The 72,089-nt window shown below is 46.1% G+C and overlaps 3 protein-coding genes across 3 annotated transcripts; 2 read left to right on the top strand and 1 right to left on the bottom strand.

The window, feature by feature from the left end:
- The first annotated feature begins 13,933 nt into the window (after positions 1-13,933).
- LOC123157838 (protein FAR1-RELATED SEQUENCE 5-like) lies at positions 13,934-19,748 on the top strand. Its single transcript, XM_044576027.1, has 7 exons — positions 13,934-14,395; positions 15,659-16,568; positions 16,925-18,502; positions 18,676-18,810; positions 18,976-19,083; positions 19,247-19,288; positions 19,421-19,748. Exons 1-7 carry the CDS (start codon positions 13,934-13,936, stop codon positions 19,639-19,641), a joined length of 3,456 nt encoding a protein of 1,151 aa, XP_044431962.1. The 3' UTR covers positions 19,642-19,748.
- A 22,845-nt stretch (positions 19,749-42,593) lies between these two features.
- On the top strand, positions 42,594-47,407 carry LOC123157935 (uncharacterized). Its single transcript, XM_044576113.1, has 6 exons — positions 42,594-43,408; positions 44,449-44,560; positions 44,659-44,830; positions 44,915-45,114; positions 46,622-46,756; positions 46,996-47,407. The coding sequence occupies exons 1-5, from the start codon at positions 42,768-42,770 to the stop codon at positions 46,751-46,753; spliced, it is 1,257 nt and encodes a 418-aa protein (XP_044432048.1). The 5' UTR covers positions 42,594-42,767; the 3' UTR covers positions 46,754-46,756; positions 46,996-47,407.
- Positions 47,401-48,807, bottom strand: LOC123157936 (uncharacterized). The gene is made up of 5 exons (XM_044576114.1): positions 48,385-48,807; positions 48,177-48,282; positions 48,017-48,098; positions 47,821-47,878; positions 47,401-47,743 (listed from the first exon to the last, which is right to left on the bottom strand). Exons 1-5 carry the CDS (start codon positions 48,724-48,726, stop codon positions 47,597-47,599), a joined length of 735 nt encoding a protein of 244 aa, XP_044432049.1. The 5' UTR covers positions 48,727-48,807; the 3' UTR covers positions 47,401-47,596.
- Positions 48,808-72,089: the final 23,282 nt, after the last annotated feature.

The raw sequence follows: 72,089 nt of genomic DNA, 5'->3' as shown, positions 1-72,089 counted from the left end.
AAGAATGGACTGACTCAGATCAGAAAGTCATAAGATATAAGGAGTAAAAGAGCCTTACGTTCCATCCCACAAACAATTCCCCTACATATAACTAAAGAATTTCTAGACTCAACATCGACCAGTTTGGCTTGGAGAACCTACAGGCAGTCCGGCTCTGATGCCAACGCTGTCAGGACCCCGACTCGATGTCACATCGATCTAGCCGGTAACACTTCATATCACTTTGCGGCCTCACGCACGGTATTCCCACGGGTGTCGCCTTACCTTTGCCCGGGACCGTTTGCGCCTTTTGGCTCACGTATATGATGGTGTCGCTAGCATCCATATGATAAAGAGCCCGGGCTGACATGACTAGTCGTAAACCCAAAGTGGCACAGACTTACAGGGACAGGCATCCATGACCCAGCTTCGAACGTGTCGGTCATCAGCAAGTGGGTCCGGGCTGTAGCACTGGGCTAGCAGGACTTCGGTAAACCGGGCTGTAGCGGGCTAACAGGACTCCGGTACTCAAAGCGTGACATTTCCCCGAAGGGACAGACACAGGAACGAAGAAGGACACATGCCGGCCAGCCTAAGTGTTCCAGAGCAGTAGCAAGCTACCATGGCTCAGCGGTAACACTAGGAGACATTTCCCGGTAAGAGAGGCTACTAAAGATAAACAACTAGATGGTCAGATCCCACACATACCAAGCATTTCAATCATACACACAATATGCTCGATATGTGCAAATACAACGAAGCATCACAACATGACTCTATGACACAAGTACTTTATTTAAGGCTCAGGGAGCCATATATATCATACACACAGGTACGGGTCTCACGACCCAACATACAAATCATACAGTCATACAAGCCAACAGCGGAAGTACTTTGTCTGGGTACAGACAACTAGTAAAATAAAAGAGGCTTGGAAGCCTAACTATACTATGTGGTCCATCACAAGCTCAGGGTCACCACCTGGGTCTTTAGCCTACTCGTTGATGTCAACGTCTACATAGAACCCATCAGAAGGGGTTGCAGCGTCTTCTGTAAAAAATGTAGATTATAGCAACATGAGTACAAAGGTACTCAGCAAGACTTACATCAGATCCTACATACATGCATAGTATCAAGAATGGTTGGTGGAGTTATTGCAGCAAGCCAGCTTTGACTCTTGGCTAGGCTATCCTACGATACTCCAAGTTGAAATTGTTTTGCGCACACGAGTCCACTACTCACCACTTCAATACACTACCGAGGATCCACCTCCGTCTTCCTACGGAAGAGCCATCCTCGGCACTCACACTTATCTTGAGGCTTTTAATAGTATCCATTTACTTGTCTATGAACTGTATAGGCAACCAAGTAGTCCTTTACCGCGGACGCGGCTATTCGAATAGATCATGTTAACCCTGCAGGGGTGTACTTCTTCATACATGTTTCCACCACTTAGCGTCTGCACACGACATGTGCTCGGCAGACTTCAAGCGAAAGCCGACGTGGGTGTAGACCACGACCTACCTAAACACTTAAGCCTCTAGTCCAGGTTTATCGCCTATTCAGGTTCCATCCGCAGGGAGTCCGGCCGAGGTTTCCCATACGGCCCCGAACGATGTGAACAGGGTTCCCGAGGTACCTAACGGGTATTCGGTACACCGTGCCACGTACCTACCGCATCACAGCCCACCCCTACGGTCAGCGCTGTCCACGGCCTCCAGTAGGCTACAAACACCAGAAACTACTTGCAACTCCTGGACAGAGAGCTAGGGTGAATAAGAAGTCGAGCGGGGTCATGTTTCAGGGCCCAATGTATGGTAGTAGCTGATTCTTAAATCACACATACAGATCTCAGTGCTTAAGGTCGGCTTCAATGAAACAACCCACCATGTACTCCTACATGGCCTCTCATCGATACCTTTACCAAATCGTGTTCACCACACCACTCTCATTACCGACATAATCATTTCACTCTAGCCCATCACCCAGATGAACCAGACCTGACACGACTCTAAGCATAGCAGGCATAGCAAGGTAGGAACAACACATACATATGGCTCAATCAACTCCTACACATGCTAGTGGGTTTCATCTAGTTACTGTGGCAATGACAGGTCATGCAGAGGAAATGGGTTCAACTACCATAGCACACAGCAGTTTGAATCGCGTTGTCTTAATGCAGTAAAAGAGAGCAGGAGCGAGAACATGGGATGGTATCGATATGATCAAACGGTTGGTTGCTTGCCTGATGGTTCGTTGCACGGATACGGTTCTTCGTTAGGGTAATCACGGTACTCCTCGGGAACAGATCCTGTCGCAAAGGACATCGATACACAAACATCACCAAACAATATGCAACAATATGATGCATGCATGAAACATGGCAATATGAGTGTGTTGGGCTAATGCAACTAAAACCAGATGTGTTTGAGCAAATTTGAATCAAAGATTCAAATTTCAAATTCAAATATGGCCTTTTAAAGTGCCTTTTCTTGTTCTGTTTAAAACATCAACTTAACTTGTTTGATCATGCATGAAAATAGTACAGATGGATAGATTGGATTTTTCTGATCATTTTTCATATATAATTTTTCCAATTTGGAGTTACAGAATAAAAGTTATGAATTTTTGAAGTTTAAATAATATTCTGGAATTTCTTGATTTAATTTAAATCCAGAAATTCAATTACTGCGTCAGCCTGACGTCACAGTGGCATCAGCAGGTCAACAGGGCTGGCTCGGGTCAAACCTGACGTGTGGGGTCCACACGTCAGTGACACAGGGGCTAATCCCGCGTTGACCCGGGCTGGTTAGCTTTGACTAGGCCCTGGGGCCCACTTGTCAGCGTCAGTAGATGGGGGGTTAGTGACTAATTAACTAGGCCACGTCAGCGCGCCGGAGTTCTGGCCGGCGGCGACCATCAGCGCAGCGGCGAGAGTGGTTTTGGTCGTTTCGACCACCAAATGGACCGCGGAGGCCACCGGAGTGGAGCTGAGGACAACCCGCAGCTCTTGGCGGAGTCCGTTGGGGTCGGGGTGGCCGGAGTCGACGGCGGCGAGCTCGGCAGCGGCGGCCGGAGTTCGGGTGCAGTCGGAATCAGTGTTGCAGGGGGTTTGGGGAGGCGTTGGTGCGTTCTACGTGCTCCTGGTGATGTGTGGAGCACGATGGTGTGCTCGGTTGGGCGCTACGGCGACCGTGGCCACGACGGCGACATCGCCGGCGGCGTGGAGCTCTCGGTCGAGGTGGGGCTAGGGCCTAGAGGTCGGGGGAGACCAGGGAAGAAGGGGGAAACGCTCCGGGGGCTCACTGCGGTTGCAGTGGGCGTCGAAGCGGGCTCGGGGACGCGCCGGGGACGACGAATTTGACGGCGACGGTGGTCGGAGTCCGAAGAGGGGAACGGCGATGTGGCGGCGATGCAGGGCTTCCGAGGACCCGTGGAGCGGTGGGGAGGAAGAGGGAGTCGAGGCGGAGCTCCTGAGCTGGTCAGAGGAGCGAGGGGTGGCCGGAGATGGTGGCTATGGCGAACGGCGGCGACGGTGGTGTTCGGTCGGCGGGAGAGAGAGCGAGGGAGAGCCGGGGGAGAGTGAATGGGGTGTCGGCGAGGTCGGGGCGACGACCAGAAGACGATCCACGCGGCGCAACGACGACCAGGGCGATGCAGAGAGGCTGGGTGGTGCGTGGCGAGCTCGGGCGCGCCATGCTCACCTCCCTGCCTGCTCTGGCAAGGGGAAGCAGCTGGCTGGCATGGGCCAGCACAGTGCTGGGCCGGCTGGGCTGGGCAGGTAGGTCCAGGTAAGTCTACTCCCTTTTTTTATTTCTGCTTTCTGTTTTTATTTAATATACCTGCAACTTTGTTGAGTTAAATAAAATACCTAGGCAACTCCAAAAATCACCAAACTACTCCTGGTCCATAGTTGGATTATTTCCAACATGAAACATTTTAGTTTGGAGATATTTGAGCATTTAAATATTTTATATTATTTTAAATGCCCAAATTCAAATAGTTATGATTTAATTCAAAACCCTAGGATGGCCTAGGAAAATGTGCACCACTTTTGCAGAGGTTCTGAACCAAGACAAAAATGATGGGCATTTTAGAAGGGCATTTCAGATTCATTGAAAATTATTTTAGTAAACCCTAGTTGGGTTCAGAGGGGACTGGGAGTTCTGTCATCCCCATTTCAAGTTTCTGATGAATGAGTAAACATGATGCAACACTCTAATGCATGACTAGCTAGGGTGTGACAGGCTATTTTTGTGGGATTTTTGAAATTGGGCAAAAACACACAAAATTGGGGCTAGAAAGTGGAGGGGAAGAACTCCAAGTTGTGAATCAACTTGGCTTTGATCCAAGATGATGTAGGGTGGAACCCTATGAGGTTGACCTTTTCACACTTGGAGGAGGGAAAGAGAGCAAATCAAAGAGAAACACAAAAAGAACTCCCAAATAGACTTGATCCAATCACACATGTGCTAGATCCACATACACAAAGAAGATACAAAGGTCCAAATCCAACAAAGGGGGATACAAAAGGGTAACTAGTTCATCTCAATCCTAAGAGGAAGGAGGTCTTGAATCCATGAAGGATCTTCCCATGAAGGGGTCTTGAATCCACTTGGCGGATCTTCTCCTAGGAGGACTTGGTCTCCAATGGATAAAAAAGAAGAGTATATAGCCTAGGGGTGAAGGGGTACATGGGCCTCGACCCAGATGCACTGCGTGCAGGCAGGAGGGGCCGGATGTCCGGGCGTCGGGCCGGAAGTCCGAGCGTTCGAGGGGGGTTCGGATGTCCGAGGCTTGGGGGCGGATTTCCGGGCTAGAGGGGTCAGACTTCGGGTGCTCTCCGTGAAGGAGGGGCCGAATTTTTGGGCTGGCGCCGGATGTCTGTGCCGTGTAGCATTTTGACTGTTGGGCTGCTGCTGTTGTGGATACCTTCAGGGGCCGGATGTCCGGGGCCTGGGAGCTTTCTCCGGATCCTTTCATCATGCTCCTTCATCCGTGTACTTGGCGACTTGTTCATCTTCGCGAGCATCTCCAAGAGGGTGCTCTTCATACCTAATCACACATAGCATTCCGCTTTAGGTAGTAGCCATGTCTCACATGGATCATACGAAACATCACTAAGGAGAGAGGTCACCTTGGTGTCGAGAGCTCTTGCATGTGCTCGCGTCATCGGTCCACTTGGGACTTGGGGAGGTGTAGGTAGGTCCATGGAGATAACCATAGGATGCTCCGCATCAGGTTTGCTTGTGTTGGTAGAGGGGCATCGCATGAGCCTTCTCGTGCGTTGGGCAGGGTGGCTGTCCCCGCCGCCTATTCAGCTGTTGACCTACGTTTGGTCGGATCATGTTGGGTGGCTCTCGCGCATTGTTGCTCGGTCGTTGGAATGTTGGGGGTCGTCGCTTGTGCTGGTTCATGTGCTGCTCGGAGTGGGATAACTCGCTGCCTGCTCACATCTGGAGGAGATTAAGGGGATGCTCAAGAGCTTTTAGCAGTATAAAGTGACGTGGGTTAGTCGAAGTGCAAATGGTGACGTGGGTTAGTCGAAGTGCAAAGCTAGGAAGGGCGGAAGAAATTTGTAAAGTTTGGTTCTTTGTTCCTCCAGATCGCATTCTGGAGTTTATTTCGGACGAAATTTTTGTTTACGTTTAATAAATAAAGCAGCAACATTTACCCTAAAAAATCTATTTCTGTTGGTGTACCGAGACTTGAAAAATGGAGGAAATTTGAGGACGATGCAGTAGATTTGCCAGCCGAGTTAGCCAAGCGGGAGGACGAGAAGATGGTATAACCAGCCGAGTTAACCAGGCCGGTTTACCTCATGGCAGTGCGTGCATGGCCATTCTTGGGATTTTAGGTGCCCGGGGCGAAACTAAAACTCGAGGCCCCTTTTATAATATATAAGTTATAAAATAAAATAATAATGTATATGAGATTTATAACAAGCTCACTTCTGCTCGTATAGGCTTGAACTATGACGTTGTGCGAGGGCAATCCGCTTCTGAGATCCACAGGTGTTGGCCCATGACAAGTTGCCATAATGCATGCCCGGGTTTACTAGTTCTATTTCAGTTAAGCCTACTTTTGACCTAACATTGACTAATAAACTATGTGTTATATATCACATCACAAATATAGATCATTAAAAACATTCCTCGAATCCTAACTGAACAATAGTTTTTTGGCATATAACTCGTATTTTTATGAGTAAAATTTATAATCAACTTTGGGCTCAATATTCAAGGGGGTCTAATAAATTCAAACAAAAGAAGTTTGCAGTAGCATGTCATACTTCGTGTTGTATTTCGATTTTAATCAATATGCAAAAATATAAAACGGTATGAATAGATACTTAGATAAAGCCAAAAACAATATTTTATAGGTAGAATGAGGCAAGATATGCATCGTGTATGCAAAAGTAAATTAGTTAGTGAGCAATACAAGTGAGAAACAACAATATGATGTAGCTAAGATCGGTTAGATCAGGTAATACCACCAGGTTTTTAGATGACACATGGCTATGGGACAAGCCACTTGCCATTCAGTATCCTACCCTTTATAATATTGTACATGTACAAATTTAGGATCAATTCCCATAAACATTCAGTTTAGAAGATCACTTGTGAGTGCGCGACGGGATAGATGGTCGCATCTCGTGCGTAGGTTGATGGAGATCAACCTAGACGAGCTGAATATACTATACTGGAGACTGTTGGAGTGTGTATTCTCAGTTAAGTCAATGTATATTGATTTGAACATTCCCCTCAGTTCTAGGTGATCCGTCTCCAACGTATCTATAATTTATGAAGCATTCATGCTATTTTATTATCTGTTTTGAATGATTACGGGTTTTTATACACTTTTATATTACTTTTGGGACTAACCTATTAACCGGAGGCCCAGCCCATATTGTTGTTTTATTGCCTGTTTCAGTATTTCGAAGAAAAGGAATATCAAACGGAGTCCAAAGGGAATGAAACCTTCGGGAGCGTGATTTTTGGGAAGAATATGATACGGGAGACTTGGAGTTCACGTTAGAAGAGCCTCGAGGAGGCCAGGAGATAGGAGGGCGCTCCCCCTGTCTCCTGGGCCCATCGAGCACCCCCCCCCCCCCCCGGACCGACTTCTTTCGCCTATATAAGTCCACGTACCCTAAAAACATCGACAACGAAGATAGATCTGGAGTTCCGCCGCCGCAAGCCTCTATAGCCACCAAAAACCTCTCGGGAGCCCATTCTGGCACCCTGCCGGAGGGGGGATCCCTCACCGGTGGCCATCTTCATCATCCCGGCGCTCTCCATGACGAGGAGGGAGTAGTTCACCCTCGAGGCTGAGGGTATGTACCAGTATCTATGTGTTTGATCTCTCTCTCTCTCTCTCGTGTTCTCTCTATGGCATGATCTTGATGTATCACGATCTTTGCTATTATAGTTGGATCTTATGATGTTTCTCCCCCTCTACTCTTTTGTAATGGATTGAGCTTTCCCTTTGAAGTTATCTTATCAGATTGAGTCTTTAATGATTTGAGAACACTTGATGTATGTCTTGCCATGTTTATCTGTGGTGACAATGGGATATCACGTGCCACTTGATGTATGTTTTGGTGATCAACTTGCGGGTTCCGCCCATGAACCTATGCATAGGGGTTGGCACATGTTTTCGTCTTGACTCTCCGGTAAAAACTTTGGGGCACTCTTTGAAGTACTTTGTGTTGGTTGAATAGATGAATTTGAGATTGTGTGATGCATATCGTATAATCATGCCCACGGATACTTGAGGTGACAATGGAGTATCTAGATGACATTAGGGTTTTGGTTGATTTGTGTCTTAAGGTGTTATTCTAGTACGAACTCTTGAGTAGATTGATCTTAAAGAATAACTTTGAGGTGGTTTCGTACTCTACCATAATCTCTTCGTTTGTTCTCCGCTATTAGTGGCTTTGGAGTGACTCTTTGTTGCATGTTGAGGGATAGTTATATGAACTAGTTATGTTATTATTGTTGAGAGAACTTGCACTAGTGAAAGTATGAACCTTAGGCCTTGTTTCCTATCATTGCAATACCGTTTACGCTCACTTTTATCATTAGTTACCTTGCTGTTTTTATAATTTCAGATTACAAATACCTTTATCTACCATCCATATTGCACTTGTATCACCATCTCTTCGCCGAACTAGTGCACCTGTACAATTTACCATTGTATTGGGTGTGTTGGGGACACAAGAGACTCTTTGTTATTTGGTTGCAGGGTTGTTTGAGAGAGACCATCTTCATCCTACGCCTCCCACGGATTGATAAACCTTAGGTCATCCACTTGAGGGAAATTTGCTATTGTCCTACAAACCTGTGCACTTGCAGGCCCAACAACATCTACAAGAATAAGGTTGTGTAGTAGACATCACTAGGGTCCGTCAGGACTTCTGGTCATGGCATTATGAACGGAAGGGCATTTTTACTGTTCGATCCGCGTACAGGCTGCTGTCCTCAACCAAGCAACAACGAACAGACTGGATCGAGCATAACGAGGAGCACTCTAATGTAGAGACTGACCGCAGATCATGGACACGGCTGTGGGGAGCTCTGGTTCCTTCAAAAGTCAGAGTTTTTGCCTGGAGATTATCCAAGACTTCGATCCCGACAGGTGTTGCCCGCCACCACCGCAGCATGGCCAATTCGGCGGAGTGCTCGATATGTCACACTGCAAATGATACTTGGTGTCATTCCCTCTTCGACTGTCGCATGGCACGGTTTGTTTGGGCACTTGCTGATGAAGACCTCACGGAGACTATCATATCCAACAGATCGGAGGATGTGAAGCTATGGATGCTCTGGCTGGTTGATACATTACCTTCGGCGGAATTAGCACGGGTGCTCGTGACGATGTGGGTTATTTGGTGGGCAAGGCGTCGCGCCATCCACGATAACCAGTACCAGAGCCCGCTGAGCACTCATGTTTTCATCAATAATTTCTTGGCTGATCTGGAGATGATTCCCGAGAAGAAGGCAAAGCCTAAGGGCCTGCACGCAAATTCCAGGGACCTACATGTGAATGCGGGGGACCTGATGCAAATACAGGGAATACAAATGAGGAGGTGCAGCCTAGCCTGTGGATTTCGCCCGTCAACCATGAAGTCAAGATGAATGTAGATGGTGGTTTCTCAAAGATCGGTGACCGGGCAGCGTCAGCGGTGATTTGTAGAGACAAGCGAGGCATGTTTCTTGGTGACTCCGCCATTATACATGACAGTCTCCTTGACCCCGCAGTTCTTGAAGCACAAGCTTGCCGCGAAGCTCTTTCGCTCGCTATGGACCTGCATGTCCAATCTATCTGTGTAGCATCTGATTGCCTTGAAGTGGTGACCAACATAGATGCTGGAGTTCCATGCCGATATTTCGCTATCTTACAAGAGATTGAGCATCACAGGAGATCTTTTAAGGATGTAAATTTTATTTATGAAAGTAGAAAACATAACGGGGAGGCCCATGCCTTAGCAAAGGCCGTTGCCTCCCTTAGTTCAGGGCGCCATGTGTGGCTTACTAGCTTGCCCGATATCATTTGTATCCCTATGTTTCTGAACGTTCAATAAAGGGTGCAGCTTGGCTCAAAAAAAAGCCAGCAGGCTAGGGCCTGGAATCTCATCACATGACAGGGCGGGATGTAGTTGAGGCATAGTTAGCCCAAGTTTCATTTTTTTTCTTTTTTTCCTTTTTTGATAGGGTTTCTTTGTTGTTTATTTGTTTTTTCTCCATTTTTTGTTTGATTTTCCTTTTTCTTCTCCATTGTTTTTCCTTATGTTTGTTTTCATTTTCACTCTACATTTTCGTATATGTCAAAACATTTTTTAATAAGTGATTAATATTTTTTGTATACACGTTCTACATTGTCCGAACACTTATTCAATAATTTTCAAATACATGTTCAATGTTTTAATAATTATTTCAACATTTTTTAAGTACTTGTTCAACATTTTTAAGTACTTGTTCAACACTTTTCAAATGCTCATTCAACACTTTTTAAATAGTTATTCAACATTTTTTCCAAATACTTGTTCAACATTTTTTATACTTATTCAACATTTTTTCAAATACTTGTTCACCATTTTTCAAATAATTGTTCAACAATTTTTTAATACATATTCAACATTTTTCTAATACTTACTCAACATTTTGAAATACTTGTGCAACATTTCTCAAATACTCATTCAACATTTTTTAATAATTATTCAATGTTTTTCAAATACTTGTTCAACATTTTGCAAATACTCATTCCACGTTTTTTAATACGTGTTAAACATTTTTTTAATACTTATTCAACATTTTCAAATACTTGTTCAACATTTTTTGAATACTCGTTCACATTTTTAATACTTACTCAACAGTTTTTCCAAAAACTTGTTCAACACATTTTAAAATGTGTTTTGAAGATTATTTTTCTTAATATATATGTAGATTATTTTAATGTATGACGAATAGTACAAAAAGAAAGCAGAAAACAAGAACAAAAAACAGAAGAAAAAAAGGACAGGCCACAGCCTCCCGTGCGGTTGGGCCAACCCATCTAGGGCTTCCCCCAATGTGAGGGTTCGCCCTCGTCTCGCGTAACACGAGGAATAAGTGTGTCCCTGTCCCTAGACCACCCCCCCCCCCCCCCCCCCCCCGCCGCATGGGGAATAGGATCTCGGGGGCAAAAGATAGGGTAGTACGTGGAGCAGTTTCATTGGGCTCACAACCTACATTGGGCTGACAGTTCGGCCTAGTCAACACTATTTTAGGTGGTGTGAGAGAACTGAGTAAGCTCATCTCTAGCATCCATTAAAAGCTCATACAGTAAAATCTGTTTACGTGATACAGCAAAACATTGTTCATGTTTTTACCGTATGATTTTTTTCCCGCCGGAACAGATCCTATAAAAAAATCAATGCACCCTACATAAAACCTCCTTAAAGCATAATCTAAATTACAATTGGGTCTTTCGATTACCAGGTTGCGCCCATGCCGGCCGAGCTCTTGCTGCCACGCACTCGCCCTCGCTGGCCTGCCAATCGCCCGCACCACGCGCAGGAGGCTTGTCTGGGCCAGAGGCTCCTCCCATCGCCACGGTTGGCGCGCACCACGACGGACGCAACCGAGCTCCTGCTCGCGCCCGAGGTCGAGCCCTTGTTGCTGCCTTGCTAGCTAGCTAGCAAATCACGTACACGTCTAGCTAGTTGCGCATTGCTGCCGCGCCATGTGGCCAGGGCGAGCTCGTCCACCGTTGGCATGTCCGGCAGCGAGCGATGGATGCAGGTCGGCGGCCGGAAGACCATGGCGGGAGCTAAAACCTCCTTCCGCCAACTGTTTTTGTTTAACAGGTCCCAAAAAAAGGCTCCACCCTGATTATCTATGGGGCGAGGCCCTGATTATGCAGGATAGCGCAATTTTTTACAAGATGGCCGATTTTGCGGGATCTGTTCAGGGCGAATAAAACGCCATCATCCGCTAAATCGGCGGTTATTATTCCGGATGCCCCTTTTAGGAGATCTGCTAGAGATGCTCTAAATGAGTAACCCAACCCATGCTTCGTGTTGCTTGAAAAAACTAGACTTTTGAAAAAAGACATGTGTTCATCATTGAGAGCTCCTAGTTGACGCCAGTGTGCGCCCCAAAAACAAATTGGGAGTTGCTTCTTCTTATTTTGCGAAATTCTTTCAACTTCGTGATTTTGTTTTTGAAATCCTAAGCATTTTTTGAAATCATTAATATTTTTGAATATGTGAAAATTTTCTAAAAATTGTGAATAATTCAAAAATACTTATTACGAATTTGTGAACATTTTTTAAGTTGGAAATATTTTCTAAATTAGTCAGTATTTTCTACCAATCTGCTAAATTTGTTTTTGCAAAATATATATATACTCACGATTTGTTATGAATCTGCGGCATTATTTGAAATTCCTAAAAAAATGACGACTCTTTTTGGAATTTTGAAAAAAAATAAACAATGAACATTTTTAATGAATCAACGAATATTATTTGAAATTCACAAGAATTTTGCGGAATTTATTTTATTTAAACTCTGAACATTTTATAAATTTGTGAACGTTCTCTGAATTCTGGGAATATTTTTTGTGAAAATTCATCCAAAATCACGAACTTTTTTGAATCCGCTAACATTTTATGATTTCATTAACATTTTTCAAAATAATGAAAAAATTGAATTCACGAACATTTTATAATTCTTGAACATTTTGAAAAAATTAGCAATTTGTTTTTAAATTTGAAACTTTTTAGAATCTGAATTATTATGAAACCATATCTTAAAAGAGAAAAGAAAACAGAAGAAAAAAAAAGGCAGAAAACCACACAGAGAAAAAAAGAGCTAAAAACACGAAAAAACCAGAAAAAGGCGGTCGATGTTTTTTTTTTCCGAGAGCACGTCAATGGCATCCCATATTTTTACATAGGGAAGCAAGACAATTTACAAGTAGATTTATCACTTTGCAAACAGAGGCTCGGTCAAACATCCAGTCGAACACCTACCAAGAACAAAGGGCTACTCTCTCACTAATCGATCTAATCCCCCGGCACCTGCCTTCCTTCTTCCAATCTTCAATTTCGTCGATTATCCGGTCCCTCAATAACCGATCGATGGGTGACCCATAGGCCATAGCCAGTGTACGCTTGACCTGGGAATTGAATTCGCCCAACCAAACACGACCCAAACTTTTGTTCGCCGATGAAGCCTACAGCGCGCACCAGTGTAGAATATACATGTTGGACCCAAGTCTGTTACAGCTACAGTAGTACTATACTAGTATCCTGGCACGTTGCGGGTGCTGGCTGCGCGTGAATGATTGCATCGACGTCTCCGATGTCTGTGATTCTGAAAGAGAAGGGAGAAGCAGAATCTCTCGCCTCGGAACATGGGAAAAGAGGAGGGCAAAAGGGCGAGAAAAAGCGAAAGGAAGGCGCGCCGGGCAGGGCAGCAGGCAGGCAGGCAAGACCGTAGACCAAAGACTTTGCCTGGCATACCAGCATGCGAGCTCTTTTTTGTTTTGCAGTAAAGTTTTACTTTTACCATCGCCCACGCACAAGTTAAGAATTCGGTGCTCGGATTGTCTCGGACCAGTGTAGCTCTGAGAAGTGAACATACTACTCCAGACATACAGTAGCTTCGAGGAATTTGGGGCATCGCACAGATTTGATCAAAGCTACTACTGTACTAACAAAAAGAGTGGCCAATTTTTGGCCCCGTGAGGCAGGAGGCCAACAAAAAGGAGCGACCCATCAAGACGACAAGAAGTTGGTTAGGAGCGAAGTTGCACCGAGCAATGCCATGGACCAGCGCACTCCGACGTCTGTCTCCCACTCCATGGCTCCATCATCAACAGCTTCCTTTCGTCGTCGACGAACGGGTGGGCACGCCATGGCCATGCGATGCCCATGCATGCAACAACCATGTGCCAAAACCGCTCGATCTACTGCTGCTTTCTCACCTCCACGCTCACGAGTCGCAAGAAGCCAGAGCAACATCGCATCGACGGAACGGAACACATACGTATGAGCAAGCATATCAGCCTCAAGCCCTCAGCTCGACACGAGTGTCTTCTCTTCCGATCGCATCGGATGCCGCTCCGGCGCGGCGCGGCGCTCCTCCTCGCACTCGCAGGCCGTAGAGTTGATGGTGCAGCCGGTGCGCTGCCGGGCCAGAGTTTTACTACTGCGGCGCGCGCGCCAGGCAGCAGAAACGGGTAACCGCGGCAGAGCGAGCAGGCGAAAAGCGACGCGGCTCAGGCGCCCGCAACCGCCGCGTGAGCCGAGCGAGCCCAAGTGGGGTCGGAGGCGCTGTGGGTGGTGGAGTCGGGCGACCAACCACCGCGGGGTTTGCACGGCGCCGGGTGGACCGGGTGCAGGGGACCAGGGGAGTGGGGATACCCCCGAGGCGGTGGTGGACTGGCGGTACGGTCACTATATTTTATGGACGCGTCTAGTGGGCGGCCGGCCGCCCTAGGATCGCTAGCCAGCGGCCACCCGAAAAAAGGAAACCACCTGGTCCCCCTCGAGCGAAAAAGAGGAAACAGTCCACCTGGTCCCTGCCCGTCGGAGCCAAAAAGGCAACTGCCCCGCCCACCAGCTGGCCGCGGGATCACGTGCACCCTCCTCGCCAAACGTGCACCCTCCTGGCCGCGGGATCACGTGCACCAGCTGGCCGCGGGATCTGCCCAGGTTGCAGAATCCACGCCATCTCTCGCCCCCACGCCTCAGCCCCACCGACGCTGCCTTCTTCTTCTTCTGCACGCCAGAAACAGATCCAAACGCAATCGCCCCCAGCCCTTCTTCCTCCTCCTACACAGCCGCCATGGGAGCCCCAAAGTAGAAGGAGCTGCTTCAAGATCTAAAGGGCAGGGTGGTCAGAGCCCAGGCAGTAAGATCGAGCAGGTAAGCCCCCTCTGCACCTCTTCGCTTCCCCCTTCTCCATGGATCCATGGAGAATCTGCTTCAAAAAAGAGGTGAATCTGGCACATCACACCAGATGTTAAACATGCTGGATGTGTTAAACATGCCAAAAACTACCACCTGGATGTGTTAAAAACAAGCCAACTAAAAACGAGTTATCTGGCCAATTAAAACATGATTAAAAGCCAACTTCTAGTTATTATTTACAAAATGAACAGAAAATTGACTGCCCAATGCTTTGTTGAACATGTGCAACGAAAAAATCATAAATGTGCAACTAAACATGCATCCCAGCCAACTGAACATGTATCCTGGCCAACTAAACATGTATCCTGCCAACTAAAAACATATATCTGGCAATACATGTTTCTGAGTGAACACTTTGGAAAAAATGTAGTATATGTGAAAATAAAAAAACATGTTTTCTGGCCAACTAAACATGCATGTTGGCCAAAAACTGATGACCAACTAAGACATCTATTCTAGGCGACTAAGACATCTATTCTAGCCAACTGAATGCATTAACTGTCCAACTGAACATGCATGTTGGCCACAAAACTGAAAAAATGCAACCTGGCCAGCTGAGACATCTATTCTAGCCAACTAAAAGCATTGAATGTCCAACTGAATATGTATGCTGGCCAAGTGGAAATCCTGGAAATTGAGACGTCTATTCTAGCGAAAACCAGAAATCTGTAGTGCAACAGGAAAAACATAGGAACTTTTGTCCATGGCTAATGAAGCCACAAACCATATTAACATATTCACACACAAATCTTGTCCCACGCATATATTCTGGTCCCACACCTATTGCAAACCATATTAATATGTTCAAATATACCAGATCTAGAAACATAAACGGCGATGAAAAACATATAACTATAATCTGTCCTCCAATTCTTCTTTCTTCTTTCACCTGGATTTTCCTTCTCAAATGTAGCATCCAATTATGTGCAGAAAAATCTGAAAAGAGCTCCTTGCGAAACGGAAACCTACAGATCATTGCAACAAAACAAAAAGGGAAAAGGGTAAGAAAAACTCTGTAGCAAAAAGAAGTCATGCTCTTGCCAGTTATTTACTGCAAACTGTGCAACTAACATAACAACTCTGTGCAAACAAAAAAATTCATAACTGTTATAATAAAAGATTATGCTATGGTCATGTTGCTTTTAGGTTGTTTTGAAACACAGTTTTTCTGTGGTTACCAACTGATGGCATCAATTTCTTCTTTTTTTATATGTGCAGGGAGTGTGTGGCAGCATCCAAAAACAAGGGGAAAAAATGCTTGATCTCAATGAGTTGCCTCCAGATCTCAATGAGCTTCCTCATGATATGGATCAGCAGCAACCCAGAATACAACAAGGAAACTGCACAGAAAATGGTCGATCTGTTTACTACACGCAGGCAAGTCGTGATGGTAACCCTACGGGCCATGACAATGTGGCAGGCCAGTCATCAACCCGTGGTGCCCCTGTAGTGATGTCTTTGCAGTCAGAGAGCCATACTCTTGATGACACAGGAACCGAGGCAAATGTTCCTGGTCCAACCAGGACTGAGCTAGAAGCTGGGGCTTTTGACAGAGTTGTGCAAGTAGAAGAAGGAGAGGATGAGGCTGGTTCTCAACCTATGGAACCCTATGTTGGCATGAGGTTTGACAGCCTTCAAATTGCTAAGGATCACTACAACAGTTACGCACTACGGATGGGTTTCTCTATCAAGATGAACACCTCTAGACGGACACCCCGCACCAATGAATTGATAAAACAACAGTTTTGCTGCAACAAGTTCAAGAAGCCCAAAGCTGATGATGGAGGAGCTGAGGCTCCTCCTTACCTGGACCCTATTCCAGATCCAACATCTGTTAACAGTGATGAGGAGATGGAAGAAGAACCTCCAATATTTGCTGAAGAGGATGCTGGTACTAGTAAGAAGAAGAAGAAGCGCAAACGTGAGACAATAAAGCAGACTGAATGCAAGGCAAAAATGTTGGTGAAGCTGATAGATGGGCGATGGGAGGTGACGCACTTTGTTCGTGACCACAATCATCCGCTCGTGAACAAACCTTCATTGTCCAAATACTTGAGATCCCACCAAGGCATCTCACCTGATGAAAAGGAGTTTCTGCGCATCTTGTATAACTGCAACTTGACTACAGGTGTGGTGTTTTTCTATATCCCTTGAAGAATTAAGTTTCCCTCTAGGCAGTTCAGTGTGCAACTGTTATGGTACTACTGTGCAACTGAAATGGCTTAACTATGCAACTGCTGTCCAACTTCCCATGCTTTTTATATATCACTTTGGGTGCTTCTTGTGCAACTAGATTGTCTTTACTGTGCAAATACACAATGTCCTGTATGCAAAAAACTGCAAAGTGTTTTTAAAAAGGTGCAGCTAGGTGTCCATTTCCTGTGATTATCTTCTGTGCCAACACGTGTCCTATTACTGTGCAGCTGGATGTGCGCATTTGTGCAACTAAAAAAAGGATATACTGTTTGTTTTTGTATTATGCAGGACGAATGATGCATGTAATGGCAGAGTTCTATGGATCTGAGATGATGGTGCCGTTCGGACCAAAGGCAATAACAAATGTTTGTACAAGTTTCCGTAGAGATGACACAAAGGAGGGTGATCTGATTGAGACAATTGCGCACTTCAAGGATATACAAAAAACCGATCCAGACTTCTTCTATAAGGTGAAATATGATGAAGAGGATAGAGTTGTCAACATATTTTGGGTGGACGGCTTAGCTCGAAAAGCTTATGTGGAGGCGTACCACGATTGCATATCGTTTGACACCACCTACATGACCAACTTGTACAATATGCCGTTCACGCCCTTCATAGGAATAAACCGACATGGCCAATCTTTCATGCTGGGTTGCGCGTTTGTGAGGCAGGAGTTGGCATCGAGCTTTGATTGGGTCTTTGGAGCATTCCTAGAGGCTATGGATGGCAAACCTCCTGACAACTTCATCACCGATCAGGATGGTGCGATGAGGCAGTCAATACAGAGCATCTTTCCAACCACCGTGCACCGTTGTTGTCGATGGCACATCATGAAAAAGGCTCAGGAAAAGGTTGGTTGGTTGCTGTGCCGGAATCCAGGACTCTCTGATGATTTCAACAAGTGTGTTGACTTCAGCTTCACTATAGACGAGTTTGAGCAGAATTGGGCTGGGTTAATGATCAAGTATGAGGCTATGGCACACACGCACTTTAAGAAGTTGTACGAATACAGGTCAACTTGGGTGCCGTGCTACTTCAAACACAGGTTCTTTCCCTTCCTCCAGTCTACACAGCGTAGTGAGGGGTTCAATGCCGTCCTCAAAAGATATGTGAACCCACACAACTCAATGTTGAACTTCGTCAAGCAATATGAAAAAATACAGAACCACATCCTTGCCAAGGAAGGCTGCAATGATTGCAGGACACAACACCTTGAGATTGAGTTGTGGTCCAACTTCCCAATAGAGAAGCAAGCTTACAAAACCTATACTAGAGACCTTTACCGCAAGTTTAGAGAAGAGTTTGAGCTGATTGGACGTTATAATGCATTCCAAGTTGGTGCTGATGTGTTTGAGCTCAGACCGAACCAGGAATTTGTTGCGAAATATGGTTCTCGAAACTACTTGGTGCATGCAAGGGTGGAGGAGCGTTCCTATTTGTGTGAGTGTTGTAAAATGGACAAGGACGGCATCCTCTGTTGCCACATCCTCAAGGTGTTCACCCATGTTGGCGTTGATGTCATACCGGAAAGGTACCTGCTAAGACGGTGGACACCTACTGCTGTACCTAGTGCGCCAGGGACTGGTTATGAGAAACCGGATGAAATGTCTCCTCAATCAAAGAAGCAGATAAGGGAGAGGAACATGATATACGATTTTCGGAAACTAGCAAAGTTTGCGAGTGGTTCTGATCCAGCACAAGCTATTGTATACAAGCATATGCGTGCAGCACGTACCGAGATCGGCCACCTGAACAAGTCCAAGAAAATGAAAAAACCGACTGCTGCAACGGGGCCATCAGATGATGGCAACCCTCGAGGACCTCCTCCACCTCCAGGCAGCAATCAGGGGGCTCATCATCCAGGTAATTACCTGCCCCAACTCCTGATCTAACTAGGTGTGTAACTTCAGTTGCACACATCATTGTGCCCAGTTGCACACACCATGGTAGCCACTTGGACAAGAACATACTGCCTAGTTGCGCACGCTGTGTTAGTTCACGCATCAAAGATAACACAGCTAAGTTATTTTTTCCAGTTATGCATATGTGTGATGTCAACACTCAAGGACCTCCTCCCCCTCCTGGCTGTACACGGCATCCTCCGCCACCTCCTCCCCCGCATGCTCCTCTCAATGGCCCTACAGGCAGCACTCAGGGGGCTCGTCGTCTAGGTAATTACCTTCCCCCAACTCCCCATCAAACTAGGTCTGTAACACCAATTGCACACATCATGGTGCTCAGTTGCACCGAACAGGCTACCTAGTTGCGCATGCTGTGTTAGTTCGAGCATAAAAAAGATAAACACAACTGACTTGTTTGTCCTGTTCTGCCTATAGGTGATGCCAACCCTCAAAGACCTCCTCCCCCGCCAGGCCCAACTAGCAGTGCCCTTTGTGCTACTCCCAATGGACCTACAGGCAGGACTCAGGGGGCTCATAACCCAGGTTAGTACCTTCACCGACTCCAAAACAAAAACTAGGGTGAGTGACTTTAGTTGCACATATCATAGTGCCCAGTTGAACAGAAACATGCTGCCTAGTTGCGTGCGCTGTGTTAGTTTGAGGATCAAGCTAAAAATCTAACTTGTTTTTCATGTTCTGCCCATAGGCGACTACAATCCAAGTACCATGACAGGCCGTGCTACTGCAGGTGTTTTTTTCAACTTAACTTGCACACAGCAACCAGTTAGTTGCACAAAAATGTACTGTGTGGTTGCACAGAACATCAGTGCTGGTTGCACAATAACAAAAATACTAAACTTTTTATATGATTATTACACAGGTGATCGTGACGGTCCTACTGCCCCGTTGGAGGCTGCATCCCATGCACAAGCTTCTGATGATTTTGTGCCCAGAGATCCTCCAAGGTCTACTACAAAGGGTAGGGCAAAGAGTCGACGGTACAAATCGGCGCTGGAGCTACACCCAAAGAAGAAAAACAAATGCAGCCAGTGCCAATCTACAGAGCACACTGCTGGTGTGTGTCCACAGAGGCTCCTATGATTCTGTTTCCTCATTTGTAACTTTGGAACAAAAAAGGAAAAATAATGATGTCTTTTTTAGCAATGTTGGGACCAAGTGGACACATTCAGCATCTATGATTCCTCTTTATCTAATTTATGCTGCTTGAATTAGTTCATGCACTGTGTAAAAAAAAGTTGCTATTTGTGCCTTTGTTGGCAACTGGTTAAATATTTAGTTGTTGAACAATTGTATATTCAGTGCTCCTAATGTATCAACAAAAGTGATGATATTGAGTTGCAAACGCAATTACTAGCAGTGTGCAACTACAAAATCTACTTAATAAAATTGTACAAACCAGAAACTTCCTCCATGGAGCAGAAAAAAAATAGTACTGACCTACTCCTTGTCGTATCTCAGCAACTTCCTCCATGGGGCGGTGTTGTGCACGCTGGTGACCCAATCATACGTCAGCTTCTTCCTGATGTTGAGTACTTCCTTGGGGTCGTAGTTGGGCAGTTGGCTACCATTCCACTCGGTGGCGTTAAGCAGTGCGAACAACCCACACTCATTACTGCAAAAAATGGGCAAAAAAAATTGTCACATAAAATTAAAACCAAAAAAAGGTAATGCACTCTGTGCAACTACTTATGTCCTACTGTGCAACTGCTTGTGTTCTACTGCAACTCATTATGTGCCACTTTGCAACTACTTACGCGCCACTCTGCAACTAGCTAGATAATCCATTAGAAACTCATAAAAATGATAATACAGATTGAAGACTAGTACTATGTCTTAAAAATACTAAAGATTGCACATGTAGAAAATTTTAAAAACTACAAAATGATTGTATTTGATTGAGAAGGAATGAAATGCTTATTGTCTTACTTGCCAAGCTGCTTCGATACGTCAATTTCAATAATCTGGAAGTGCTCGATGATGAACTTTGGATAATGCTTCCTCCATAGCTGGCGTACTGCCCCCGCAATGGTAGAGGCGTTGTTCATCAGCTCAATGTTGTCCAGCGTCCTGCTTGAATCAAGAACTTCGAAGCGTCCGTCCCTCAAGTTGACACTGAAGACCCAATAATGCCTCCCTCCGTCCTTATCGGTTACATCTGCGCACTCGAGCACTGGCAGCATGACCTGCAAGCGTGAACGATTTCAGACACAAAAAACAAGATGTAGCTAAGAAAAACAGTAAAAGACTTGGTCAAGTTAAAAACGAGTTGCAACAAGTATCTGCCAACTAACAGATGTGTCATGTGCAACTGGACATGTTGTGGGTGCCAACTAAAAAAAGATTGATGATGTGGGCACAACACTCACTAAGTCTTTCTTGTCGAGACGGTTCTTGTAATCAAACATCTTGTTCATCTCATTCACATTGTGGATCCCTTGCTGTAATTTTATCTGCAGAGATTATAAAACATGGCTCAAAACTCCTTAGTAGGTGAAAGGCCTCCCTCAAATGGTCAACGAAAAGTGCTACAGAACAAAGATGAGGGTAAAAAGAAGGTTTTGGAAAAACTTACAGAAAACCTCAGTGGCATAACAACCTTCTTTGACCCTTCTGGTAAGTTATCCATGATGTGCAAGATTCCAGTCTCAATAACAATTTTTGACAACCATTGAACCGGCTTCATCGAATCAACTAACTCCTTTAAAGAAATGTAGAAAGCACCATACCTAATTATCTCAGGGCTGATTTTTTTTGAAAGCAATAAAAAGACAAGTTAGCTCGAAGGGTCACAGCAGCAAAAAAATGTGCATGAAAATGAAAAAAGAACAGTGTGCAACTAAAAGCCCTGTTCTATGCAACATACTATGCTTTCTGTGCAACTAAGTGGCTGGTGCTATGCAACTGAAAAAGATATGTATGTAGGCTGTGGGGAGTTAGTTTACCTGGTAGCTCCATCATTTGCTCCTTTGTGATGCCTGACCCAATACAAGAGGGCAGCGTAAAGCTTGTTCACTACCTCATTGGTGCTGAAAGTCTTGTTCTTGTTGTAGTCGATGAATGGAGACCTTTGAGATGCTGCGGGCCTTCTTACCCTCCTCTGTCTTCGTGCAAGAGGTGGCCCCGAAGAACTGCTCGTGCCAAGTTCTGGTTCTGCGCATATCGGGGTGTGGCAATTCTCTGGTGAACCAACATCTAGTTCTTGAGCTATTGCCTTGCCAACATCAGCAGCATCACATCCTTCATTCACAGCTGCTGGGTCTAACTCACACTCATCAATGCTAATCACACTGGCTTCCGCTGTATCTACTGCTGGAGCAGGTGCTGGAGCATCACCATCTATGCCGAGGTCAAAAGATGGTGCATCGCAGAACCCGTCACCATGATAAGAGTTTGATCTTCGTAAGGGTTCAAGGACCAGGGCATCTCCTTGCGCACAAACATGGGTGCATCATTCACTGACTTGGTTCGCAATAGTGTTGTAGTTGGCGGCCTTGGAGGCTTGCACCTACTTATAATGTCGAACACCTCCTCTTGTGTTAATGGTTGCTGAAAGACAACTCTTGGGGACGGCACTTTGATAGTTGGATCACCTCCTTTTGTGTTTGGCATTGAAGCATCTCTATCAGTAGGCACCTTGGGACTTGCAGTTGCAGTGGTGCCTTCCTGACCAGCCGTGGTGGTTTTGACTGTGACCATACTGCTAACTGACACATCAGTTGGCACACTGGTATCTGTAGTTGGCATCTTTCCAGTCTGAGTTGGCAGCAACCTGGCAGAACTTGGCACCCCTGCATCAATGGCTGTGGCTCGCAGCTCTCTCTCGTCTCTGAACCCCAAATCTTTTGTGGCTGTTCCCCCTTTGCGCCCCTGGCAAACTTGACAATCTTCTGCTTAGGTGGTTTTGGTGGGACTGTTGAAAGGGGAGTCTTCTCCTTGATCTGTTGAACTTCTCTGACATTGGTTGGCTCTCTGCTCACTACTGTTGGCATATCAGTTTGAAGCACAGCTTCCTTGACCATATTTACTTCAACATCTTCACTCACCATCTTCTCCTTGGTTTGAGGCAACTGCAGATTCTTCTTCATTGAAACTGCTTTACACTTCTGGACCACGTGAGGGTTTGCCGTGGATGCTGCCTTGCTCTTGCTGGAGCTTAGGTCTGGGAGCTGCTTTAAATATTCCTTGTATTTTTGCTTTGAATGAACCCAGTCAAGACCCTTCCCTGCTTCCTCCATGTCAATTTGATTCTTTTCAGCATCAGTTGATAAGAACAGGCTCTTGTCAATGGCAAAGTTGATCTTCTCACACATATCTTTGTCGCTGAAATCTGGAACGGGAAAGGTGGTTGGCAAAGTTGGCTTCAAGTTGCAGAGCTTGAACATATCAATGCTTCCCTGAGACTCTGCTTCGTCATTTTTCTTTGACTTTGGCAAATCCTTGTCTTTCCAGCAAGTCTTGTCAATCAACAACTGTAGTGTGCTCCTGCTACTCAATGAATTGCTGCTGCTCGCACGGGTGGCGTGAGTGCTAGTCCTTCTGGATGTGTTGCCACCTGTACCACCAGAACCAGGAGCGTTGTCATCATCATCGTCATCGCTGCTGTCGCTGCCTCCATTGGATCCCCCTTTATCATCACCATAATCATCCTAGTCTTCTTCATCCTCGTCTTCTTCCCTCTCACTGCCATCAGCTGCTGCGCCTTTGTCTTCTCCCCTCTCACTGCCATCAACTGCTGCCCCTTTGTCCCCGTCCCCCTCTCTGGCCTCACCTTCTTCTTCCTCCTCCTCTGCATCACTATCTTCTTCCTTGTTCTCCTCCTCTACTTTGTCCTCTTCTTGTTTGTCCTCCTCCTCCTCCTCCTCCTCTTCCTCCTCATCCTCCTCCTCCTCTGCATCTTCTTCATTGTCATCCTCATCCTTGTCCTCCTCCTCTGATTCATCTGCATCTGTCTCCTCGTCGTCGTCAGCATCTATCGCTGCTCCCATTTCCTCATCTTCTTCTGAATCATCCTCAACAAATTCTTCTTCTTCTTGTATAGTTGACCGCCGTCTCTTTCTTTTTGGAGCACGGCGTGATGCCCCAGTTTGCATTGATGGCTGTTGTACATAAGGATCAATATCTGGTTCCTCGTCATCAATCTTGGCAACTTCTTTAATGAAGGTGCCAACCTGTTCAGTTACAGCCTTGCATAGCTCATTGACCACTTTCGCAATTTTTGCCTTTTTCTGCATCAACACAAAAAAGACTCAGTACTGATTCAGTTAGAAAAAATAATAAAAAGTAACAATGTCTGTAACTGACCATGATGTGATAAGCAAAAACGACTAATACACACTTTCTGGCCAACTAAAAACATGATTCTAGCCAACTACACATGCACTGTGGCACAAAGTAAAAACCATGCATTTCTGCCAAAAGTTGATGACAATGGTTGTAAATGAACACTTTGACTATCCAAAAGAACATGTGCAACTACAAAACCTTATATGTGCAACTGAACATACATCACAGCCAACTAAATTCTGAATTTTCACAACTACAAAAGTTATACATGTCCAACTGAACATACATCCCAGCCAATAGAAAAAAAATTGGTAAGTGATACAAGTTTATGTATGCAAAACACTAACCTGCGGATTGTATGTTATTGGTAACTTGGATGCCACAAATGCTTCAGCTTGCAAAATTCCACCAAACAGTGGTGTCTGCTCCGTGCCTCTATACTCCTCTTTAAGCTGATGTAAAAAAAAAGAAACAGAAAATAACAAGGTTATCAAAATAAATTTGTGTGTTGAATGAAACCACACATTACAACCTGTGCAACTACAAACAAGATACTGGGGTAGACAAATTCAACTATACATATATGCAACTGAACAGAGACACAAAAACTATGCAACACACATGGCACCTAAAAAAAGTTCCTACCAACTGATGCAACACATCTGTGCAACAAGATTAGTAAAACTGTGCAACTTAAAAAAGATGGTGTGCCAATTTAAAATAAACATGTGTGCAGATTGCCAAACTTAAAGCTATAATCTGTGCAACTACATGCATTGTTGTGCCAACTGATGACAGTTTTCTGTGCAATTCCCAAAAAAGAGTGACCAGACATCAAAAGAACATAGAAGGAAGACACTGTTGGAAAAAAACAAAAAAGAACTCACTTGTAATTTGCCGAACACACCAGGAGAGATAGTATCCTTCTTGATCACCTTGGCAATTAGAGTACTATCCCATGCATTCGATCGTATCGCGCAGTTGCTTACTGGGATGTCATGTACGAGCGCATCAAGGTATAGTATCTGCACCAGACCCAAAACAAAAGAAAAAGCCAAGTTCAGTTATTGTTATGAGAATTTCAGCAAACTATAACTGCACAGAAAGAACAGGAACAGATGGAAAAAGTGGTCGTTTTCACTAACCATCAAGTGATACAAGCAGCAGCAAACAGTTTGCTTCTCCTGGTCCATGTTCCGGAAAGCTTCGTTAATGTGTTCTGCTACAAAGAGGCAGATGTTTGTATTCTTTAGCATTTGATGATCTAGCACAAGTCCATAACACTTTGGGCTGAGCTTCAAGGTCGTGGTTGGTGCTAGAAAAGTACTGAAGGCAACCGCAAGCCAGGCCATAAAAAATGTGTCATCCGTTCTTCCAGCCATATGCTCAATCATCTTGAGCCATGTAGTGATCTGGGGATGAGAATTTCCAGTTATGTTGAAAGCCTGTCTGAATCTCCTAGTGGCATCCTTGTCAACTAAATATCTGACTTTTGGACCCTTGTTTGGGAGATCAAATACCCTCTGAACACTGTCAGCATCAACACGGATCCTTCCCCTTCCTGGGAAAACCATTTCAGAGGTCTGTGGCTGGTAGGGCTGCACCAGGAACTTAGTGAGGTCCGCTGGAAGTGTGTCTGATAAGTTCAATAGCCCCCCGACCGACCTCGAAACTAGCTCTGATTTCTGTAGTGGAGTTAGAGAGGCGTTGAAATTTGCAAAGCGCGCTGGTGATGCCCTTATCCTGCCTGCTTGTGATGGTCGCTCCACATCTTCCCCTGGAGCCACCTCAACTCCTTCGCCGCTGCCCTGTTGATTAGAAAATGAAAGCATTACACAAACATTAAACACAAGAGAAAAAACAAGAATGAAAAAAAACTAGCAATCATCATGATGTATTTGTGCAACTAATAAAGCTCATGAGGACAACTGCAAAAAGACTGCCAGTGTGCAACTGAATGTGCAACAATAAAACAGTAAATAAAAAAAGAACGAGACCTGGCAGCTACAAAAAGTTCTAGTGTATGTGCAACAATAAGAAATGATATTGCAACACAAGAAAAACAGTAACTAAAAAAAGGTTTGCAAAGAACTATTCAAATAGCTCATAAAAACACAAAAAACCCACATACCTCAGCATCTGCTGCGGAAGATGCGACAGCTTCTCCAGCAACTGCTGCCTGCACAAAAAAATGACCACTGATGTCAACTATGAAAACATGCCAACTAGTGAACTACAAGATGCCAACTAATGCCAACTAATGTCAATTGTATTTAAATCAAAATGACTAGAGATGTCAACTACAAAAGGTTGTTATTGACAGACTAAAAACAAAAAATAGTGTTCCGAACTGCTGCATAATTTCATCACTATCTAAAAAAAGGCGAGAAAAAACACTTATATTTGAGATTTTACTTACCCTAGAAGATGACTCAGCTCCCTTGCCAAGTGATGCACGTCTAGTCCTCTTTACAACACGGAACTGATCAGCATCCTAAGAAAAAAACATGAGCATGGGAAAAAATAAAAAAATGTTATATGACCCAAACAAAACCAAAAAATGGACTTGTGTCATCAACATGCCACTTACCTCAACATCCTCTCCCTGCTCAACACTCTGCGCAAGTCGTGGCTGGCGATTAGCAGGACGCTTCGAGTTCCGGCGAAGAGGTTGACTTCCAGAACGCTGATTAAGCAACCAAAAGAAAACATGAAAAAAAGACATTAGCATACATGCATAAGTTGAAAAACAACTCAAAAACAAAAGAAAAAAAAGTGAATGAAAATACATCTCCTTCATTGCCACCCGCATCTCCTCCTATTATAACCATTTTTGCCCTGCGGAAGGAAATACAACAAAAAAACATAGTTAGAAGATGTGGACAACCAACTACTACAATCATGCAGCCAACTGGACAGTAAACCTTGTGCAAACTGGACATCAAAATAAGCCAACTAACTTTTTTCTGCCTAATTGTTACTTGCCAACTGTGACAAGTAATACCTAGACAGAAAAAAGTTAAGTAAAGGCAACAAGCTCAGTGAGATAACTTATTCTGAAAAAAGCGTCCCTAGTTGAACATGAAGGGAGACACATGAAAACAACCACATCCACAACAAAAAACTTGCACATTGAGAAAAATTAAAAATGGAAAATTGGCAAGCATTGGTACTAAATTTGCACAAATCAAGGGGTTCCTAGTTGCACAAAAGCAGGAGAATAACACATAAACCACCACAGCCACCACAACGCTGGTGGATTGGGTAGATTATATTGGAAAATTGGCAAGTATTGGTGCTAAAAATGTACAAACAAGAGTCCCTAGTTGCACACAGCAGAGGGGGGAACAACCAACTAGTAAAAGTGTATAACATATGCAACTAAGTAAAACCAACTAAGTAGAGCAACTGGCACAACTGTATAACATATGAATAGCCAACTTAGTAAAAGTGATGCAGCCAACCGAGCAGGCAACTTGTGCAACTGAACACAGTATAGACAACCACCTACTACAAAAACAGTGAGCCAACTGACCAAAACAACTGCTGCAACTGCAGAGCATATGGACAGCCAAAGTACTATATGGACGCAGCCAACTAAGGAGAATTTTGTGCAACTAACCACTTAAATCTCTGAACACCAACTACGAAATCAGCCAATGCATTGCACACAAAAACAGTGAGCCAACTGACCAAAACAACTGCTGCAACTGCAGAGCATATGGACAGCCAAAGTACTATATGGACGCAGCCAACTGAGGAGAATTTTGTGCAACTAACCACTTAAATCTCTGAACACCAACTACGAAATCAGCCAATGCATTGCACACAACATTGCGCACATCTAATACAACTTACAGAATAACTAAAGAATCATGTGCAGGTGTAGAACATATGGACAGCCAACTAGTAAAAGTGATGTAGCCAACTGAGCATGCAACTTGTGCAACTGAACAGTATGTAGAAACCCAACTAGCAAAAAATTGGTGCAACTGCAGAACATAGGGACAGCCAACTACTATATGAATGAAGCCAACTGGATAGAATTTTGTGCAACTGGAACACAAGTGTCTACCAACTAAAAAGTGGCCGTGATACAAGTTTCACCCTCTTAGTTGGTTAGCACAGGTAATGGTCCCTAATTTGCACAGGTACTAATTTGCACATGACCCACGAGAACCACCAGAAGGCTGGCAGATTGTCTATATTATCTCAAAAAATTGTCTACTGCTGCTCCTAATTTGCACGCAAGGGGCGACAGAGTTGCACACCGCGGGGGAAAACACTCATCAAAAACACCAGATCCACCGCGAGGCTTCAATCCACAGAAGAGGCACTATCGCCGCGAACCACTCATCCTCCCTGAACCATATGCACGAGCTCACCCCCTACTGCAACTCAAAAACGACAGGATGAGCACAACCCTAACCCATCCCTGCCAATCCGGCGGTTTCCCAAACGAAGTAGTCCGCTGGGGTGACCTCAACCTCGCCGGAAAATGAGTTCGACCTCCCTAACCCCGACCGCGACCTCGACCTCTACCTCGACCTCCCTGACAACGACCTCACCGGAAAATGAGCGACCTCATCGGAAAAAGGAGGACGGGCGAGTGGAGAAACAAGTAGGGACGAAGACGAGGAGCGCGCGTAGGAGCAGTACCAGAGCCGCCGCGGACGACGACCCTCGCGGCGCGCCCCGCTGTCGACCACAACCCAGCGGATTTGGAACCGCCTCCGGGCACCAACCAACGGCGAAAGCAAAGGGGGAAAGTGGAGGAATGGGCGGCGAGAGGTGGGGGTGGACGGGGTAATGGCACGAAATTCGAAACAGCCGCCCACTACGCACGACGGCTAAAACGCTGGAGAACTGCCTAATCCTCGATGACATGTGGGTCCCATGGACGATTTATCTCGCGGGCGCGGCGCAAATCGGACCAGCCGACTGGTCCACACGCGGGTCTGAGCGGCGCGGCCCCACCTCCCGACCAGGGGACACCTGGACACCGCGCGGCGTCGATCGGGACGAGATCGAGCGGCTCTCGTTCGGCCGCTCGTTCTGTCTATTTAGTGGCCGGCCGCTTTTTAGATTTCAGGATATTTTATCTGTCCAAGTCTCGGCGCAATTCTGCCCAACTCCCAGGGGCACAAGGATTTTTTGTGTGATTTGATACTGGAGGTTCATTTTCTGGTTCGGACCATGGGCTGTTGACGTGGATAACTGCTAGCCAAAAGTGCCTGCTCAAGTTCATGTTCATCGTCTTGTTGACTTGAGTAGGGTTGCCAATTTTTTTTAAAGCGGCCAGGCACGAGCTTGATTTGAAGAGCATATAGACAACTGAAGCATCAAACATAAAAAGGTTCACTCAAAACGTAAAAAGGTATAAAGGGAGGTAAAATAGACATGATCATGCATATTCTTGCTCACTAGTGTACAAAGTACAAACAACTTCAAACATCGTATTCAGTGAAGCATTATATGGTGAAACTGAAATAATAGTGCACAAATGGATCACTAGCTTATACTAGCCACAGTGGGAGTAAGGGGGTGCTTGGATCCAAGGGACTATTTTTAGTCTGACTAAAAATAGTCTCTTTTAGAGGCTAAAGTTCCAAGCACCCCTGACTAAAGAGAGGCTAGGACTAGTCTTGAGGCTAAAATCTTTTAGTCATAGGAAACCTACTAAAATATGTATTAGCCCTCTCTCTCCTCATTTAATTTCTCTCCTTTAACGCATGCGAGTTCTAGATTGGAGGATTTGGAGGATAATAAATGCTCAATAACTTGATTTTAGTCTCTTTAGTATTTGGATCCAAGCATGGGTGAGGCTAGTAAGTTTTAGTCCCACTACTTCTAGTCATGGGACTAAAACGTATCCAAGCACCCTCTAACTTTAGCAGTAACATCGAGTCCAACTCGCAAATTTGTTTATGTGTCAATAAGTTAATTATGAGAGAGGTAGTTTGAGTAACTTAGCTAGTTATTGTAATATCACATGTCCCGATGCAATATGAGTCTATAACCTAATAAATGAAGCTTTGCACGACACCACACTTATGTTACTACACTAGTAGAAAAGAGGGCTTTGGTCCAGGCCAGGTTAGCCCATTAGTCCCGGTTCAGTCCAGAACCGGGACTAATGGGGGCATTAGTCCTGGTTCGTGAGCCCAGGGGCCACGTGGGTCATTTGTTCCGGTTCCTCTGGACCTTTTAGTCCCGGTTGGTGCCACGAACCGGGACTAAAGGGTGTGATGCCCATTAGTACCGGTTCGTGGCACCAACCGGTACTAAAGGTTAGACCTTTAGTCCCGGTTCGAGCCACCAACCGGTACTAATGGGGTTTGAGGCATTAGTACCGGTTCATGACACGAACCGGTACTAAAGGTCCCATTTTCAAACTCTACCCCCCCCGATCGTCTTTTCAGTTTAAAAAAAATAAAAGAAAATAAGTTCCCCATGTGATATATGGTCTAGTTGTTGGGAAAATTTGCAAATGTGAATTTCGACTTTATTTGCAAAATCTCTCTAAAATTTAGTAAAATGGGCATAACTTTTGCATACTAACTCGGATGAAAAAGTTTTTTATATGAAAAATCATCTACTCGAAAAGTTACATCTAAATTTAACACGGGGAATCCCGTTAAGCATTTTCAAAATTCTCAAAAACCTAACAAAAAAAAAGTTACGGGGCTTTTAAGATCTGGAGGCAAAAAAATTCATCAAATTTCAGTTTTTTTTATTTTTTGTTAAATCTGGTCAAACTATGGTCAAAATACTTATTCAAGAAGTATTAGTGCTACTAAATAATTATTCAAGAATATTAGTGTTACTATATAATTATTTCAGTTTTTTTTTAATTTTGGTCAAATCTGGTCAAACTATGGTCAAACTGTGATCAAACAATGGTCAAACTAATTATTCGAGAAATATTAGCGTTATTTTTTAGAACAATAGTTTCAAACTCAAACAGTGAAATGTATGACTTCATGCTCAAGCTAAATTCCTGAGGTTAATAGGATTGGCATCTTACTATTGTCAGGAAAACAACAAATGCGGACTTGGAAACTAGGGAGAATAGACCCGGAAGTTAAGCGTGCTCAGGCTGGAGTAGTGAGAGGATGGGTGACCGTCCGGGAAGTTAGATGATGAGGGGTGATTAGAGATTAGAGGTTAAATTGAGCAGTGATGAGGTGTGATTAGAGATGAGAGGTTAAAATAATTCAGAAATTTGAAAATCAAAAAAAAATATTCCAAAAAAAAAGTTCAATTTTTTTTAAAAAAATCATAAAAAAATTTTTAGTACCAGTTGGTGCTACCAACCAGGACTAAAGGTGGACCTCCAGGCAGCGGCCACGTGGAGAGCCTCTAGTCCCGGTTCGTGTAAGAACCGGGACTAAAGGGGGAGGCTTTAGTAACGACCCTTTAGTCCCGGTTCCAGAACCGGGACTAAAGGCCCGTACGAACCGGGACTAAAAGCCCTTTTTCTACTAGTGCTAGTACCCACTATGAAGGTAGTAGTATAGTCTAGGGATATGTGTATGGAACGCGAACTTGGTGCTCTCGGGTACCCGCGCACCCTATATACGGAAAAAAAATTACTAATTCAAAAAAAGTTCAAAAAATTCCAAATCTTTTTTGGAATCAAACATGATCAGGTATTATACTCGTATAAAAAGGTTTGGACAAGAAATGATTCATATTGACTTCACGGTAAAAAAGACAAGTTTATGACGACAATATAGCGTATATAGTACTTGTATATAGCATTTTTTGCCGAATCTTTGACTCAGGATGCAGCGAAAGTCATTCTATGACATATATTTTTATACGACTACAATACTTGATCATGTTTAATTCCAAAAAAGATTTGGGATTTTTTGGACTTTTTTGAATTACTAATATTTTTTTTGCATATAGGGTGCGCTGGTACTCAGGTTCTCCTTCATATTTTCCTATGTGTATGTTACTCTTCATTGTGGCTAGTGTCAGGGGAAGACAGCCACATAAGCTATAGTATTTGACTTTTAGCTAGTCAACAGTGTTCGGTCAAGAAACGAGCGACGCCGGTTAATCATTGTAGTATAAATAGTGCAATTCACTGAATTGTAGATCTTTTTTGCTATGTTTTTCCTATGGTGTATACGTGTATAGTTCATTTTCTTTCCTTCACATTTTTTGACTCAATACGAATAGTACTAGCTCTTAACGCGGCTTTTGCATTTGCATGTTGGAATGCCTAGTTCTCATAAATAAACACTTCTGTATGGAGTGCTACGATTGCGAGGGCATGGCTCACTCGACCTAAGAGCATCCATAGTCAAAAAAATGCAAATCTCAAACTCCCCCTCCATTCCCCACACCGAATCAAATCCAATATGACCACGGACGTGTTCGAACGGGTCTGCATACACGAGCCAGTCCCCTCATTTGTCCAACTCTACAAGCACAACCCCTATTTGCAAACCCTCATTTCATACTACTTATGCAATGTGAAATTCATCCTACGTAGTTCATCATATGTAGATAAACCGAGCTACATTTGAATGAAAAACATCATTACCATGGGCCACGAAGCTCCATCTCCTCTTCCTCATTGCTCACATCCACAATGACCGCTCCTACTTCAAGTAGACAAGGAGCGATTCCCGCGACCCCTCGCTCGGATAGAATCAAGACGAGGATTGTTGTTTGCTCCGCCCCGAACTGCGATGCCGCCTCCGCGGCTTAGGAGTGTTGGAACTGTTGGGGAACGTTGCATAAAATAAAAAAAATTCTACGTTCACCAAGATCAATCTATGAGTTCATCTAGCAATGAGAGAGAGAGATGCATCTACATACCCTTGTAGATCGCGTGCGGAAGCGTTCAAGAGAACGGGGTTGAGGGAGTCGTTCTCGTCGTGATCCAATCACCGGAGATCCTAGCGCCGAACGGACGGCACCTCCGCGTTCAACACACATACGGTCAGCGTGACGTCTCCTCCGTCTTGATGCAGCAAGGGGAAAGGAGAGGTTGATGAAGATCCAGCAGCACGACGGCGTGGTGGTGGATGCAGCAGGGCTTCGGCAGGGCTTCGCCAAGCAACTGCGGGAGGAGGAAGAGGTGTAGCAGGGGAAGGTAGGCGCCAAGACTCAGGGTGCGGCCGCCCTCCCTCCCCCCTCCCTTATATAGGCCCCCTGGGGGGGCGCCGGCCCTGGAGATCCAATCTCCCAAGGGGGCGGTGGCCAGGGGGGTGGAGTGCCCCCAAGGCAAGTGGGGTGCGCCCCCCACCCTAGGGTTTTCAACCCTAGGCGCAGGGGGGGCCAAGGGGGGGGGGGCGCACCAGCCCACTAGGGGCTGGTTCCCCTCCCACTTCAGCCCACGGGGCCCTCCGGGATAGGTGGCCCCACCCGGTGGACCCCCGGGACCCTTTCGGTGGTCCCGGTACAATATCGGGTGACCCCGAAACTTTCCCGATGGCCGAAACCGCACTTCCTATATATAATTCTTTACCTCCAGACCATTCCAGAACTCCTCGTGACGTCCGGGGTCTCATCCGGGACTCCGAACAACATTCGGTTTGCTGCATACTCATATTCATACAACCCTAGCATCAACGAATCTTAAGTGTGTAGACCCTACGGGTTCGGGAGACATGTAGACATGACCGAGATGGCTCTCCGGTCAATAACCAACAGCGGGATCTGGATACCCATGTTGGCTCCCACATACTCCTCGATGATCTCATCGGATGAACCACGATGTCGAGGATTCAAGCAACCCCGTATACTATTCCCTTTGTCAAACGGTATGTTACTTGCCCGAGATTCGATCGTCGGTATCCCAATACCTCATTCAATCTCGTTACCGGCAAGTCACTTTACTCGTACCGTAATGCATGATCCCGTGACCAGACACTCGGTCACTTTGAGCTCATTATGATGACGCACTACCGAGTGGGCCCAATGATACCTCTCCGTAATACGGAGTGACAAATCCCAGTCTCGATCCGTGTCAACCCAACAGACACTTTCGGAGATACCTGTAGTGCACCTTTATAGTCACCCAGTTACGTTGTGACGTTTGGTACACCCAAAGCACTCCTACGGTATCCGGGAGTTACACGATCTCATGGTCTAAGGAAAAGATACTTGACATTGGAAAAGCTCTAGCAAAACGAACTACACGATCTTGTGCTATGCTTAGGATTGGGTCTTGTCCATTACATCATTCTCCTAATGATGTGATCCCGTTATCAACGACATCCAATGTCCATAGTTAGGAAACCATGACTATCTGTTGATCAACGAGCTAGTCAACTAGAGGCTCACTAGGGGCATGTTCTGGTCTAAGTATTCACACGTGTATTATGATTTCCGGATAATACAATTATAGCATGAATAAAAGACAATTATCATGAACAAGGAAATATAATAATAATCATTTTATTATTGCCTCTAGGGCATATTTCCAACAGTATCCCACTTGCACTAGAATCAATAATCTAGTTACATTGTGATGAATCGAACACCCATAGAGTTCTGGTGTTGATCATGTTTTGCTCGCGGAAGAGGTTTAGTCAACGGATCTGCGACATTCAGATCCGTGTGTACTTTGCAAATATCTATGTCTCCATCTTGAACATTTTCACGGATGGAGTTGAAAGGACGCTTGATGTGCCTGTTCTTCTTGTGAAACCTGGGCTCTTTGGCAAGGGCAATAGCTCCAGTGTTGTCAGAGAAGAGAGTGATCGGCCCCGACGCATTGGGTATGACTCCTAGGTCGGTGATGAACTCCTTCATCCATATTGCTTCATGCGCTGCCTCCGAGGCTGCCATGTACTCCGCTTCACATGTAGATCCCGCCACGACGCTCTGCTTGTAACTGCACCAGCTTACTGCTCCATGATTCAACATATACACGTATTCGGTTTGTGACTTAGAGTCATCCAGATCTGTGTCGAAGCTAGGTCGACGTAACCCTTTACGACGAGCTATTCGTCACCTCCATAAACGAGAAACATGTCCTTTGTCCTTTTCAGGTACTTAAGGATATTCTTGACCGCTGTCCAGTGTTCCTTGCCGGGATTACTTTGGTACCTTCCTACCAAACTTACGGCAAGGTTTACATCAGGTCTGGTACACAACATGGCATACATTATAGATCCTATGGCTGAGGCATAGGGGATGACACTCATCTCTTCTTTATCTTTTGCCGTGGTCGGGCATTGAACCGAGCTCAATCTCACACCTTGCAATACAGGCAAGAACCCTTTCTTGGACTGATCCATTTTGAACTTCTTCAAAATCTTATCAAGGTATGTGCTTTGTGAAAGACCTATGAGGCGTCTCGATCTATCCCTATAGATCTTGATGCCTAATATGTAAGCAGCTTCTCCAAGGTCCTTCATTGAAAAACACTTATTCAAGTAGGCCTTAATGCTGTCCAAAAATTCTATATCATTTCCCATCAAAAGTATGTCATCTACATATAATATGAGAAATGCTACAGAGCTCCCACTCACTTTCTTGTAAACGCAGGCTTTTCCATAAGTCTGCATAAACCCAAACGCTTTGATCATCTCATCAAAGCGAATGTTCCAATTCCGAGATGCTTGCACCAGCCCATAAATGGATCGCTGGAGCTTGCATACTCTGTCAGCATTCTTAGGATCGACAAAACCTTCCGGCTGCATCATATACAACCCTTCCTTAAGATAACTGTTAAGGAATGTCATTTTGACGTCAATCTGCCATATCTCATAATCATAGTATGCGGCAATTGCTAACATGATTCGGACGGACTTAAGCTTCGCTACGGGAGAGAAAGTCTCATTGTAGTCAACCCCTTGAACTTGCCGATAACCCTTAGCGACAAGTCGAGCTTTATAGATGGTAACATTACCATCCGCGTCCGTCTTCTTCTTAAAGATCCATTTGTTTTCTATCGCTCGCCGATCATCGGGCAAGTCTGTCAAAGTCCATACTTTGTTTTCATACATGGATTCTATCTCGGATTGCATGGCTTCTAGCCATTTGTTGGAATCTGGGTCCACCATCGCTTCTTCATAGTTTGAAGGTTCACCGTTGTCTAACAACATGATTTCCAGGACAGGATTGCCATACCACTCTGGTGTGGAACGTGTCCTTGTGGACCTACGAAATTCAGTAGCAACTTGATTCGAAGTACCTTGATCATCATCATTTATTTCCTCTCCAGTCGGTGTAGGCACCACAGGAACATTTTCCTGAGTTGCACTACTTTTCGGTTCAAGAGGTAGTACTTCATTGAGTTCTACTTTCCTCCCACTTACTCCTTTCGAGAGAAACTCTTTTTCCAGAAAGGATCCGTTCTTGGCAACAAAGATCTTGCCTTCGGATCTAAGGTAGAAGGTATACCCAATGGTTTCCTTGGGGTATCCTATGAAGACGCATTTTTCCGACTTGGGTTCGAGCTTTTCAGGTTGAAGTTTCTTGACATAAGCATCGCATCCCCAAATTTTTAGAAACGACAGCTTAGATTCCTTCCCAAACCATAATTCATACAGTGTCGTCTCAACGGATTTAGACGGTGCCCTATTTAAAGTGAATATAGCTGTCTCTAGTGCGTATCCCCAAAATGATAGCGGCAAACCGGTAAGAGACATCATAGATTGCACCATATCCAATAGAGTGCGATTACGACGTTCGGACACACCGTTACGCTGAGGTGTTCCAGGCGGTGTGAGTTGTGAAACGATTCCACATTTTCTTAAGTGTGTACCAAACTCGTGACTTGAGTATTCTCCTCCACGATCTAATCGTAAAAACTTTATCTTTCGGTCACGTTGATTCTCTACCTTATTCTGAAATTCCTTGAACTTTTCAAATGTCTCAGACTTGTGTTTTATCAAGTAGACATACCCATATCTACTTAAGTCATCAGTGAGAGTGAGAACATAACGATATCCTCCGCGAGCCTCAACACTCATTGGACCACACACATAAGTATGTATGATTTCCAATAAGTTAGTTGCTCGCTCCATTGTTCTGGAGAACGGAGTCTTGGTCATTTTGACCATGAGGCATGGTTCGCATGTGTCAAATGATTCATAATCGAGAGACTCTAAAAGTCCATCAGCATGGAGCTTCTTCATGCGCTTGACACCAATGTGACCAAGGCGGCAGTGCCACAAGTATGTGGGACTATCGTTATCAACTTTACATCTTTTGGTATTTACACTATGAATATGTGTAACATTACGTTCGAGATTCATTAAGAATAAACCATTGACCATCGGGGCATGACCATAAAACATATCTCTCATATAAATAGAACAACAATTATTCTCGGATTTAAATGAGTAGCCATCTCGTATTAAACGAGATCCAGATACAATGTTCATGCTCAAACTTGGCACTAAATAACAATTATTGAGGTTCATAACTAATCCCGTGGGTAAATGTAGAGGTAGCGTGCCGACGGCGATCACATCGACCTTGGAACCATTCCCGACGCGCATCGTCATCTCGTCCTTTGCCAGTCTCCGCTTATTCCGCAGCTCCTGTTGTGAGTTATAAATATGAGCAACGGCACCGGTATCAAATACCCAGGAGTTACTACGAGTACTGGTAAGGTACACAACAATTACATGTATATCACATATACCTTTAGTGTTGCCGGCCTTCTTGTCCGCTAAGTATTTGGGGCAGTTCCGCTTCCAGTGACCCTTCCCTTTGCAATAAAAGCACTCAGTCTCAGGCTTGGGTCCATTCTTTGACTTCTTCCCGGCAACTGGCTTACCGGGCGCGGCAACATCTTTGCCATCCTTCTTGAAGTTCTTCTTACCCTTGCCCTTCTTGAACTTAGTGGTCTTATTGACCATCAACACTTGATGTTCTTTCTTGATTTCAACCTCTGCTGACTTCAGCATTGAAAATACTTCAGGAATGGTCTTTACCACCCCCTGCATATTGTAGTTCATCACAAAGCTCTTGTAGCTCGGTGGAAGCGACTGAAGGATTCTGTCAATGACCGCCTCGTCCGGGAGGTTAATGTCCAGCTGGGACAGGCGGTTGTGCAACCCAGACATTTTGAGTACGTGCTCACTGACAGAACTATTTTCCTCCATCTTACAACTATAGAACTTGTCGGAGACTTCATATCTCTCGACCTGGGCATGAGCTTGGAAAACCATTTTCAGCTCCTCGAACATCTCATATGCTCCGTGTTGCTCAAAACGCTTTTGGAGCCCCGGTTCTAAGCTGTAAAGCATGCCGCACTGAACGAGGGAGTAATCATCAGCACGTGACTGCCAAGCATTCATAACGTCTTGGTTCTCTGGGATGGGTGCTTCACCTAGTGGTCCTTCTAGGACATATGCTTTCTTGGCAGCTATGAGGATGATCCTCAGGTTCCGGACCCAGTCCGAATAGTTGCTGCCATCATCTTTCAGCTTGGTTTTCTCTAGGAACGTGTTGAAGTTCATGTTGACATGAGCGTTGGCCATTTGATCTACAAGACATATTTTGCAAAGACTTTAGACTAAGTTCATGATAATTAAGTTCATCTAATCAAATTATTTAATGAACTCCCACTCAGATTTGACATCCCTCTAGTCATCTAAGTGTTACACGATCCGAGTCGACTAGGCCGTGTCCGATCATCACGTGATACGGACTAGTCCTCATCGGTGAACATCTCCATGTTGATCGTATCTTCCATACGACTCATGTTCGACCTTTCAGTCTCTGTGTTCCGAGGCCATGTCTGTACATGCTAGGCTCGTCAAGTTAACCCTAAGTGTTTATGCATGTGTAAAATTGTCTTACACCCGTTGTATGTGAACGTAAGGATCTATCACACCCGATCATCACGTGGTGCTTCGAAACGACGAACTTTAGCAACGTTGCAGAGTTAGGGGGAACACTTTCTTGAAATTATTATAAGGGATCATCTTATTTACTACCGCCGTTCTAAGTAAACAAGATGCATAAAACATAATAAACATCACATGCAATTATATATAGTAGTAACATAATATGGCCAATATCATATAGCTCCTTCGATCTCCATCTTCGAGGCTCCATGATCATCTTCGTCACCGGCATGACACCATGATCTCCATCATCGTGCCTCCATGAAGTTGCTCGCCAACTATTACTTCTACTACTATAACTAACGGTTTAGCAATAAAGTAAAGTAATTACATGGCATTAAATCATTGACACGCAGATCATACAATAATTAAGACAACTCCTATGGCTCCTGCCGGTTGTCATACTCATCGAAATGCAAGTCATGATTCCTATTACAAGAACATGATCTCATACATCACAATATATCATTCATCATTCATCACAACTTCTGGCCATATCACATCACATGACAATTGCTGCAAAAACAAGTTAGACGTCCTCTAATTGTTGTTGCATCTTTTACGTGGCTGCAATTGGGTTCTAGCAAGAACGTTTTCTTACCTACGAATAACCACAACGTGATTTTGTCAACTTCTATACCCTTCATAAGGACCCTTTTCATCGAATCCGCTCCAACTAAAGTAGGAGAGACAGACACTCGCTAGCCACCTTATGCAACTAGTGCATGTCAGTCGGTGGAACCTGTCTCACGTAATCGTATGTGTAAGGTCGGTCCGGGCCGCTTCATCCCACAATACCGCTGAAGCAAGATAAGACTAGTAGTGGCAAGCAAGTTGACAAGATCTACGCCCACAACAGATTTGTGTTCTACTCGTGCAATAGAGAACTACGCATAGACCTAGCTCATGATGCCACCGTTGGGGAACGTTGCATAAAATAAAAAAAATTCTACGTTCACCAAGATCAATCTATGAGTTCATCTAGCAACGAGAGAGAGAGAGAGAGATGCATCTACATACCCTTGTAGATCGCGTGCGGAAGCGTTCAAGAGAACGGGGTTGAGGGAGTCGTTCTCGTCGTGATCCAATCACCGGAGATCCTAGCGCCGAACGGACGGCACCTCCGCGTTCAACACACGTACGGTCAGCGTGACGTCTCCCCCATCTTGATCCAGCAAGGGGGAAGGAGAGGTTGATGAAGATCCAGCAGCACGACGGCGTGGTGGTGGATGCAGCAGGGCTCCGGCAGGGCTTCGCCAAGCAACTGCGGGAGGAGGAAGAGGTGTAGCAGGGGAAGGGAGGCGCCAAGACTTAGGGTGCGGCTGCCCTCCCTCCCCCCTCCCTTATATAGGCCCCCTGGGGGGCGCCGGCCCTGGAGATCCAATCTCCCAAGGGGGCGGCGGCCAGGGGGGTGGAGTGCCCCCCAAGGCAAGTGGGGTGCGCCCCCCACCCTAGGATTTTCAACCCTAGGCACAGGGGGGCCCAAGGGGGGGGGGCACCAGACCACTAGGGGCTGGTTCCCCTCCCACTTCAGCCCACGGGGCCCTCCGGGATAGGTGGCCCCACCCGGTGGAACCCCGGGACCCTTCCGGTGGTCCCGGTACAATACCGGTTGACCCCGAAACTTTCCCGATGGCCGAAACCGCACTTCCTATATATAATTCTTTACCTCCAGACCATTCCGGAACTCCTCGTGACGTCCGGGATCTCATCCGGGACTCCGAACAACATTCGGTTTGCTGCATACTCATATTCATACAACACTAGCGTCAACGAACCTTAAGTGTGTAGACCCTACGGGTTCGGGAGACATGTAGACATGACCGAGACGGCTCTCCGGTCAATAACCAACAGCGGGATCTGGATACCCATGTTGGCTCCCACATACTCCTCGATGATCTCATCGGATGAACCATGATGTCGAGGATTCAAGCAACCCCGTATACTATTCCCTTTGTCAAACGGTATGTTACTTGCCCGAGATTCGATCGTCGGTATCCCAATACCTCGTTCAATCTTGTTACCGGCAAGTCACTTTACTCGTACCGTAATGCATGATCCTGTGACCAGACACTTGGTCACTTTGAGCTCATTATGATGATGCACTACCGAGTGGGCCCAGTGATACCTCTCCGTAATACGGAGTGACAAATCCCAGTCTCGATCCGTGTCAACCCAACAGACACTTTCGGAGATACCTGTAGTGCACCTTTATAATCACCCAGTTACGTTGTGACGTTTGGTACACCCAAAGCACTCCTACGGTATCCAGGAGTTACACGATCTCATGGTCTAAGAAAAAGATACTTGACATTGGAAAAGCTCTAGCAAAACGAACTACACGATCTTGTGCTATGCTTAGGATTGGGTCTTGTCCATCACATCATTCTCCTAATGATGTGATCCCGTTATCAACGACATCCAATGTCCATAGTCAGGAAACCATGACTATCTGTTGATCAACGAGCTAGTCAACTAGAGGCTCACTAGGGACATGTTGTGGTCTAAGTATTCACACGTGTATTACGATTTCCGGATAATACAATTATAGCATGAATAAAAGACAATTATCATGAACAAGGAAATATAATAATAATCATTTTATTATTGCCTCTAGGGCATATTTCCAACAGGAACTCCACCTTAGCCTGCTCCATGCCAAAGTCGTCGGGCTCATCCTCCATGCCCGACACCTCCTTCGCCTCCTTCTCCACGTCATCCGACACCTCCTCTTGCTTGCCCTTTTGCACCTCCTCCTCGTCCTCCTTCTCTTCTTCTCCCTCTTGTCCCACCGCAATTTGAACGGCGCGACGCGCATCTCGTCGGTGAATTTCACCTGGCGCTCGGACGTGAGCATCCTGTAGTAGTAAAGCTCATTTTCAAAATAGGGTCAAGCGACGCATTAAAAAAGGCTGGCCGTTAAAAGGACACTTACTTTGCAAGCGAAGTTCAGAATCAAAAAGGGTTCCCCGAATGAAGGGAGTGTACAACTCGGGCACAACCCCAATTTTTTGTTGGAGAGATAGAATGGAGTTAATTCTTCAAAATCATGGCAACGACAAGGCTGGAGCGGAAGTGAAAGCGGGCGGGGGAGTGGTGGCGGTGCGAACGAAATGGAGAGGAAGGAAATGGGGGTGGCTAGGGTTCCCCTCACCGTCCAGCTGAAAATAGCCAGATTTGATCCCTCAGGCGGTGAGACGGAGCGGTGGCATGAGTGCCTTCTCACCAAACCGGAGAAGGAAACCGGCGGACCGATGGGTTTTTTGGGCGGATCTCGCCCGTCAGTCCGAGCCTTGGCGTTTAGGAATTGTATGACCGGTCCGGTTATAGATGCTCTAATGAAATTTAAATTCATCCCCTGTTGGTGCCCCCGTCAGGAGGTAAGGTGGGCAAAGATAAGAGTGGCGCCAAAGGCAAGACGTTTTCTGACTTCGATCTCTCGGCCCATCCTCTTGGATTGAGTTGTCGCTATTGGTTGGAAGACGTCTAATGTGTTGTGTCGAGGTGTTCTCACTGGGGCTCATTTGGTGTAGTAGCAATGTCTTTTTTTATGCGGGGATGCATACTAGCAATCTCGTGTTTGTGACTGTTGTGTACTCGGAGAGTTTGGCGGGCCGCCTGTGCGGTTGTGGGATTTCATGTCATGTGAGTAATTCATCCGTACGCTTCGTTTGTATATTGGCTTTCGTCTCCGTTACAATTTGTTTTGTCTCCGTTATTACAAAATAAATCAATTAAATTCATAGAAGTGCGGACATTCGATGGAGTTTTTGCGGCCTTGACCATCGGACCGAAGAAACAGAAGCTGTATGCGTAATGGAAATAAAACTGGCAAACGAGGGGGCAAACAGAAAAGAGCCCCTGACCTATACATCTCTATCCGAAACGCCAACCGTGGAGAAAACTACAGGGCCAGAACAGACAGACAGAGCACACACAGGAGCGGTGCTCGCTGAGCCCACCGGAACCACCGCGACCCAACCCCCCTCCCAAAACAAAACCGCGGCCCCCCGCCCGGACCCGAGAGCGGAGCGATTCCCCATTTCAAAAAAAGGCGACGAGAGTCCGCCGCCGTCTCCGCCCCGAGCCCCGATGGTGTCCGACCAGGAGCTCGCTCGCTACGTCGAGTCCTTCGTCCGCCAGGCTGCCGCGCTCCCCGGCGCCGCCGGGGCCGGGATATCCCCCGACGCCGTCGTGCGCCAGCTCCAGGCGCAGCTCGGCGTCGACCTCGCCCCCAGGGCGCCGCTCATCCGCGACATCCTCATCGCGCTCCTCTCCCCCGCCCTTGGCCCCGCCCCGCGTAAAGACCCTTTTGCCCCCGCCTCCTCTCCCCACGCCCAGCCCCACTTCAGCACCACCACCACCACGGCCTCCGCTTCCGCCCCCGCCGGCGTGCCCCACTTCTTCTCGCAGCAACCGACACCGCAGCAGCTGCAGTCCTATTACGCCGCCTCGCAGCAGTACCAGCAGCAGCACCAGCATCAGCAGCAGCAGCACCGCGCCAGCCCGCCGGCCTCATCGCCGTATGACGCCCCAGGGTCGTTCCGCTACGCACAGCCCGGCGAGGCGCAGCTGCAGAGGCTCGTCCAGCTGCAGCAGTACCAGCAGCAGCAGCAGCACCAGCAGCAGCAGATGGCCGCCGCGGCTAATGCGGCCACGGCGGGGGCCAGTCCGCGTGGGCCGGTGGCCGAGAGTCCGCGTGGGGCCGCGCCCTCGAGGGCCAAGAAGGAAAGGTGATTCTTGGTATCCTTCGTCTCATGATCTTTTTCCACATTCGTGCTAGGGTTTGTGTTGGGTACGGCTACTAGTGTGCTATGTATTAACGTCTACGCGAAGCTATGCCCCAATCCTTTACACCACATGCTCTGGCAGCTCCTTTCTCAGATTTATTTGGTGAACTGAGTTTGGGTTATTCGCAAAGGCCTATTTTTTTTCGTGTCACATGATATCCCTGTTCATGTTGTTAGGGCCAGTGCTTTTGATTCTTTCTGGTGGACAGTGATGTTCTATCATGATTACTATGAGTAATTAGGATGGTGGTGTAAACTGTAAGCAAATGATTTCTGAGCGGTTCAGTAGGTTCATGCCAACCCGTACTAGATTTTTAATGTTCAAGGACTCTTGCGAGATTACTTCTTGTGTACTTCAAAAAATCTTTGAATACTGCCGTAGTTATGTCAACCTGGCCTGCAGAATTGAAGCCTCTGAACCCGTAGTAATGGATTTTGCTATCCCCATCAAAATTGTTGCTTTAAAAAGCATCCTCAACCAGAGCTTTTATTGCGCGCAAGAAATGGATTAGCAAGTGCACTCCATTTATTTTTCTGTAACTTTAAGGGATTTGAAAGAAACTCTTAATGTCTGTTTACTTGACTTTGTTAAACTGCTTACATTTGTGTGCGGGATGGCAATATTTAGCAGGGTTTTGGCTTGTTGCCTAAAAAACGTTCGATCAAGCGTATACATACTATAATCTCCTTTTCACTAAATGAAAAGGCAGCGCTCCTTCGGGTTGATCAAAAAAGGAAAACAAATACTCCATCTGTAAACTGCAAAAATGCCTTATGTTAGTGTACAGAGGTTGTAGTTATTTAGCACACATCAATCTGTCTGTGTGGAAGAATATTCCTGAGTAAAATCTGGAGGTGTACTTCCCCTATGACTACAGCAGATACGGATGTGTCCCTTCTCTTGTTCTTGAATGTCAGCTATCTTTTACTGTTGTCCAGTCTGTTCATCAAACTTATTATTTCTGATCATCTTTATGAATCAGTGCAAGTACTGGAGTAAAACGAAGAGGTGGTCCAGGGGGATTAAACAAAATCTGTGGTGTTTCGCCTGAGCTGCAAGCTATTGTTGGTGAACCAACAATGGCTAGGACTGAGGTTTCATTATACTGGCCCATCTTTCTACTGTCTTCCCTTCTCTTGATATGATTACATCACGGAAGAAGCCCTGAGATTGTGAATTGAATCAATTGCAGATCGTTAAGCAGCTTTGGGCGTACATTCGCAGGAATGACTTGCAGGACCCAAACAATAAGAGAAAGATCATATGCAATGATGAGCTACGATTGGTTTTTGAGACTGATTGCACTGATATGTTCAAGATGAACAAGCTTTTAGCGAAGCATATAAAACCACTCGAGCCAACAAGTAGTCCTTGCCCACAAACAGTAGTTATGTTATAGAAAGTAATCAAGCTTTAGTTTAAATCATATTTGCTACAACTTCTTGCAGAAGATTCAAATCGAGATATGAAGAAGCTGAAGCCTGTGGAAGATGTTCCCGTTCCTCCTGCCGAAGATGTTGCTACAAACCAACCTCTAGTTAACGTGTCTGATGCTCTTGCTAGCTTTTTTGGAACTGGAGAAAGAGAGATGTCCCAATCTGAGGTTTTCAAGCGTGTTTGGGACCACATCAAAAGCAACAATCTAGAGGTTAGTGGATGATTATTATCAGAACTTTGATGTGCTATACCGTTCTAGTGTGAAATGCTCTGGGTGATATTAAACTATTAGTGGGCATTGCAAATTAATTGTGTCCAACCATGAAGAACTAGCTAAGTGGAACCGATTCTTCATTCAGTTTAGTTATGTAAGCATCTTTGGAAAGTACAAGCATATCTCGGTTATTTTAGAATGTTAGAATTACACAAGAAAGGATATTTAAGTGTACAACTTTAGGATGTTAGACGTAGAATTACTATCTCCCAAGGAAGCGTATTTAAGTAGATTTGGTAATTGTACTCCTTTCTCTGTATGCTCTGGATAAATGCTATCAGGCCTGGATTTTTTTCTGTCTGATTCATGACAGATTGTGTTGACTGGAGTGGACATCATGGTGGATATTTTTATTTGGTAGATCACTCACTTTCTGTTTTCTCTTTCTGATTTTAGATTTGGTTGGCATGGTTGTTGGTGGTTGATCAACTAGAGGCATATATGGTGGTTGTTTTTAGATATAGGTTGTTGAGTGTATATTGACTATATTCCATGTTGCTCTATTTATTTTAACTTGAAGAGCTGGTACGTGGAGAGAAAAAAAATCTGCTTTTTGGTGTGTACAGTTATACCCTTATGCCTTGAGCAGCGATTAGCCAGTATTTTGCAGGTTGCTTTATACACAAGTTGGTTGGTTGTCTATTCTTTTTTAATGTATGGTAAGAGTGAAGCATAAGCAAAGCATGTGGGATCAATTAGTTAGATGCATATGGTGGTTGTTCTGGATAAAAGTCATTTTAGTGTGTGCTCCCATTTGTTTTTCATTTTTGAAGTTAAAGAACTGGTACATGAGGTTGAGAGTTTTTTTTAACACCACTATGACCTTACATACATCCTTGTCAGCTGTATGGGAGTATTTTGCTGATTGCTTCTATATGCAAGTTGGCTTGTTATTTGTTCTCTTTAGACTTACGATGAGTAAAGCATAAGGAAAGCATTCCCGCAAGTCCCCCTTTCACTCTCGTGAGTGCTTTCATAGAACAGTAACGATGTTGCCACCTAAGACACTGCGAATTATAAAATCAGCATATATGCAATGTGTTCATGAAATTATTCACAGCTCTCAGCTTGCAAACTTATCTATTTATGGTATCAAATAATGCATGCCACCAACCCCACCCGCCATGTGATTTTCCTTGTTCTTTTTGTTGATCAGGAATGTTTCATGGGTGAATATTCAGTTCTGCATGTTGCCGTGTCTAGATTTAGGCATTAGTTAGTGCTAGGCTTTTTAGGTAGGCATATTTATATTTGGCTGATCGGTGGTAGACTGTATATTCCCTCTGCTTATATTGTGAGTTCCCTTACTTGCAAGGATCTATTATTGTATGCAGACAAGATAAAAACTCCTTATGCAACCATCTTGCTGTTCTAATTGGTACTCCTATGTAAATATAGGCTTCTCTAAAGTACCTCAGTTCCATTCTTGTTTGTTTTGTTGCAGGATCCATCAAATCCCACGATGATATTATGCGACTCTAAGCTTAAAGATCTCTTTGGGTGTGAAAGCGTAACTGCTCCGGCTGTTTCAGAGTTGCTGTCAGACCACCTTTTCAAGCAACCTAACAAGATCTAACTGGTTAGTTAGTGACTCCCTCCTAAGAATATCCTCATGCTTATCCATCTTCCACCGCCGATTGCCAGTCCCTATTTTTTTCCAGCGTTGCACTGTAGAAGTATAGAAATGTGTGAAATCGATACAAGGTATTTTTAGTCGTTATATCAATATCTAGGCCTGTTAACTATTCGTTCTGTTTCATTTAACACAAAGGTGTTTGTTTGCTTATATCTAATACGAGTGCCTAACTTTGGCTGCAGATGAAACATGGTTGGTCTAACATCCTGGTAGTAGGAACTGATGAAATGGCAGAAACTCGCCGAAGTTATTAACTGCATCTTTGGTACCCAACAGGCTTATTTACTTACGAGAAAGGGCTGTAGGCTAATCTCATCACAGTAGCAATGAAAAGGAATGCTAGTTCTGCATATTGTCTAGTTTGGTCTTCCCGGAAGGGTCTCACATCTGGTAGGCTGTCCGAATTTGTAGCAACAGTAAGAGAAAGTGAAAGCTGATTTAACTTTGATGTAAATTCAGCAACCATAGACGCGTCTTATGGTAAGAGGCAGCTTTCTCCCTTTTTACCCAGAACATTGTGATGTTGTAGGTGATGTCTAATTATATGTTGTAGATCGTTATCAAAATGATAAATTTGCTCCCGGTCGTTCTAAATTGTGTCTCCGGTTATTCTTATATTCATGAAGTTTTTCTTCCTTTTTGTGACCAACAACTACCCTGCTATGTATTATTACATGAAGGGATAAAGTCATTATGCATGCTGATTCATTTCACAAGAGATTCTGGTATCTGTACATCAGAATTCTGTGAATCATCGGTGTGGCCTTGCTGCCCCTGATGGACCTACAAGTTGTTAAACATGGCGTAGAACAGAACCATGACCACCAGGCCAATGATGGCACACACAATTATGTTGCTTCTCTCCTTCTCATCCAGCGTGCCGTCCGGTAGGAGCTTGTTTGCCACGATCAAAACAACCGCATCCAGATTCTGCGGCGGTAAACAAAAGTCGAGTCATTTTACTTGGGTCTCTGCATTTTGGTTCGCTAGGAGTGTACCATGCTTACCTGGTAAATCATCTGTAGAATCCTCTGCAGGAGCGGCCCACATGCCTTGTTCACTTGGCTACAGACCAACAGAGTCAGAAATTTTGTGTCTCTGCTGTCTAAATTGCACTATAAGTTATGTGGAATGGAAAATGTGCCTATAAAGTAAACACCGAAAGCTGGCCCACATTCAGAGTTTAGCTGGACAACAACATACCTGACGAGCAGTAGGCCTGTGTAGACGTGGGTCGTGGATACAGTGCAGTCTACGTCCCAGGGCAGCTTCTGGCCCTTCCATTCTGCAAGTCATCAAACATTTCGGTATGAACTGATCAAACGGTGGTTGACACGTTGCAACTGACAAGTGTTTTGCAGACCTAGCGACCACTTGACGCCCAGGTCGAAGGCTCCGTTCTCCGCGGGCTTGAGCACGAACGAGACCTGGTGCCGGAGCATCATCTCATGTAGAAACAGGAACACGCTCTGTCAAAGCATGTCCCGTGTCAGCAACCACAACCAGAACGAACAAAAGAACAAAAGAAGAAAAAAAAGTAGCAGCAGCAAGCAACATGCTGGCTGTAGTACCTTGCTCATCTCCGAAACGCTGACGGGCGTGATGTTGCGGCAGAAATACCGGCACTCGTCGGCGACCAGCTCCAGCAGCTCCCGGACGCTCCGGTTCTGGATGGCAGAGTTGAGCTTCACGATCCTCATCACCGCCCGGAACCCGTCTTCCCCTCCTCCTCCTCCGTCGCCGAACAGAGCCTCCACGCGCAGTCTACCGCCGCTTCTCTTCCTCCTCGTCCCCGCGCCGTTGCTCCATGCCCTGCATTGACGCCCGGGCCTGCTAACGCTCGCGCCGTTTCGGCGCAGGCGGGTCGGCGACGCGGCAAGAGGAGGAGGAAGGCATGACAGGGTCGAAGCCATGGCGGAGCTGCGCTCTGGACGTGGAGTGCATCGTGCCTGGATGTGCACGATTTATGAGGCTGGAGTTTTGGTTTGGGACAAGGAAGGGATGGTATGGGCGCGAAGCCATCCATGTCCCTGGTGTGCTCTAGACTAGATTTATAGCTTGGTATGAACGGGTGGCAAGGAAAGCAAAGGAAGGATGCTCTTGGAAACTTGGCTCGAGGTCCATACCCTACATGCATCCTAGAACTGGCTATGCTCATAGGCAGCATGTTTTGGAACCTTGATCGCCGGGTTTCCTAAACTTATTGTAGCTTAAGACTGACAAGCCGGAAGCCAAGTATTCTCACATTCACCTGGCATTGTAGCTCGGCCCACTCTTCTCCAGCTCGGTAGCATCTCACTCTGTGCATTTTAAAACCAAACCGAAAATAACCTGAACCAAACCAATTTTACGGTTTTTATGGTTTCTGGTTTCGGTAGGCTATGAACTTTCATACGGTTTTAAATTTTGATTTTTATGGTATATACCAAAATACCGAACAGTTAACCATCAAGTAAAAAATATATTTATATTTCTTGAGACGAACAACTATACAAATAGTTATTTTTCTTGCACAAGAGCAAGATTTCCTGCTAGGCATGTCCATTTTTGTTGTAACATAGTTATGTTTCTTTAAAAAAAACACCTCACATATTAATTAACCAATAGAGTTATTACAACCACTCATTACAAAATTCACCACACAGGCCGGAACATCGTTAACAAGAATACCATCTGCTCTATTATCAAAACTGTACTTAGCAATCAAATGAGCTACCATATTGGTTGAACGATTAATCTTTGAAATTTTGAACCTATTTAGCATCTTAGAGATACTCATTGTCGGTGTCAAAACCGGCGATCTCGGGTAGGGGGGCCCAAACTGTGCGTCTGAGGATCAATGGTAACTATGAAGAAGGGACACAGTGTTTACCCAGGTTCGGGCCCTTTTTAATGGAGGTAAAACCCTACTCCTGCTTGATTATATTCGAGGGTATAAGGGTTACAAGAGTTGATCTACCTCGAGATCGATTCGGCTAACCCTAGATAGCTAGCCTAGCAATGTTGTGATCCTGCCTCCGATCTAACCCTCCGGTTTATATAGACACCAGAGGGGCTTAGGGTTGTCCAAAGTCGGTTTTACATAAAGGAATAATATATCCAGACACCTAAACTTGCCATCCACGCATGTGAGAGTCCCCACCGGACACGATAGATAATCTTCTGTCTTGTACCTTGACGGTCCATCAGTCCGGCCCACATAAATAGACCAGACGCCCGAGGACCCCTTAGTCCAGGACTCCCACAGTAGCCCCTGAACCAATCTTCAATGATGATATATTCGACGCTTAGATTGTCTTCGGCATTGCAAGGCGGGTTCCTTGAAGAATACACATCGACTTTCCTCTATAAAAGAATTCTATCCGGCTTTTCATAATAAACACAACCCTTAGCATTGAAGGCAGGATATATAAAAAATAAGAATAACGTATTTTACTGACAACTTTTTCGACGAAGCGTCAGGCTTGACCCTTCGGTATTTCGAACCGTTTTCACACCCCGCGTTCCGTGTTTCGAGGCCACGCCTCATTGGCACGTCCTGTCAAACAGAGATTGTGCCCACTTAATACGGGATTGCATATCAATGGTATTTGGGTAATTCAACCAACCGCGGCGCATACCCACATTGGGAACATGCGAGGTTTTAAGGCTAGGGGGGCGGGCGCTTGGCATTCACAGCCTACATAAGCGAATATAGATCCGTCTTCTCCACCCCACGCCTTCTTCCTTCCTTAGCCTTCCCGTCTCCGAGATCCAACGCCCAAGCTTCGATCTTCCCCACTGCCACCAACATCTCCTGCCATGTCCGGGTCCGGCTTTCAAGGCAAGTGGGTGGCCTCCTCCGTGAGGGAGAGGGACATCAAGGAGCTCCGGGAGGCAGGGTACCTGAGTACGGACATCGCGTACAGGATCCCTGCCAAGAAGCAGGTTATCCCTACTCCAGAGCCCGGCGAAAGGGTGGTATTCATCCCCCTCTTCCTCCCCGGACTAGGGTTTCCACTTCACCCTTTTGTCCGCGGCCTCATGTTCTATTACGGGCTAGATTTCCATGATCTAGCCCCAAACTCCTTCCTTCACATCTCTGCGTTTATCGTCGTGTGCGAGGCGCTCCTCCGCATTCTACTTCGGCTTCTGGCTCAAAGTCTTCAACGTGAAGCCAAAGGTGGTGGACGGGTAGCACGCAGACTGCAGAGGTGCTATGGTGAGCAAACTCCTCAACGTCACCTGGCCCAAAGGGGCTTTCGTGGAAACTGTCAAGACATGTCAGCAGGAGTGGTTCTACATCACCGAACCTCATGCCGCCAACTGGGCGGCCACTCTTGAGTTTAGATCCGGACCCCCGATGCGGCTCGCGTCGTGGATCAACAAGGGTCTGGACTGGGGGGGGGTCGACCGACGAGGTGTTGATGCTGCAAAAGCGCATCAAAAATATTATAGAAAAGAACACCAGCCTCATTGATGTGATTCAGGTGATGCTATTCCGCCGGACCCTTCCCTTCCAGTGCCAACCTCTTCATATGTGGGAGTTCAATCCGGAAGGGCCGCAAACCCTACAACGATTCTTCGGCATGACACACGAAGATATCTGGAGGCTGCTTTTCAAGGCCCAGAAGTCGTGGCCGGAGACGACCGACGACATCGGCCTCGACTGTGCACACCCAGCCTCCCCGAACATAACTCAGTTCAGAAATCACAGGGGCATATTGAGACTTTCATCCTTTAATCAGGGCTGGATGAAGAAGGCGGAGCGGATCAAGTGTCCAGCTTCGCTGCCCGAAAACCCAGCTGACCCTCTGCTGACGAGGATGCTGGTCCCTGCGCCGTACCAGGCGCCGGAGAATAAAACCAAGAAGAAGGGCAAGGAGGCCAAAAGAGGCTCTCGCCATAAAGGTGCCTCAGACGCTGTGTCCAGGGATTTCGAAGCCTTCTCCTCCCACGAGGGAGATGAAGAAGAAAAGAAGGAGGAGGGATAAAGCGATCTCCCCTTAAGGGGAGGAAGAAGAAGAGAGCGGCCTCCGAAGACCCAAAGGCGGAAGCGTCCAAGAGGGGGAAGATATCCCTCTCGGACGACTCGGATTCGGATGCCGAAGTCATCCCCGAGCGGCGCCTCAGGTCGAAGCCCCTGGCTGACTCGTAAGTATCCAAGGATGCCTTACATGTATCGGCTTTTATGATTGTAGTTTTTAATACACTATATTGTGTGTTTCAGCCCGGCCCGCGATCTCCCCCAACTATCATCTCCGAGGAACTCGCTCAAGCCGGGGATTGTGGAGAGCGAGACGCCTCCGCGGGCCTCTCCGCCAACCGCTCGTGACGACACCGAAGTCTTGTCCCGAAGAGCCTCTCCAGGCCATGGAGAGGTGCGGGAGGCCGACAAGACGGCGCTAGAGGGTAACACCTCAGCTGCCGAAGACATTGGGGGACCAACCTCCATGAAGACTGATGACGGGGGCCATGACCAATCCGACCCCCAGCCGGACACTATTCCGGAGACCCATACGGTTCTTGAATCGGGCGAGCGACCCCCTTTGAAGGAGGGGGGAGCGTCGACTCCATCGGCGACCTCCATCAATCCGTAAGCGCCGGATACTTTGGTGGAAGCGCTTCGTCGTGCTTCCGTCATGGAGGAGCACCGTACCCTAATGAGTATGGTGGCTGAGAAGATTCAGTCCGCCAAAAGCGGGCTGAACGAAGCCTTTACCAGCCTATTAACAATCTTTGAGGTATGCGATGTAATTTTCTAACCAATTTTAATAAAGGAATATGCCCATGTATAGTAGCACCTGAGATTCTGTCCGGCTTTAGCGAAGCCGGACAGAGGATCACATAGTGATCGGATGAGGTGACATTTTATTCTAATGTGCGAGAGGCTTCCTTGCTGGCGGCGAGCGCCCAGGCCGCCGAAGTTTCCGAACTCACTCGGAAGCTGCGATTGGCTGATGAAGAAGTAATCCATATCAATAAGCGGTTTGAGGAGACGCAAGGTATGTGTGCATTGAGGAGTTTGATCATATATCTCCAATGGTATATCTGAAAATTGTATATGTGCTAGTTGTTTTTAACTGACTAAAAATGTTATAACTATACTCGCAGTTGGCGCCGATGAGGTCGAGTCCCTCAAGAGTGCCCTTGCCGAAGCCCAAAAGGAGGTGGAGGCGAGCAAGGCGACCACGAACAAAGCGACCGAAAATTTAGAGGAGGAGCAAACCACCCGCCGATGACATGAGGCGCGGGTGGGAGAGGTCGAAAAGGAGCTCAAGGACGCCATCACTAGATGCGAGTTCTTGGAGCAGAAGAGTTCGGAGTAGGCCTCCGAGCTCACCAAAGTCCATGAGAGCCTGGAGGAAGCCCAGGTTGATGCCCAGGGCGCTCGCTAGGAGATCCAAGAGGCGAGGCGGATTGCGGCTGGTAAGGCCTTTATCATGTAGAGTAAGTATGTTAGTAGAAGATATATTTTGCTAACCCAAGTTCGGAGTTCTCCAGGCGCCTTTGCGGACTTGCCAAGGAATACTGCGGACGCCGCCGCATTCTTTTGAGCCGAAGAGGGGAGCTCAACGGAGAAGTTGTTCTGGTCGCAATAACTTACGCCAGAGCTTCCAGTGCCCCTGAGCGACCAGCTGAAGCAGCTGTCCGAGCTGCATAGGGTGGCCGGCCTGGCCATGAAGGACGTAATAGTCCGTCTGTGGCCGACCGAATCCATACCTAGTAGCCACTTTGGACTTGTGAAGAGGCTGGTGGAGGCGCTTCCTCAGATCGATGCCCTTAAGCGGTCATCCTGTATTGAAGGTGCTCAGATGGCCTTCGCCCGTGTCAAGGTGCAGTGGGCAAAGATGAGGGTCACCGAGATTGCCACGATAGGGCCACCTGAGGGCAAGGAGCACAGGCGACCAGAGAGGTACTTCGACGAGGTCCTCGAGGGAGCTCGTATTGTAGAAGGCCAGTGCTCCAAGGAGATCATATTTGAGTAGTTGTGTCCAGTTTGTAAGAGTCATATAACGAACTCATGGTGTATGATATTTATGATTATGCTTTATTATTAGTTTATCCTCCTATTTTGCTGTTTATATGTCTGAAAGTTTACCAGTCGTCGGCTTCAGCCCCCACATAGATATTTAAGGGATGTTTGGGAACGCATGACCGCACTTTATCCAACGTCTTGGTCCGATGTAGGAGGCGTCTTGCGAGGTGAACTAGGCAATCAGACTATGTGGCTTTAATACTTTCATTTAGCCATAAGAGTCTATTGGTGGCGCTAAGTACTAGCCCCTTGTTGCATGATCGGCAATCCGGAGTGCGGTGCCTTTGCAATGCGGCTGGTCAAAAAACCCAGCCCCTCGTATAAGACGGCATAAATCGCGAACGATTCGTAGTACAACACTAAGTCACCGGATTGCTGACCTGCTCTCGCCTATCATGACAGTCAATTTTCGGCTTTCTCTACTAAGGTACTTAACCGGACGAACCAGAAATACAATCACAGTAGTTCTCCCTTTACTACCTTAGCCGCGGAACGTAAGGTGGCAAACACAGGAGCCGGGCAACCCAACTATAGACCAAAGACATGATTTGGAGCTGATGCATATAATGCCATATCCGGGACACCGAAGAGTTCCCTATAGGTGTTTGGACTTAAGAATCTTGTGGGGCCGAATACAGCCCCTGGTCTGAAGACCGTGTGAAGCCACGTATGCCAGCCACATGTAAGGGGGAGCGCAGATGACAAGGAAAAAAAATCCAAAGCCCAACCAAGAAGGTGATAATCATTTGTGCCCTTTATATCTTTATTGATATGTCGATGACAGGCAATGTCGTTCAATATTAGGGTCATTTGTACATGCCCAAAGAGAAAATGAGAAGATTTTACATAGGGGAAAGTCTAACACAGGGCCTAAAAACCATAGTTCGGAAAAGGAACTCCAATGATGCCCTGCCGCACATCTACACCTTTCCTCCTTAGTAGTAAGTCCTTTAAGAGGAGTGTTTGATGGTTGGTACGTGCCAGCCTTAAAAGGATCTCCTGCGACAACCATCTTGTAAGTAGGGCCCTTGATGAATCTGCGTTAAAAGGAAAAGGATATATGCGGTCCAATTATGGTCAAGCCGTGTAATGGACCTATTCTGAAGTGTACCTCTGGCGCCGCCCAAGGTATTTTTAGTGCGTAATTATGTACGCATGGCACATAAGCCGCGACCTGGTGGGGCGATCGGCGGAGGCCAAACCGCTAATCAAGGTCCAGATTCGTTGACTTATCGCTATTATGCATGGACCGGACTCATTTGGATACGTCGTTGGCTTTATTGGCCGATGAACCGTTCGGCTTGATAAGGCCGCTATACACTTCGGCTACAAGGTCCGCGGTGTGCTCTTCAATACAGAGTGAGCGCTCCATATGACTGTAATAACGCCACAAGGTCCAGGCATTTTGAGCTTCAAGTAAGCATAATGCGGGACTGCATTAAAGCGGGCAAAGGCAGTTCATCTGAGCAGTGCATGGTAGCCACTGCGGAAAGGGATGATGTCGAATATTAACTCTTCGCTGCGAAAGTTATCTGGGGAGCCGAATACTGTTGGGGAACGTTGCAGAAAATAATTTTTTTTCTACGGTTTCACCAAGATCAATCTATGAGTTCATCTCGCAACGAGAGAGAAGAGTGCATCTACATACCCTTGTAGATCAAGCAGAAGCGTTCAAGGGAACGGGGTTGAGGGAGTCGTACTCGTCGTGATCCAAATCACCGGAGATCCTAGCGCCGAACGGACGGCACCTCCGCGTTCAACACACGTACGGTCAGCATGACGTCTTCTCCTTCTTGATCCAGCAAGGGGGAAGGAGAGGTTGATGAAGATCCAGCAGCACGACGGCGTGGCGGTGGATGCAGCAGGGATCCCGGCAGGGCTTTGCCAAGCGTCTGCGGGAGGGAGAGGTGTAGCAAGGGGGAAGGGAGGCGCCAAGTGCATGGGTGCGGCTGCCCTCCCTCCCCCCTCTTTATATAGGGTTCCCAGGGGGGGGGGGCGCTGGCCCTAGGAGATGGGATCTCCTAGGGGGGCGGCGGCCAAGGGGGTGCCTTCCCCCCAAGGCAAGTGGAGGCGCCCCCCACCCCTAGGGTTTCCAACCCTAGGCGCAGGGGGGGGCAAGGGGGGGCGCACCAGCCCACCAGGGGCTGGTTCCCCTCCCACTCCAGCCCATGGGGCCCTCCGGGATAGGTGGCCCCACCCGGTGGACCCCCGGGACCCTTCCGGTGGTCCCGGTACAATACCGGTGACCCCCGAAACTTTCCCGATGGCCGAAACTCGACTTCCCATATATAATTCTTTACCTCCGGACCATTCCAGAACTCCTCGTGACGTCTGGGATCTCATCCGGGACTCCGAACAACTTTCGGTTTACTGCATACTCATATCTCTACAACCCTAGCGTCACCGAACCTTAAGTGTGTAGACCCTACGGGTTTGGGAGACATGCAGACATGACCGAGACACCTCTCCGGTCAATAACCAACAGCGGGATCTGGATACCCATGTTGGCTCCCACATGCTCCTCGATGATCTCATCTGATGAACCACGATGTCGAGGATTCAAACAACCCCGTATACAATTCCCTTTGTCAATCGGTATGTTACTTGCCCGAGATTCGATCGTCGGTATCCCAATACCTCGTTCAATCTCGTTACCGGCAAGTCACTTCACTCGTACCGTAATGCATGATCCCGTGACCAGACACTTGGTCACTTTGAGCTCATTATGATGATGCATTACCGAGTGGGCCAAGAGATACCTCTCCGTCATACGGAGTGACAAATCCCAGTCTCGATCCGTGTCAACTCAACAAACACTTTCGGAGATACCCGTAGTGTACCTTTATAGTCACCCAGTTACGTTGTGACGTTTGGTACACCCAAAGCACTCCTGCGGTGTCCGGGAGTTACACGATCTCATGGTCTAAGGAAAAGATACTTGACATTGGAAAAGCTCTAGCAAACGAACTACACGATCTTGTGCTATGCTTAGGATTGGGTCTTGTCCATCACATCATTCTCCTAATGATGTGATCTCGTTATCAATGACATCCAATGTCCATAGTCAGGAAACCATGACTATCTGTTGATCAACGAGCTAGTCAACAAGAGGCTCACTAGGGACATATTGGTCTATGTATTCACACATGTATTACGATTTCCGGATAACACAATTATAGCATGAATAAAAGACAATTATCATGAACAAGGAAATATAATAATAATCCTTTTATTATTGCCTCTAGGGTATATTTCCAACAGTCTCCCACTTGCACTAGAGTCAATAATCTAGTTACATTGTGATGAATCGAACACCCATAGAGTTCTCGTGTTGATCATGTTTTGCTCGCGGAAGAGGTTTAGTCAACGGATCTGCGACATTCAGATCCGTATGCACTTTGCAAATATCTATGTCTCCATCTTGAACGTTTTCACGGATGGAGTTGAAACAACGCTTGATGTGCCCGGTCTTCTTGTGAAACCTGGGCTCCTTGGCAAGGGCAATAGCTCCAGTGTTGTCACATAAGAGAGTGATCGGCCCCGACACATTGGGTATGACTCCTAGGTCGGTGATGAACTCCTTCATCCATATTGCTTCATGTGCTGCCTCCGAGGCTGCCTTGTACTCCGCTTCACATGTAGATCCCGCCACGACGCTCTGCTTGCAACTGCACCAGCTTACTGCTCCACGATTCAACATATACACGTATTCGGTTTGTGACTTAGAGTCATCCAGATCAGTGTCGAAGCTAGCGTCGACGTAACCCTTTACGACGAGCTCTTCGTCACCTCCATATACGAGAAACATGTCCTTTGTCCTTTTCAGGTACTTCAGGATATTCTTGACCGCTGTCCAGTGTTCCTTGCCGGGATTACTTTGGTACCTTCCTACCAAACTTACGGCAAGGTTTACATCAGGTCTGGTACACAGCATGGCATACATAATAGATCCTATGGCTGAGGCATAGGGGATGACACTCATCACTTCTTTATCTTCTGCCGTGGTCAGGCATTGAGCCGAGCTCAATCTCACACCTTGCAATACAGGCATGAACCCTTTCTTGGACTGATTCATATTGAACTTCTTCAATATCTTATCAAGGTATGTGCTTTGTGAAAGACCTATGAGGCCTCTCGATCTATCCCTATAGATCTTGATGCCTAATATGTAAGCAGCTTCTCCAAGGTCCTTCATTGAAAAACACTTATTCAAGTAGGCCTTAATGCTATCCAAAAGTTCTACATCATTTCCTATCAGAAGTATGTCATCTACATATAATCTGAGAAATGCTACAGAGCTCCCACTCACTTTCTTGTAAACGCATGCTTCTCCATAAGTCTGCATAAACCCAAACGCTTTGATCATCTCATCAAAGTGAATGTTCCAACTCCGAGATGCTTGTACCAGCCCATAAATGGATCGCTGGAGCTTGCATACCTTGTTAGCATTCTTAGGATCAACAAAACCTTCCGGCTGCATCATATACAGTTCTTCCTTAAGATAGCCGTTAAGGAATGCTGTCTTGACGTCCATCAGCCATATCTCATAATCATAGTATGTGGTAATTGCTAACATGATTCGGACGGACTTCAGCTTCGCTACGGGAGAGAATGTCTCATCGTAGTCAACCCCTTGAACTTGTCGATAACCCTTAGCAACAAGTTGAGCTTTATAGATGGTAACATTACCATCCGCGTCCGTCTTCTTCTTAAAGATCCATTTGTTTTCTATCGCTCGCCGATCATCGGGAAAGTCTGTCAAAGTCCATACTTTGTTTTCATACATGGGCTATCTCGGATTGCATGGCTTCAAGCCATTTGTTGGAATCTGGGCCCGCCATCACTTCTTCATAGTTCGAAGGTTCACCGTTGTCTAACAACATGATTTCCAGGACAGGGTTGCCATACCACTCTGGTGTGGAACGTGTCCTTGTGGACCTACGAAGTTTAGTAGCAACTTGATCCGAAGTACCTTGCTCATCATCATTAATTTCCTCTCCAGTCGGTGTAGGCACCACAGGAACATTTTCCTGAGCTGCACTACTTTCCAGTTCAAGAGGTAGTACTTCATCGAGTTCTACTTTCCTCCCACTTACTCCTTTCGAGAGAAACTCTTTTTCTAGAAAGGATCCGTTCTTGGCAACAAAGATCTTGCCTTCGGATCTAAGGTAGAAGGTATACCCAATGGTTTCCTTAGGGTATCCTAGGAAGACGCATTTTGCCGACTTGGGTTCGAGCTTTTCAGGTTGAAGTTTCTTGACATAAGCATCGCATCCCCAAACTTTTAGAAACGACAGCTTAGGTTTCTTCCCAAACCATAATTCATACGGTGTCGTCTCAACGGATTTAGACGGAGCCCTATTTAAAGTGAATGTAGCTGTCTCTAGAGCGTATCCCCAAAAAGATAGCGGTAAATCGGTAAGAGACATCATAGATCGCACCATATCCAATAGAGTGCGATTACGACGTTCGGACACACAGTTACGCTGAGCTGTTCCAGGCGGCGTGAGTTGTGAAACGATTCCACATTTCCTTAAGTGTGTACCAAATTCATGACTTAAATATTCTCCTCCATGATCTGATCGTAAGAACTTTATCTTTCGGTCACGTTGATTCTCTACCTCATTCTGAAATTCCTTGAACTTTTCAAAGGTCTCAGACTTGTGTTTCATCAAGTAGACATACCCATATCTACTTAAGTCATCAGTGAGAGTGAGAACATAACGATATCCTCCGTGAGCCTCAAAGCTCATTGGACCGCACACATCACTATGTATGATTTCCAATAAGTTGGTTGCTCGCTCCATAGTTCCGGAGAACAGAGTGTTGGTCATTTTGCCCATAAGGCATGGTTCGCATGTGTCAAATGATTCATAATCGAGAGACTCTAAAAGTCCATCAGCATGGAGCTTCTTCATGCGCTTGACACCAATGTGACCAAGGCGGCAATGGCACAAGTATGTGGGACTATCGTTATCAACTTTACATCTTTTGGTATTCACACTATGAATATGTGTAACATCACGTTTGAGATCCATTAAGAATAAACCATTGACCATCGGGGCATGACCATAAAACATATCTCTCATAAATAGAACAACCATTATTCTCAGATTATATAAGTAGCCATCTCGTATTAAACGGGATCCAGATACAATGTTCATGCTCAAACTTGGCACTAAATAACAATTATTGAGGTTTAAAACTAATCCCGTAGGTAAATGTAGAGGTAGCGTGCCGACGGCGATCACATCGACCTTGGAACCATTCCCGACGCGCATCGTCACCTCGTCCTTCGCCACTCTCCGCTTATTCCGTAGCTCCTGCTTTGAGTTACAAATATGAGCAACGGCACCGGTATCAAATACCCAGGAGCTACTATGAGCACTGATACGGTACACATCAATTACATGTATATCACATATACGTTTAGTGTTGCCGGCCTTCTTGTCCGCTAAGTATTTGGGGCAGTTTTGCTTCCAGTGACCCTTACCTTTGCAATAAAAGCACTCAGTCTCAGGCTTGGGTCCATTCTTTGACTTCTTCCCGGCAACTGGCTTACCGGGCGCGGCAACATCCTTGCCGTCCTTCTTGAAGTTCTTCTTACCCTTGCCTTTCTTGAACTTGGTGGTTTTATTGACCATCAACACTTGATGTTCCTTTTTGATTTCTACCTCTGCTGACTTTAGCAGTGAAAATACTTCAAGAATAGTTTTCACCATCCCCTGCATATTGTAGTTCATCACAAAGCTCTTGTAGCTCGGTGGGAGCGACTGAAGGGTTTTGTCAATGACCGCCTCGTCCGAGAGGTTAATGTCCAGCTGGGATAGGCGGTTGTGCAACCCAGACATTTTGAGTATGTGCTCACTGACAGGACTATTTTCCTCCATCTTACAACTATAGAACTTGTCGGAGACTTCATATCTCTCGACCCGGGCGTGAGCTTAAAAAACCATTTTCAGCTCCTCGAACATCTCATATGCTCCGTGTTGCTCAAAACGCTTTTGGAGCCCCGGTTCTAAGCTGTAAAGCATGCCACACTGAACGAGGGAGTAATCATCAGCACGTGACTGCCAAGCGTTCATAACGTCTTGGTTCTCTGGGATGGTTGCTTCACCTAGCGGTCCTTCTAGGACATATGCTTTCTTGGCAGCTATGAGGATGATCCTCAGGTTCCGGACTCAGTTCGTATAGTTGCTGCCATCATCTTTCAGCTTGGTTTTCTCTAGGAACGCGTTGAAGTTCATGTTGACAAGAGCGTTCGCCATTTGATCTACAAGACATTTTTTGCAAAGATTTTAGACTAAGTTCATGATAATTAAGTTCATCTAATCAAATTATTTAATGAACTCCCACTCAGATTAGACATCCCTCTAGTCATCTAAGTGTTACATGATCCGAGTCGACTAGGCCGTGTCCGATTATCACGTGAGATGGACTAGTCATCATCGGTGAACATCTCCATGTTGATCGTATCTTCCATACTACTCATGTTCGACCTTTCGGTCTCTGTGTTCCGAGGCCATGTCTGTACATGCTAGGCTCGTCAAGTTAACCTAAGTGTTTTGCATGTGTAAATCTGTCTTACACCCGTTGTATGTGAATGTTAGAATCTATCACACCCGATCATCACGTGGTGCTTCGAAACAACGAACTGTCGCAACGACGCACAGTTAGGGGGAACACTTTCTTGAAATTATTATGAGGAATCATCTTATTTACTACCGTCGTTCTAAGTAAACAAGATGCAAAAACATGATAAACATCACACGCAATCAAATAGTAGTGACATGATATGGCCAATATCATATAGCTCCTTTGATCTCCATATTCGGGGCTCCATGATCATCTTCGTCACCGGCATGACACCATGATCTCCATCATCATGATCTCCATCATCGTGTCTCCATGAAGTTGCTCGCCAACTATTACTTCTACTACTATGGCTAACGGTTTAGCAATAAAGTAAAGTAATTAAATGGCGTAAAATCATTGACACGCAGGTCATACAATAATTAAGACAACTCCTATGGCTCCTGCCGGTTGTCATACTCATCGACATGCAAGTCGTGATTCCTATTACAAGAACATGATCTCATACATCACAATATATCATTCATCATTCATCACAACTTTTTGGCCATATCACATCACAATAGCAATTGCTGCAAAAACAAGTTAGACGTCCTCTAATTGTTGTTGCATCTTTTACGTGGCTGCAATTGGGTTCTAGCAAGAATGTTTTCTTACCTACGAAAAAGCCACAACGTGATTTGTCAACTTCTATTTACCCTTCATAAGGACCCTTTTCATCGAATCCGCTCCAACTAAAGTGGGAGAGACAGACACCCGCTAGCCACCTTATGCAACTAGTGCATGTCAGTCGGTGGAACCTGTCTCACGTAAGCGTACGTGTAAGGTCGGTGCGGGCCGCTTCATCCCACAATACCGCTGAAGCTAAGACTAGTAGTGGCAAGAAAGTTGAAAACATCTACGCCCACAACAGATTTGTGTTCTACTCGTGCAAAGAGAACTACGCATAGACCTAGCTCATGATGCCACTGTTGGGGAACGTTGCAGAAAATAAATTTTTTTCTACGGTTTCACCAAGATCAATCTATGAGTTTATCTAGCAACGAGAGAGAGGAGTGCATCTACATACCCTTGTAGATCGAGCAGAAGCGTTCAAGGGAACGGGGTTGAGGGAGTCGTACTCGTCGTGATCCAAATCACCAGAGATCCTAGCGCCGAACGGACGGCACCTCCGCGTTCAACACACGTACGGTCAGCGTGACGTCTCCTCCTTCTTGATCCAGCAAGGGGGAAGGAGAGGTTGATGAAGATCCAGCAGCACGACGGCGTGGTGGTGGATGCAGCAGGGATCCCGGCAGGGCTTTGCCAAGCGTCTACGGGAGGGAGAGGTGTAGCAAGGGGGAAGGGAGGCGCCAAGTGCATGGGTGCGGCTGCCCTCCCTCCCCCGTCTTTATATAGGGTTCCCAGGGGGGGGCGCTGGCCCTAGGAGATGGGATCTCCTAGGGGGGCGGCGGCCAAGGGGGTGCCTTCCCCCCAAGGCAAGTGGAGGCGCCCCCCACCCCTAGGGTTTCCAACCCTAGGCACAGGGGGGGGGCAAGGGGGGGGGGGGGCGCACCAGCCCACCAGGGGCTGGTTCCCCTCCCACTTCAGCCCATGGGGCCCTCCGGGATAGGTGGCCCCACCCGGTGGACCCCCGGGACCCTTCCGGTGGTCCCGGTACAATACCGGTGACCCCCGAAACTTTCCCGATGGCCGAAACTCGACTTCCCATATATAATTCTTTACCTCCGGACCATTCCGGAACTCCTCGTGACGTCTGGGATCTCATCCGGGACTCCGAACAACTTTCGGTTTACTGCATACTCATATCTGTACAACCCTAGCGTCACCGAACCTTAAGTGTGTAGACCCTACGGGTTCGGGAGACATGCAGACATGACCGAGACACCTCTTCGGTCAATAACCAACAGCGGGATCTGGATACCCATGTTGGCTCCCACATGCTCCTCGATGATCTCATCTGATGAACCACGGTGTCGAGGATTCAAACAACCCCGTATACAATTCCCTTTGTCAATCGGTATGTTACTTGCCCGAGATTCGATCCTCGGTATCCCAATACCTCATTCAATCTCGTTACCGGCAAGTCACTTTACTTGTACCATAATGCATGATCCCGTGACCAGACACTTGGTCACTTTGAGCTCATTATGATGATGCATTACCGAGTGAGCCCAGAGATACCTCTCCGTCATACGGAGTGACAAATCCCAGTCTCGATCCGTGTCAACCCAACAGACACTTTCAGAGATACCCGTAGTATACCTTTATAGTCACCCAGTTACGTTGTGACGTTTGGTACACCCAAAGCACTCCTACGGTGTCCGGGAGTTACACGATCTCATGGTCTAAGGAAAGATACTTGACATTGGAAAAGCTCTAGCAAACGAACTACACGATCTTGTGCTATGCTTAGGATTGGGTCTTGTCCATCACATCATTCTCCTAATGATGTGATCTCGTTATCAATGACATCCAATGTCCATAGTCAGGAAACCATGACTATCTGTTGATCAACGAGCTAGTCAACTAGAGGCTCACTAGGGACATATTGGTCTATGTATTCACACATGTATTACGATTTCCGGATAACACAATTATAGCATGAATAAAAGACAATTATCATGAACAAGGAAATATAATAATAATCCTTTTATTATTGCCTCTAGGGAATATTTCCAACAAATACTACCTCCGGTGTAATTGAGCCCGTACAACGGGCCTCCACTCCTGGTATCACACATTTAAAGGTAGTGTTACTAGGCTCGATTCTTTATGGGTCGATCCCCATTTTACGGACACTGTCTTGATAAATCAAGTTGAGACTGCTTCCTCCGTCCATAAGGACTCTAGTGAGGTGGTATCCGTCAATAATTGGATCAAGAACCAGGGCGGCTGAACCCCCGTGACGGATGCTAGTAGGGTGGTCCTTGCGATCAAAGGTGATCGGACAGGCTGACCATGGGTTAAACTTGGGAGCGATAGGCTCTACGGTATAGACGTCCCGTAGTGCGCGTTTGCACTATCTTTTGGGGATATGAGTGACATATATCATGTTCACTGTCTTCACCTCGGGGGGGGGGGGGGGACTGCTTCTGACCTCGGGTGTTCGGCTGATGGGGTTCATCATTGTCTTCACTTGGAGGCCCTTTTCCCTTATGTTCGGTATTTATTTTGCTGGCCTGTTTGAAAACCCAACAGTTCTTGTCGGTGTGGTTTGCAGGCTTATCGGGTGTGCCATGAATCTGACAAGGCCTGTCATGGATTTTATCTAAGCTGGATGGCCTGTCTTTGTTGCCTTTGAAAGGTTTCTTCCGCTAACCGGACCTAGGACCGCTGAATCTGGCATTGACTGCCGTATCGTCTGCGTCGTCGTTGTTGTTGTTCCGACGTTTGTTTTTATTTTGGCGAGGTTTACCGTTGCCGTCCCGCACCTCAGAGGTGCCGGGGTCACCCGAGCTGTTGCTTCTATGAGCCAGCCAGCTATCTTCGCCCGCGCAGAAGCGGGTCATGAGTGCCATTAAGGCTGCCATGGTCTTCGGCTTTTCCTGCCCAAGGTGTCAGGCAAGGCATTCATCGCGGATGCTGTGCTTAAAGGCCGCTAAGGCTTCGGCGTCCGGACAGTCTACGATCTGGTTCTTTTTAGTTAAGAACCGATTCCAAAGCTTGCGAGCTAAATCGCCTGGCTGCTGAATTATGTGACTCAAGTCATCAGCATCCGGTGGCCGGACATAAGTGCCCAAAAAGTTAGCCCTGAAAGCATCTTCCCAGTTTTCCCAGGTTCCAATGGAGTTTTCTGGGAGGCTGTTTAGCCAGTGCCGTGCTGGTCCTTTCAGCTTTAGAGGACGATATTTGATGGCGTGGAGATCATCTCCTCGAGCCATATGAATGTGGAGAAGGAAATCTTCAATCCAGATTGCCGGATCCGTCGTTCCATCGTATTGTTCGATGTTTACGGGTTTAAACCCTTCCGGAAATTGATGCTCCATGACCTCATCGGTGAAGCATAGGGGCTGTGCGGCCCCTCTATATCGCGCAATGTCGCGACGGAGATCGGCTGACATCTCGGTTCGGTGATTTCGAACATAGTAACGGTCTTCATGCTAGGCTTCATAGCCATCGTCTCGCACCGGGGCACAGCCCCTTGATCCGTAGATTGATCTAGTCTGACCAGCTTTATTGGCTAGGTCACGTTGCAAATCGTATGTGAATCCCGCGGCTGCCGTCTCCCCACCTCTTTGGAGAGGGGGTGCGGGTTGGTGTTCGCCTTGATATTTCGTTTTGTTCCGTCCATGTGGTGGTCGGTCTGGTTGGTCTGCCTAATTATACTTTGATGGAATTGGCTCAAGGGCTTCATCGTCGAATTGTGGCAGCAGCTTGCGCCTAGGGTAACTTTTAACAGGTTGTCTGTGGCCGTATTCCTCAGCGGCCAGGACCTTAGTCCACCTCTCATTTAGTGTATCTTTCTTGGCTTTGAGCTACTACTTCTTCTTCTTCAGGCTCCGGGCTATAGCAATGAGCTGTCGCTTGAAGCATTCTTGCTCGAGGGATTCCTCTGGGACAATGAGGTCTTCGTCACCGAGGATAACCTCCTCTTCAGATTATGGCATGTAGTTGCTGTCCTTCGCATGTTCATTGTCAGCGTGTCTGTGGCTATATTCACGCTCTTCCCTTTCGTCCTGTTCGGACATGGGCTCGACGGGGTATTCGGGATCTTCGGCATCGTATGGAGTCTCATTATCTCCGGTGCCGGTATTGCTATCCTTTGCCCAACGCGATCATGAGCGGCGCCGCTGACGTCGGCGTTTTGGTGGTTTATCAATGGGTTTGTCCTCATCTGGGCTCGGGTTATCCTCGTCATTCTTCGAAGTGTCCACCATGTACACATCTAGGTTGAGGTGGCCGTCCAACACCCCGTGACGGGTGGGACTTGGCTTAGTTCGGTGTCGGCATCGTCGTCCATGTCGTCGATGTCTTCGGACACATAGTCTAGCATGTCGGTTAAGTCATCGACAGTGGCTATTAAGTGGGTGGTGGGTGGGTCGTAAAATTCCCCTCTCTCAGCCCCAAGTCTGAGCTGGGTACGGTTTGGTGGTAAAGCCTCCGTGATGGCGAGAGATTGCATCAAACCCGATGCTTCGCTTAAGAGTGGAAGTGGGACCAGAAACTACGGATCTGCTGGGCTAAGTTCGACATGGGACGCCTGATCGGGCCCGCTGAGTGCAGACCTCGGCAGTTCGGGATGACTGCCCAGAGCTTAAGATCGCATCTGGGTCTTCAGTCGGGAGTTCCATAAGGGGAATAAGTCCGGCGGGGCTTATGTTCCCGTCTTCGGATAACAAGACCTGCCCCGGATCTAAGGCCAAGGCGGGTGTCGATGCAGACCCTTGGACGGGATCTGACAGGGAATCTGAAGAGCCTTCTTGGTGGGGACACAGAGTGGCGGCCGAGGCCGCGAACCTGTTGAAGACTAGGTCTTATCGAATGTCGGCAATGTAGTTCAGGTTTCCAAACCTGATGTGGTGGCCGGTGGCGTAACTATCGACCTGCTCGAGGCGGCCGATCGAGTTGGCACGAAGCACAAAGCCAGCAAACACAAAAAGCTGCCCAGGGAGAAAATTTTCCTTGGACAACATCATTGTTGATGAAGAGGTAATCCAGCGATCCTTCTATCGACGATACAACGGAGCTCTCAATGAAAGCACCAATGTCGGTGTCAAAACCGGCGGATCTCGGGTAGGGGGGCCCAAGCTGTGCGTCTGAGGTTCAATGGTAATTATGGAGAAGGGACACCATTTTTACCCAGGTTCGGGCCCTCTTTAATGGAGGTAAAACCCTACTCCTGCTTGATTATATTCGAGGGTACAGGGGTTACAAGAGTTGATCTACCTCGAGATCGATTCGGCTAACCCTAGATAGCTAGCCTAGCAATGTTGTGAACCTGCCTCCAATCTAACCCTCCAGTTTATATAGACGCCGGAGGGGCTTAGGGTTTTCCAAAGTCGGTTTTATAGAAAGGAATAATATATCCGGACACCTAAACTTGCCATCCACGCATGTGAGAGTCCCCACCGGACAAGAGAGATAATCTTCTGTCTTGTACCTTGACGGCCCATCAGTCCGGTCCACATCAATAGACCAGACGCCCGAGGACCCCTTAGTCCAGGACTCCCACACTCATTGCTTCCTTCTTCAAATCAAATAGCATTGACATGTCAAAATTTTCCTTTGCAAGAGTCGCAACAAAAAATGCACAATCAGTCTCTAAAATTATAGGATTGTGAATAGTGATACCTATATAGAGACCCGCAATGCAGGCCCTGAGTTCTGCTTCCTCTGTGCTCTTACAAAGCCCAATGAAGTCCTAAGAAGAAACAATGACATTACCAAAGGAATCCCTGGCAACCACACCCACAATTGAAGCGTTAATATTCCCCACAAAGTTTGTGTTGACATTTATCACAATATAATTTGAAGGAGGGGGTTGCCACGCCACCTGAATTCCCAAGGAATTAGGAACAATTCTTAGACCAAGTACCAGACCTTTACCTTTATTCTTCGAGTCCACCATTGTAAAGGAGTGGCAAGTGACAAAAGACGACCGATAATTATCCACAAAACTAGCAGAGCCTGAGACGGATTCCTTGCCCTTACCAAAAATCAAATCATTTCTCAAATGCCAGGCTCTCCAAAAAATGAAGATAATTTGGTCTCGCATTGTAGGACTAATTGATTTAGAAGAATAAGAAATCAGTCACTCCCAGTATACTTGAACACCTCTTCCACAAGTAATTTCCAAATACCCCTCATGGCCATATGCAAAGCATAAGCCTTCGGACAATGAACAAGCGCATGAAACGACTTTCATCCTCCACTCCACAAATTGAGCAAGTACTAACCGTAGCTTGGCATTGCACCACTCTGTTTACCTGGACAACCAAGCTATTGGTAGCAGCCCACCACACAAAATTACGAATCTTCTGAGGAACATTGGCCTTTGAAACCGAATCCCAAATTTTCCTCTCCCCCAACACAGCCCCACTATATTGCCCCTCATCTTCTTTTTTCCTTTAGATTAAGCGCAAGCTTGTACGCACTTTAAACCGATAACAATCCATTGTTCTCAAAATGCCAAGCAACAAAATCACCCCCCTGCTAATTGAATGTGCAAACTGAGGATCTCCTCCGCATCATGCAGGCAAAATAGATGCCTGACCAAACCCTCATCCCATATCCTAGGACCACTCAAGATCAAGTTATAAACCCATTTGATTTTGGTCTTACTCTTCCTTGCAGTAACTTTAAGGCCAGAGGTTAAGGAGCGAGTTATCTCCAAATATTAATATTAGACCCATCACACACTCTCCAAATTAGTCCTGATTTTAGCAGATCCAATCCATGCAATATACCTCACGAAGAGAGTGATGCCGACTGTGGGAAAACAATATCAAGGATAAGTCCCTGAGGATAATATTTTGCCTTGATCACCTTAGCACACAAGGATTCAGGGTTAACCACCAATCTTCAGGCCTGCTTAGCTAGGAGAGCTTGATTAAATAATCTGAGATTGCGAAATCTTATGTGTCCCTCACCCTTAGGCCTAGTCAATTTATCCCAAGTCAGACAATGAGTTCTCCTCCTATCCTCCTCATCACCCCACCAAGAAATCCTTATAATCTGTGATAATTCCTCACAAAGCGATGTCAGGAATTTAAGGATACCCGTAGCATACACCGGAAGGGCCTGCAAGACATATTTAATCAAAGTTTCCTCCCCACAAGACGCATATTTTTCTATCCAATCTGATAGAATTTTGAGAGACTTTTCTTTGGTAGATTGAAATTTACCAGCCTTCATTCTACCTTGAGGCACCGACAACCCAAGATATTTGTCCTTAAAACTCTCAGCAATGATGCACAAGATTACCATAACAGTCACTTGACTTTCATACCGCAGTTCTTCCCAAATATAATAGAACACTTATCCGCACTCAATAACTGTCCAGTGCCCTTCTCATAAGAGGAAATAATATTTTTAATTTTCAATGCTTGATCAGTGGTCCCCTTGAAAAAAATAGACAATCATCGCCAAACATAAGATGGGAAACACCTGGAGCATGCCTATTAACCTTGAAGTCCAGAAGGGCTCCTCTAGTACATGCATCCTGAAGCAACAAAGATAGATCCTCCACCACAAACAAGAATAAATATGGAGATAAAGGATCCCCTTGCCTGATACCACACGAGGGGAGAATGACTCCAAGAGTTGGCCATTGACGCGTACAGAAACTTTGACTGATGTAACACAAGCCATAATCCATTTTATCCACCCCGGAGCAAATCCCAACGCCCCCACATGCTCTTCAAAAAGTGCCAATCTACCCTGTCACACGCCTTTGCCAGATCCAATTTATAAGCACAAAATTCACCCTGACCATCCTTAAGCGTGCTCTAAGAATGCATACATTCAAAGGCTCTAAGCGCATTGTCAGAGATTAGTCTACCAGGAATAGAAGCACTTTGGGTTGGAGAGATCATACCATCAAGAAGCGGTCTCAGTGTGTTGACGAGACACTTAGAAATAACTTTATAAATAACGTTGCAGAGACTGATAGGCTGGAAATCTTTAATCGATTGGGGGGGGGGTGTCTTCACCTTAGGGGTAAGAACCATAACCGTATCATTTACACCCTTCGACATGATAGCAGTGCCAAAGAACCTTTTTACTGCACGAATAATGTCCTCTTTGAGAAGTCCCCAATTCCGTTGAAAAAATCTTGCAGGAAAGCCATATGGACCTGGAACTTTAAGGGGTACAATTTGAAAAAGAGCATCACTGATTTCTTGATCTGAGAATGACTTACATAAATCATAATTCATATCATCATTAATAATCAGGTTGACAAGCGGAATAATAAGAGAAGGATCAACAGTACCATCACAGGTGTACAAATGCTTAAAAAGGAATTAGTGATTTCATGAATTTCTTCCACATTCTCAGTAACCGTACCACCATTCCTCCTTAGCCTAGAAATATTATTCTTTTTGGCTCTCCACGTAGCCTTTGATCGAAAGAATTTTGTATTCCGATCCCTCCATTTTATTTTATCAATCCTTGATCTTTGTTTCCATAACATTTCTTGTTTATAAAGAAGCTCATCCATGTCCTTAAGAATTCTTTTTATTTCCAATATAGCATCATGATCATTTCTTTTATAGAGCACATTAAGTCTCTTCCTAGCCAGCAATATATCCAATGTAATTCCTACTCTAGACATGCAATTTACCAAGAACAATATTCAGATTATTGGCCACATCCTTCAAATCCTCAACATATGTACCTTCATTCCAACAAGATTTAATCTGATCCTCTAAAACCATACCCTCCCTCTCCCAACAGGCTTCATATTTAACCATTTTACCCGAGCAAGGAAAACCCAATAATTGAATGAGCAGAGGACAATGATCCGACCTCGCACTAATAATATGAGAAATCTTGCACCCCGAAAATATCGAAGACCATTGGGGCATGCCACTGCACGATCTAGCCTCACCTTGACATTTTTGTTGTCGTCTTTCTTGTTGTATGTCCAGGGAATACCATGGAATCCCAAATCAAAAAGATTACAGTCACAAAGAACATTCCTGAAGTTGGCCATCAGCGAAGCAGACCTCTTATGGCGAGAAAAATGCTCATTCTGCCACATCGCTTCATTAAAATCCCCAACCATAAACCACGACCGAACACCGCGGGGCTTAATTCTTCACAAAAGATCCCACATGACATACCTTTGACTTGCCTTAGCCTCCCCATATACGGAGGTACTCCTCCACTTTGTGCCATTAGCAGAACAGGTATACATATCAATGAAGTGCTCACCAAATTTGTTCGGCTCCAGAGTGTAAGTATCATCCCAGAACACGGTAAGCCCACCACCTTTTCCTTCAACTGAAACGGTAAAAATATTTTTCATACCCAACCGAAAACATAGATATTCAACATATTATTTACTTTTTCTCGTCTTAGAAAGAAAGATAACATTGGGTTGGTGCGTCTTAGAGAGACACACAAGCTCTTGAAATGTACAAGGTTGACCCAATCCTCGATAACAATTCTAGCTCAAGATTTTCATGGCCCCTGGCGGGCGCTCACATGCGCGCCAGTCAGCTGACCGACATCCCCAAGGCCGATGCCTTCCTTAGAAGGTTCACCTACAACTCTCCTCTCACCTACAGATTCTCTCATTTTCCCCTGATTCACTTCCTCTCCCCCATCCACTTCCTTATTACATGAGTGACCAACCCATCTACCCCTACTACAGCCTGAAATCTCTTGACACGAACTCTCTTACAAGAAAAATCTATGCTCTCAGAACTAGTGCTATTCATGTTGATGATGAAGTCTTGGTCATCTAGGCACCGCTTGTTGGACACCCCAGAACTCTCAAGGATGCCTACAAAAACAGCTTTGCGGTTGGAGAGCTCATTCCCACTATTCGACTGCGTCACCACTCCGAACATAGCATGCTTGACACCGGCGTACTGCACCACAGCACGCTCCTTGCACTCCTCTCTATGGACATGCTTCCAGCGTCCCCAGATTGTGCCCATAGCGTCGACGCTCGAATGCTGTCCTCCATGAGTCGGCTTTGCTGGGCCCTCCACC

Source organism: Triticum aestivum, chromosome 7B (assembly GCF_018294505.1).
Source record: "Triticum aestivum cultivar Chinese Spring chromosome 7B, IWGSC CS RefSeq v2.1, whole genome shotgun sequence".
NCBI lineage: Eukaryota > Viridiplantae > Streptophyta > Magnoliopsida > Poales > Poaceae > Triticum > Triticum aestivum.
This window is presented reverse-complemented; position numbering and strand designations above follow the sequence as displayed.

Bases quoted from the DNA above. Each gene is read 5' to 3' on its own strand.
- LOC123157935 (XM_044576113.1), top strand. From the start codon at position 42,768: ATGGTGTCCGACCAGGAGCTCGCTCGCTACGTCGAGTCCTTCGTCCGC. The intron at 44,831-44,914 runs GTAGTCCTTGCC...AACTTCTTGCAG, and splicing joins AAAACCACTCGAGCCAACAA to AAGATTCAAATCGAGATATG. The intron at 45,115-46,621 runs GTTAGTGGATGA...GTTTTGTTGCAG, and splicing joins TCAAAAGCAACAATCTAGAG to GATCCATCAAATCCCACGAT.
- LOC123157838 (XM_044576027.1), top strand. From the start codon at position 13,934: ATGGACGCGTCTAGTGGGCGGCCGGCCGCCCTAGGATCGCTAGCCAGC. The intron at 14,396-15,658 runs GTAAGCCCCCTC...TTATATGTGCAG, and splicing joins CAGGCAGTAAGATCGAGCAG to GGAGTGTGTGGCAGCATCCA. The intron at 19,289-19,420 runs GTGTTTTTTTCA...ATTATTACACAG, and splicing joins GACAGGCCGTGCTACTGCAG to GTGATCGTGACGGTCCTACT.
- LOC123157936 (XM_044576114.1), bottom strand. From the start codon at position 48,726: ATGGCTTCGACCCTGTCATGCCTTCCTCCTCCTCTTGCCGCGTCGCCG. The intron at 48,283-48,384 runs GTACTACAGCCA...ATGCTTTGACAG, and splicing joins GCGTTTCGGAGATGAGCAAG to AGCGTGTTCCTGTTTCTACA. The intron at 47,879-48,016 runs GTATGTTGTTGT...GTTGGTCTGTAG, and splicing joins ACAGGCCTACTGCTCGTCAG to CCAAGTGAACAAGGCATGTG.